At 37.3% G+C, this 72089-nt stretch overlaps 2 protein-coding genes and 1 pseudogene across 2 annotated transcripts; 1 reads left to right on the forward strand and 2 right to left on the reverse strand.

The window, feature by feature from the left end:
* Positions 1-224: 224 nt before the first annotated feature.
* LOC127442773 (homeobox protein HMX3-like) lies at positions 225-5704 on the forward strand. The gene is made up of 2 exons (XM_051700952.1): positions 225-487; positions 623-5704. The coding sequence occupies exons 1-2, from the start codon at positions 322-324 to the stop codon at positions 1168-1170; spliced, it is 714 nt and encodes a 237-aa protein (XP_051556912.1). The 5' UTR covers positions 225-321; the 3' UTR covers positions 1171-5704.
* A 22115-nt stretch (positions 5705-27819) lies between these two features.
* LOC127440126 (carboxypeptidase Z-like) lies at positions 27820-38180 on the reverse strand (annotated as a pseudogene).
* Positions 38181-42309: 4129 nt separating this feature from the next.
* On the reverse strand, positions 42310-44770 carry LOC127443994 (G-protein coupled receptor 26-like). Its single transcript, XM_051703120.1, has 3 exons — positions 43761-44770; positions 43517-43630; positions 42310-42575 (listed from the first exon to the last, which is right to left on the reverse strand). The coding sequence occupies exons 1-3, from the start codon at positions 44426-44428 to the stop codon at positions 42338-42340; spliced, it is 1020 nt and encodes a 339-aa protein (XP_051559080.1). The 5' UTR covers positions 44429-44770; the 3' UTR covers positions 42310-42337.
* Positions 44771-72089: the final 27319 nt, after the last annotated feature.

Here is a 72089-nt window from a genome sequence, read left to right on the forward strand (position 1 = left end):
AGAAAATACAAAAAAAAAAAAAAAAATAAATAAATAAATAAACACTAAAAACACCCAATATTGGCTTTGAAACAAAATGACCATAAACCATTTCTAACATTACAGGGAGGGAGGATGGAAACGATTAGGACCAAGTTTTCAGTAGCCTATCATGTGATTTTAGCGTCATCCTATCCTAACCATACCACGATGTGAAGCACGCAGAACCGCGAATTTCCGGTTCAGAGTGGAGCCAGCTGCCAGTCAACGCGCAGCGTCGCACAATGCAGCACCAAAGCTCTGTGAGACTACCCTCCGCATAAGAAAATTTATTGGGAAAATATGAGCAAAAAGGACATGATATGCCGGCCAGTCTCTTTAAAATTCACAATCGATAATATTCTTAAAAAAGATGTTTGCTCAAAAACGCAGCCTCCATTGGACAGCGCGTATCCATCCAGAAAGGACAGGAGGCATCAGTCAGCGCACAGAACATCAGACGAATCAGGTAGGCAGCACCAATGCATCCTATTACAGCATCGTATCTGGGACAAGCATTTCATGGCTCAAGCTAGTCTGTTTGGGTAATTTATTTGTAGCGGCGTCTAAATTAGTCTAATGGTTATATATCTTCATTTCGCAGTGCGGACGGTCATCGCATGTGTTGTCAACTCTCAGATCGATGCACATGATGCTCAAAGAGTGATTGGCATGTGTCCAAAAACGGAAAGAATGAGCAGCAGTATGGAAGAAAACGAAGAACAGAGAAGCACCAAGAATCCTAAACCAATAACAAAGAAGAAAACGCGTACGATTTTCTCCAAGAGACAAATTTTCCAACTGGAATCTACGTTTGACATGAAAAAATACCTCAGCACCGCCGAGCGAGCTTGCCTTGCCAACTCTCTTCAACTCACAGAGACGCAAGTGAAAATATGGTTTCAGAATCGTCGGAATAAATTAAAGCGGCAGTTATCTACGGACTGTGACAGATCCTGCTCACCGGAACACGTATCAACCGATGCTCTAAAGAAAATGCAGATACCCAGTTTGTACAGTGAAAATGTTGCTATATGGAGAGGATGCTTATTGCCTGTGCCTTTCCCTGTGATGCAGAATGGAAACACTTCCCCATATTTGTACTTTTCCAATGCAAATAACTATTTTAGTATTGTCGATGGAGATATGTAAGTTCTCGAAGCCTTCTGGGTCACAGAACGCTTTACATCATTTCGCTTTTGAAATCACATTAACGAAATAAAAATAATAATAAAAAAAAGAGGACACGTGATTTGAACCCCTTCTGATGACACTACCAAATAGTCAAAGCTAACTGTGGGATTCTACGTTTGAAATGTGTGTCACTTTGTCACAAAATAAGTGCAACAATTTTATTTGTGGAATAAAAGGCTAATAATAACAATGCTACTAGTAATAGTAAAAACAATAGTAATAATAATGACTATTAGGCATATGTGTTAAATGAATGAAATGTAAATGAAATTGAGGATGTCAAACTTGTGATTTTTAAATTAATTGCTCTACCGTTCTTCATTGATATTTTTTTTATCAAAGCAAAGATTTGATGCACTACACTGCTCTATCAGATAAACCAATGAGGTTTAATTGAAAGGTTATAAGCAAGTAGACCTAATGGGTAGGTATGCTATTACGAATTAGCCTGCATTTGATATAATAAGGTCGTTTTTTTGTTTTTGTTTTTTGTTTTGTGGACTGTAGGCTTCAGTATCCTATTCAGTAATTTTTGCATGTCAGTCTTACACTGTCATAGATATCGTGTGCGCTTTGCCAGAATTCATTAAATAAAAAGTACATTTGGCTTTTTCATTCAAACGCAACTGGATTGCCCAAACGACCAAAACTTTTTTTTTTTCAATAATATCTCGATGTAACAAAAGAGGCGTTCATACAACGGTATAAGGTGAAATATATATATATAATTTCAATTATATGTAATATTTTTTTATTATTATATAATTATATATACATGCAAGAAATTGTGTTTGTATGATGGGGATGTGAATATTTATGCAATTAATTAACATTTAAGATTTTTTTCCCCCAAGGGCTATTCTTCTAAACATGCTTCCAGCGCTCTTTTCGGGTCACTTGCCTCCTTTGCCTCCTTTCTGTCATATATTCAAGGTCCTGCCACTGTTAACCTGTGCATCCATTCAACCACTGCGGAAAGCATTTACTTGATTTGATAATACGCCATATTCTCCTGTCAAGACATCTGGAGCATATTTGTCTCGTAAAGGAAACAGACATATACAAAAAACACATATAGGAAAAGACGGGTTAAGAAAACTGGTCGAGCAACTAAAGAGGGATTCAATGCGATGGGTCTGTGGCATGTTTTCCTAGATGCAGCATTTGTCCTACTGATAGTTTATTGACATCCCAATGTTGTTTTTTTTTTTTTTTTTTTTTTTTTTTTTTTTTTGCTTCTTGTTCTTTCAAATAATTCAGATTGTTGAGCATAATAAGCTCCTCTTCCGGAAACGTTTTGCGGTTTGCCTTTAAGCCTGTTTCTGTCATCTTTTGACTGTTTTCGCTTTAAAGATTTATGTCGCACGACAAAACATTTGGTTGTCAGTATTTCTCCACCCGAATTATACAAATACCAAATAATACATAATTTGCAAAACACTGTTTAGCTATTTACTGCAGTGATGAAAACACTGTGGATTGATATAAACTAATATAATATGACTCTTTGCGAAAGCAATTCTCAGAGGTAGCTTATACGTATCTGTACTGTAGATCCACAACCAAAATTTGATCGGATAATATATTTTGTGAATTCATCTTCACAGAATTAAAAACGAGAAGCTTTGAAGCGGTGTAATTATGGCACACATTTACATATTCCCCGTTATCATTTTGCGCGCGTTGCAATTAAAAGCTCTTTAGGTTGAGTGGCAAAATGAGTGCAGTGCTGTACACATGAAGTATCACACATAATTCACACAACATGCTATTCAAATAATGCTGTTATTTGTAAAAAAAATAAAATAAACTAAAATAAAAATAAAAAAGTGCCCAGATCAAGTCTTCTAAATTGGTCTGGAAACCCACTTAAACAAGTCAGACGAGATCTTTGAGTAACACTATATAATTATCATTAATAATAATAAGAACAACAATATTAAACTATCTATACAATTATTAATATAGCCTGCTTTAATTATATTATACGTAGACCTACTTGAACCAGTGATCTGTTAATAATTGTATATTATTTGTTAATTACTAAAGTTATTGTTATGTGTTAGTGATATTAATGAAACACAATTGGTTGTCCATTCAGCCTTAGAGGTAGTAATTTACATCTGAATAATTGGAGATATATTTTATATATGTTGTACTTCTCTCAGACTCACATTGTGTGGGTAAATGCTGTACATATGTGTTGATAACGCTTTTAAATATACATGTGGGAAGCATTTGTCATGTATAAGTTAAATGTTAATGGATAATTTATATGCATTATATATAGTATAAATTAATAAAATAATGTAATAAAATTATTTATAATTCAAAAATCATATACAAACTTACAATCACAGGTTACAGTTGAAAATTATTTATTATTAGTAAGTAATATTGTGCATTTGGCATCTGACAAGTCTGACGTTTAACTACTTGTTAACCAGAAAAAGAAAAAAAAATAGATGCTTACCAATGGTGAAGAAATGATTAGTGGTTAATTTTACAATTTAGAAATCATAAGTAAATGAGTAATAACATTTTTGCATATACATTAATGTTTATAATTATGTATCTGTACATACACTGATCATTAATGAATGTTAATGACCAGTTTAAGGACATTTACTAATGAAGATTTGACATACTAAAAATGTTAATGCTAATTAACCTTTATTAGTCTGATAGTCTTGCCTTGACTCATAACTTGGGGGATAAGTTTTAAATAACCAAATGAAAGTCTCACCCAAAGCTTTCCAAATAGTCTTGACAGACCGAACATTGAAGTTCCACTCTTACCAACACTGTAAAAAATTGCTGTAAATTTACGGCCAAATTCCTACAGTAATCTACTGTGATTCTTAAATACAGTAGTTTGCTGTTAAAAATGTTGCATTCTGGGAGATCAAGAGCAGGCACACTGTGAAGTGACTAGTTTTACTGTAAATAGCTGTTCTGTGCAAGGCATTAGGGGAAAATGAACATTTAAAATCACGATATCATCTTGGTGAAAGCTATAGTGACATTTTGAAACGTATATTTTAAAATGATTTATTCAGACTTAATAGAAGTCTTAGTTTAATTAGTGTTGTTGTTTTGTTATCAATAGTTGTATTTTGATTGAAGTCACCATTATGGTGATTAGTGATCTCTTGAGCTGGCACCTTGGACCTTCTTTTTTATTATATTATGTTCTTCCAGCCAGTCAATTTACGTTTAAGTAAAACACAAGTTGTTGCACTGTGCTACTTGGAAAACAAAATCTAAGGTCAGACTGAATATCTGATCCTACCTTGCAAATGGCACTATATATGGTAATAATGATGCATTACACATAAAAGACGTAAAAGCAAAAACAATAAAGGATTTTTCAGCAAAATTGTATCAGCAAATTGAATGTTTGATGTTTTTGATAGCTCGAGTTTGATAAAGTTACAGCATAATTTGAGTTGTTAGCAAGACATACAGATATCAACTCTCGGCATACAAAACGCAACAGTGGTGACAATTAACAAACATACTTTTATGTAAATAAGTAAGAGCTGAACATTAAAATCCAAGTAACTTAGACTACAACAAAAACAACATCAAAATAAACCAGTAAATAGTAAAAAATCGAAGTAATTTCTTCATGCCACAGTGCATGCTGGGAACATAGCTGTTAATTTCAACAACAGTAGATAGTATGTAATTTGACAGCTATATGCTACTAAATTACAGTTGTATACTGTAGCTGTAAAAACAGTATCTAGCTGTTAATTTCAGCAACAGCAAGACACCATTAATTTTACAGTAACATGCTGGCAACCCTGCTGGCAGTTCTTTACTGTTTTTTGACGGGAAAATCTTTAAGAGTGAAGTTCATCAATAAGGGATCAAATTCTGTATGTTTGTATGGGAATGCGTAGAAGATGAAACCGTTTTAAGTCACAAAGCTTTTCACATACCTCACATTTAAATAAATACTGGGTTTAAAAAGGATTGTTTATCCTTTACACAAGTTATATTTACAAAATGTATTTCAATAAGTGGGACTTTACACATCTTACTGAATGTAGCTCAACTGTCTGGATTTTACCAGCTATATATTTCACACCTGACGCAAGAAGAATCAGACCTTCCAAATAAAATCCACATAAACCCCCTCTGCAGTCCAGAACTCTGTCTTTGGTAAGATAAAAAATCCTCAATGCCATGGTTCTATACAAACGCATTAACAAACAGGCCAATTGATGACTCATAGTTTGATAGATATTGCAGTCAATAAGCTAGACATATTATACATGCATGCTTTTGAATTTGGCTGTTACCTTCTGCTGCTCCATTTTTAAATCAAACTTATAATTTCCTCTCTCTACTTTGTGCATTGTGCTCATGTTTCCAATTGGACAACAATGTTCTTATTTTTCAGAACACCTTATGAAACAAAAATTCTCAATTCCAATAGCCTAATGTGGTCTATAAAAACAATGGTCTTTTTTCATGTTTACTAAGGCCCAAGTACTATTTATATTATTTTATATAAGTTTGTAATATAAAAAATATGTATTTTCAATTTTAATTTATATAATTGTATATTTTATACAGTACTTTATATATATATATATATATATATATATATATATATATATATATAAATAAATACTATGAAAATAGTAATTGTTTCTTTTTTTTTTCAGTCAGCTTGCTATATTATTATCAATAAAGATATCATTAGCTGAATGTAATCCAGTAACAACAGCACAAATCTACAACAAAATTTGTAATTTGCAAGGGGGTCGTGTCATATGTATTTGACATGACAGATGATAGATTGTATATGTTCAGAAGCTGCTCTGAGGATTGAGGTTTTGAGAGAGCTTAATGGCACAGCATATTACAACATAAACAACATCCCATTCATTAGACCATGAAACTAGAGAAGAACTGTGGGAAATTCAAACACCTCTCAGTAGAATTCCACATGACTTATTGATCTAGAAATCTTTGAAAGTGTCTGGAGACGTGGCATGACACATGATGCTACTGTCAACTGAAAGCAAGCAAAGAAATTGAAGTTTGGCATTTAATAATATAAGCCAGCCTTTCCAGCAAATTCACAGGATCATTGTAATCACCAACGTAATTCCTAACTCTTCTAACGGTGATGCCAGTTTCACAGATAATGTCACACCCTTACAATGGATATTCTCTCTAATCTGAAAAAATTTGAGTATTTTCCTTATTAGAGAATTTGAGAAAATTGCACTCAATATCCCAGTTCCCAATACACACACATAAGAAAGCTGAGATACAGTATACTGTGCTGTGACATGATGAATCATGGATAACATATCAAATTTGGACAGTACAAATGAAAAAATCTGACCCTATGTCCCACAGAAGCCCTCCAAGGTAAGACTGCCCAATCCCAAGCTGCCCAATGCATAAAAGATTTCATGTTTTCAGACTATTGAACATGGTGAAAGATATTAGTAGGAATCAATAACATGAGTTAGAAGAAACTGATACTAGACTAATGGATGTGGCTCAGTGGAATCAGAGATAAGGGGTTAAATTAATATGTGCCAGGGTTCATGATGACAACCTAACCTCTCTTAATGGATGTCTATTGACTGAGTTTGATCAGGCTGCTTGGAGTACAATGTGTCAGCCAGAGGTCTAGCTGGCGCCTGTGGGTGTGAGAAGATATGCCCAACTCAGGCTTCATGTCCACGAAAGTCAATATCAGCAGCAGCATGTTAGCACAGTCTATTAGTTAAAGCTTTTTGTTAGCTAACATGGAAGTGTTCAGAAAAAGTGTTTGTCGAACATACAAAAAATGGAGGAGACGAGGGCTAGTTGTCACACTTTTTAATAGTGAATATAGGCTATTATAGGCTTTTTAAACAGTGAAACAGATTGAAACACAAAACTATTCATGAAGCAGCAAAAACATAAATGGTAATGCACAAAATTACCAAACCATTATTTGGCTATCAAAAATGTTGTTGTTTTAAATTTATGACATTAAAAAATATGTCATAACCTAGTTCAACTTTTTGGTTAAAATCTACCTTAATTAGTAGAATGTATGCTAGTGTAGTTTTATTGTGTTCACTTGTTTACCCAACAGTTATTACAAAAATATGATAATATTGGAATTGCAGAATATTCTAATTTAAGATCTTTTTGAGCAAGGTGTTTGAAACAGTAGGTTGACCTTTCTTAAGCTAAACCAAAGTCTTTCTAGCAAGTCAGTCTACTGTCAGCCATCTTTAGAACGCTCCCGGGAGGCCATTTCCAGTCATGCTAGTGCAGCTCCTATCTACTTCAACGGGAGAACACCGAAATCTAAAAAACGGTTGGTCAAGATTACAATTAAAGAGCATATTTTCAGCAGTAAGATCTGACAAAACAGGTATCATAAATTGTGCTTCTTTACCTCATATTACACTAAAAAACATTAATTTTCCCAGCTTGTATAGCTAATGCGCATGCGCATTTTTGAGTTGATTGATAGGTGATATCTGTATCTAAATGGTGATTGGCTCTTTTACGTGTAAGGCGGGGCTTCCTTTCTACATCCGGTGACCACTGGGCATGAGAGCTCCTTGGTTGGGCGTTCCAATTTCTCCCATTCATTTGAATAGAAGTGGCCACCTCTACTAAATAAATAGTCTCTGGCTAAACTCAGTCTGTGCTTACTGAAATTCTAATCACTGACCCCAGTGGCCAAAGCAGGGAGTGTTTTTGAACCTAAGGGCACATGCAAGCTCCAGTTTCAGGGTGAAATGTCCACAGAGATGCGCCAAAAGTGATTTGTAAAGCGAAGTTGTTTTTTTGCTGTAAATGATATAATTTAGTGAAGAGGAATGCATATTTTATTAAAGTTACCCCCAGACCCAAACCCCAACCCTAAACCCAACTGTCAGTGGAGTAAAAATGTAATGATAGAGGAAGAACCTCTGAATCAGACTTGTCACTGATTTTAACGCTGGTTGCAGCGCGGGACGAGTACCCAGGTCTCCCAACCAGCAGACACAACATGGTCTCTGATGCACTTTTGAACCGATGCAAATATGCCTGATGGGAGGTGGCGCTTTTCAATAACTCAGTGGAATGGGGCTGATGTCAGGGTACTGGAACATTTGGGAGCAAAATGCCGACTTTCTGTGTGATCATGGTTTGAATCCAACATCCAAAACCACTACTAAATACAACAAGGACTTTTGACTCAAAGTCAAAATCCTTACAGTTACTGAGATATAGTCCTTGTGCTAACTTCCTTTTGTGACAACAAGCCCCAGACTCCCCTAGCCTCATGCGACCCCATGTCCACATGTGTGGATGTTGTATTTTGGCCTTGCTATACGCAACAGATAATTTAAATGAAACCGGCTGAATACTGTTCGCAAGAGTCTACACTGTCATTTAAGTTAAACTTCTGGCGCACCGCGAGTCTGAACCACATCAGCATGATGTTGATATACAGGAAGAGCTGCTACTGGCACAGCACAAACAAAAGTGCCTCTGGTAAGAAACCATTAAGTTTTTTGATTGAAACCTGTTTGGTTGTAAAGAGTAGCGTCTATAATTTCGTTTGATATGCGGCTTTAAAAATGTTTTATTAATCACGCGTCAGCGTGCTGATAAATATGAAGTCCACATATGTTGAAATTAGAACTGCGTTCCCTCAAAAGTTGAAAAAACATGTTAGTTATTTTGAATATTTTTCAACATTAACACATTTGTGAGTCAGTTCACTTCATTTTAATATAAATTTTGTTATTGTTATATTTTATTATCACTGTACAATATGGTTCTATTCATTAACATTAGTAAATTAATTCCTATATATTTTCACACTGAGAATAAAAGTATTTATGCAAAAGCTGAAAAATGTTGCTTTCAGAGGCCTCATCTGGAGGATGAAAATAAAGTTCATTTCTAACTGTTCTGAGACCAGTGCAGACAAACAGCACACTGGAGGTTAAGTCATTTACTAAATAGGGATCAAGGGAGCAAGGGTGTATCCTATTGCTTTCTATGCAGCTAAGTGCATTCACTCCTAAAATCCGACCAGTTGTTCAGTTTCAGGCTGCAGATGATGTTTGGACCATTAAATATGTTTGGCAGACATAGGACAATGATAATCAGTCCATAGATTCAGAATTGTCTAATGCATCATTTTATTTTAACACGGTTGACAGTGATTTGACGATGCTGGCCATTACTTTTAATAAGAATTATTAATTCAACTTTAAAGAAAATCAGCTTTAATGTTTATAATGTCACAAAAACATGGATAACCAACACTCCTGGACACATAATACACTATTTGACGAAAAAATCTGACTTGAAATTACTTAAAATTTCACAACTTAGTTCTGCTGTCCACATATGAATTTATTATTTTTTTATTTTTATTTTTTTTGCTTGTTGATTAGGTCCTGCTAGCTACAAATCGAAAAGGAAAATGGAAAATGCACACAGCAGTCACACAGGGGTCTCAGGAGGCTAGAAATTTGTCACAATTAAGTTTGTAAGGGCATTATATGAATGTTTATTTTTTGGAGATGATCTTCTTTTTTTAAAGCTTCTTCTATTTTTAGAGCCTGACACTTTTGAGAGATTTTGTCTAAACACTGAACATACATACAGTATGTATATTCCATGCTGGAGACAAAAGGTTTAAAAAGGGGAAAACCATCTATAAATATTTATAGACATTATGCTAAGATAGGAAAATTAACAACAGCAAGATCGTGATTGAAAATCTATAAGTAAAATATACTCTTTACTACTGCATTCTTGCTGTGCCCATTACTAAAGCTCAGCTCAACAGAAAAACAGAACTCAACCAATGTCTCAAATGTGAAAACCAGTGGTAGCCAGTGAAGTGTTCAGTGATGTAATTAGATCAAAACAGGATAAATTTGGAAGCTTTACAGAAAAATTACATTATTTTGCCATGTTACCCATTATATATAGCACTAATTCTAGTCTGTTGATACACAGCATGGACCACATTTTATCAACAAAACACACAAGATATGAATCTCAGTGCCGTTTCACACCAACAATACTGAAATTCATTTTGCATATTGTGTTTACAGCAAACTTCAGACAACCACTTATACTGCATTTCACCTCAAAGGCCTAATTGAGGTGACAGGGGCCCGAGGCATAAATGAACATCTCCTGTTGTCAGTGTGCACAGCAGCTCTGTGTTCAGCCCATGCCCTGGAGAGAGTGATGTGATGTGAACTGTCATCAGCTATTCATGCTACTATTAACATGACTATTAACATTATGCCTCTGTGAGGATGAGTGATCTTTGTAAAGTTCAGAGTTCACACTTTCTGGCACCATCAACAAATGCTCTGCCCTTTCACTCATTTGAGGTCATGGTGAAAAAGCTCAAATAAAAAAGTGTTTTGTATCCCATAATCTAAGACAACTTTTTGTTATTGACCGGCGGTTAGCCTGATAGCATACAAAATCATATTTTATTACCACAGAGCGGTACTGAGGTGCTGAATTATTGTTTTCCCACTAATCTACAGATTTATCTGTGTTGGCAGAGGTGAGCATGCACTGCATTGACATATTACATTATATTTAGAAAATGCTCACTGTGTGAGCAGACACATCTGTATTGACAAGCACATGCTATAATCTAGATAAATCCGCCAATTTGTTCGAGCTGACACAATCAACAGAACTGAACTAGATTCAATAAGTTGCACATAATCACACTTATTGAACATTAGCCTTAAGTAGAACAGGAAATCAGGGAAGTCAGATCGGGGGGGGGGGGGGGGGGACTACATTTTTGTCTTACCTTTAAGTTGTCAAATGAATCACTTTTCTCTGTGAGCTGGTTGATCAAGTCTGGTTTTTAAGCACTTTAGAGTGGGAAAAACTCACATGCCACTTAGGTAATTAGCAGAGTTAGGAACTTGTAGGCAAGCCCAATGACATTGTACATTTCACTGCATCTAGCTGCAAACTTTTAATTCTTTTGATAGGCTGTTTTTCTGCTCTTTCCTTTGGGGCATTCACACCGAATGAGTTTTTGTGTTTATCCGGGCTGTCTTTCTATTGTTTTTCCATATAAGAATGCACTAGACGAACCTTGTGCCATGTCTTGCTGTTTTTTTCAATCACTCGCGCAGGAGTGCCATGTTTTTTAGAGGCTATGACAAGTTAAAAAGAACTGTTGAAAACTCGCCTCGAGACACCAGCAATGCTCCATTCTTGGAACTGCGTCTTTTTTTAATCGCAAAGTGTGAATGTCCCAATTCTCTTTCTTCATTCCAGCGCCTTTAAGTAATGACAAATCTGGGTACATGAAACATTCTTGAAAGAAGCATTATTGGGCCGTTTTTTTAATTTTCAAAACTAAATACATTGTACAATAATAATTCTATTTTCAAGGGGATTTTTTAGTATTATAATGCTGATCTGTCTAGCAGCCCACCAGCCCACCGGGAAAAGCCCTGTGATCAATCTGCCCCTGCCCCTTAAAAACCACACAATCATATCATGCATTTAGAAAAGTATGCTGTAAATGATGTGTCGCCATCAATACAAATAAAAAGTTTAACACTTTACAATAAGGTTCCAACACAAACTAACAATGGACAATACTTTTACAGCATTTATTAATACATTTTTAAAATCAAAAGTTGTAAAAACATGAACTTACAAAGACCAATTGTATTTTTATTAACTAATATTAACAAAGATTCATAAAAAATATATTGTTCATTGTTTGTTCTTGATACCTAATGCATTGACTAATGAAAACAAATGGAACCTTATTGTATATTGTTACTATAAAAAGATATTTCAACTAAAACAGAGAAGCTGTTTGCAGCCATCACACACAGCGTTTCTTCCTTGCCTCCCTTGTGTGAGATGGTGGAGCAGAGAGAGATTTGGGGAAGTGCTTTAACAGATTGTTGTGTCACCGTAAAAGGGCTGTAATAAAGTCATAGTCCTTTTGCATTTTGCATGACTGGAAGGCCCGCTCCTCTCGCCTGTCTGCTCAGCTCATATCACGCTCTATTAACTGGAGCGGCTGATGGCTGCAGGTTTCCCCTATCTGCTAGTTTGCTGAGCGTCTGTGCCAGATAGCATACTCCAGCCCTGATGGGAGAGCACATTCTACTTGAGAGGAGAGACTAAAGAATAAACTATACTGGCAAATTTCTAACTATCATGCAGCACAGATGCATTAGCCAATGGATGTTAACTGGAATGAACCATGAGATATGGCTGCTTGGGGGGGGGGGGGGGGGCTATTTAGCTCTTAGCTTGAGAATGTTTTGAGGCATAGCCTCACATTGATGACAAGTAAGTAGATCTGAGAGTTGGCTCAATGACTACTGTTTATGGAAAGCCACCACACACCACTGCAAATAAGAGTCAATCTGTCAGAGAATCCCAGCTTTCATTTGAATGATATTGATCATTTCGTGACGCAGAGAGTCATGCTGAAACGTGAAACTTGGCCTGCTACTTAGGGATCTCGTAGCAAAACAGAAACAAGCGACCTAATTATTAGGAGCCAACAAGAAAGGTTTAAATTAATTCAATGAAAAGCTTTTATTTAGCCAATATGGTTTAATAAAGGACAATGGTAGAAACTTTTTCAGTCTTGCTGATCCTAAAGGTTTCTACCAGCATTTCCATTATCAAACCACAAATAATCGCTTTTAATAGATTAAACCTTCTGTCTTTCATACAGAAGTGCCAAAGTTTAAATTGTCACAACACCCATATGGCCACATCAGAGTATTTTCAAACTTTGTGTAAGAACAAATACATAAGCAGGAACACAATATGGTTATCATTGGTATCAGAGAATAACCTTTACATACTCAAATGGACACTTTAGCTATCTCAATTAAAATTCGTCTTGTCCTTGATCAGGCCAAACGATTTTCCTATGTTTACATCTCTCATCCACGCTGGGACAGTGTTTTCCAACTGGGGACCCCCACTGGGCCACCAAGGGGTAGCAGGTCCATGGAAATTGTCAGAGACCAAAAAAAAAAAAAAGTGCTAAAAATAATTGTAATAATAATAATATCTCACGGCTTTGGTAAAAATGCAATATATAAAAAAAAAATGATTTAATTTTGTCTTTATAATATCATGCTTATATATGGGTTGTTTTACATTCAAATACACTGTATACGTGACTTTATGTTTCAAGAAGGGGGTCTTTTGCAAGGGGGGACCATCATATTTGGAGGTCCTTGGCATCAAAAAGTTTGAAAACCCCTGGCCTAAGAGATACGTAAAAGTTCCATTCCTTGTTCCACCTGACTTGTTTGGTATCTCAGAATTAATTTTCCCAGCTAGAGTGAAAATGTGGAGTAGTAGTCTGTGCTTGTTTTTGTGCTTAGTACACTTTAGAGAGTCCGCCAGCAGCAAAATAACAGGAGAAATCATTACATTCGGAGTGACATGCTGTGAGAGCCAACAATGAATTACTGCTTACTGAGAGGGTTAATTAGGCCTGCTATTGCAGTTCTGGCTTCACTCACTTTTCGTGCCGTTAAGGGCAAATTGAATGTTCAAGTGAGAGGATTAAATGCCACTTGTGCGTGACAGCCTTGTTACAGCTTTCACAGAAGAGAGGGAAGCAGAAACTATTGTTTTATGAAAGGCACTGAGCAGTAGCAGTGCTCCCTATATGCATATTACGCAGTCTGCGTAGGGCACCAACTCCCTCAGGGGGCACTGTATTATCCTATAGGGGCACCAGAAACTCCAGCGACTGCCCTTCCTCACACGTCATACATAATTCAAGGACCCGATAGCAGTTGCAGAACACAAATGAAGCTTTCTCTGCACATATTATGCATGATAATCTTCTAGACTTTTAATTGTTATTATCATGTTAAATTAAAGTAGACAATCACTTTTGTTTCTATGTCTTGTTGCTTTAGGTTGTATGCCTATTGCAGTGAATGACATCAGGGTGAGTTAATTAAGATAGAATTTTACTTTTTGGGTGAACTGTTCCTTTAAGATCTCTAAACAGAGGCAACATTCTCTAAAATCACACTGAAACAAACTGCAGCAGCCCCATTCTCAGTGTGACCATGGAAATTAATTCACTAAGCCTTTTTGCATAAGAAAGAACACTTGGTTCCACAAGAACAGCATACTGTCTCATTCCAGTAGGAAACCCAAACATGTCAAACTTCATACATTTTGCTGGAGAGTTTAAGTGAAATAAAAGAGGTCTGACTACAAGTGACATCAAAGAAAAAAACGAAAAAAACATGCAAATGGACATTCAGAAGGATTTCATTACTATTTTAACATCCCACTTTTATGTCAGGTCTGTTCATCTACATGCTGACCTGTGCTTGATTCTAATCATGGTACAAACAGCCTGTGGTGTGACTTCTCATGAATTAGCATTCCCACAGGTCCTTTGGACATTTATTTGAATCACATGGGTTTAACTTGATGTTGGCCTAAAATGTCAAAGCGCTTCAAAACGTCTTGGCAACTGCAAATATATTGATTTCAGCTTGGCAAGGAGGTGTAAAATCTTTTGATCTTTGGCAAACAATGTTTCATATTGCCTAAATTGCCTAAAATGTTACTTCACAAGGAACATTTAATCATGAATGCTTTTTTTTCTCCAAACAAATAGAATTCAAAACTATTCTTGCAATTTCATTAATGATGCAGAAAGATAGCAGAAAACAACAAGCCACAAAGAATGCACAGAATGAGTATAATACTCAACAAATATCAGTAAAGGGATGTTTCTAAACTGAAAATACATAATGACCACACAATATTTTGTTTGTATAACTTTCATACTTGTGATTTAAAATTAAAATACTTCAAAGAATTTTGAAGATTTAAAAATCTCCAAAGTTTTAAGAACATTCAAATGCTCAAAGATTTAAAAATGTGAAATTCTGTATAGTGTTACGTTTGTGGACTAGAATGTAAAGGAGTATGTAGCCTCTCATTAGCAAAAATGTTTGGTCTTTTAAACACAAATTGATCCAAGGTGAAATATGTGTAACTGATTAAGACTGATGTGACCCAAAAAGGAAAAACACATGGTTTTTCTTCCTATAGGGCAAAGTGAGGATTAACCTAAATTCTGTTCACTGAAAGCATTGGTGAGGTTAAGTATAGCATTTGCTGGGTATTGACGCTGACTACCACCCCTGGAGTCGCGAGTTTGAACCCAGGGTGTGCTGAGTGACTCCAGCCAGGTCTCCTATGCAAAAAAATTGGCCCGGTTGCAAGGGAGGGTAGAGTCACATGGTGTAACCTCCTCGTGGTCGCGATTAGTGGTTCTCGCTCTCAATGGGGTACGTGGTAAGCTGTGTGTGGATCGCGGAGAGTAGCATGCTGCGAGTCTCCGCGGAATCATGTATAAAGAGCCATGTGATAAGATGCACAGATTGACGGTCTCAGAAGCGGAGGCAACTGAGACTTATCCTCCGCCACCCGGATTGAGGTTAGTAAACGCACCACCACGAGGGCCTACTTAGTAGTGGGAACTGGGCATTTCAAACTGGGAGAAAAGGGGATAAAAAAATAAATTTAAAAAGTATGGCATTTGCAGTGCAAATGCTACAAAAGGGAAAGAGATATTTACAAAACAAATATCTGACAGTAACTGAATCCTTGCATATGGAATATCTCCACTGAAGTCAGGAATTTCTTTGAGTTAGGCTTACTAACCCAAAAAGAAAATTGTTTTAGCTCTAACCTAATGTAATGCATGACAATATTAAATAACAAGTGATAAACAACCAGACTTTGTGTGTCTCCATATGCAACGGTGCCCTACAGAATAATTTGTTTTCATCTAATAGCACACTTTGTACTGAGCTTATTATGTTGTGTCACTGCACAAACCTTTTAAATAAAGCATCATGATATTTTTTTCTATCCCTGCACTTAGCATATCCTTTTCTAGCTCTTTACAGTTGCTACAGATATACATATTTTTCATGTGGTAGCATTTCTGCCCTAGAGCAATGTGGGGGGAAAACCTGTTCCACTTTTAAAAGAGTATTTTGCATATTTAATGATTGCCTCATGATTAAGTATGTGAAAAGCATTTAAAGGGAATTATGGTTTCTCTTTTAGAAAGAGATTCTTTTTGACAAAGATTCTGGGATAACAGATCTAAAGAAATGCATTTACACAATTCTTAAAACAGCAATAAATAAATAAATAAAAAAACACTATTTCCCACCTGCATCACCTCAATTTTTCTTCCTTGTAATTTCGTTTCAACGGTTAGAATGCAAGTCCCATACAGTTCAAGCAAAGTTTTAAGACTTGCATGGCTTCATGGTTGAAAACACAATACAGGGATTATCTCTTGTTATTTGAAGTAAGATAATACAAGATTATGTCTTAATTGGATCTGTGAAATCAACTGTGAAATGCTGGGTTTCATTCTCAGAGTATTGTTAGTGTTGTCGTCTTTGCATGGGAGTATTGAAAAGGAGTGCATAGATACTGCACATGGTCTTGAGCATTGGTTTTTGTACTGATTGAAATTCTGTTTAAGTGTATTGTACTGATGAAGTGTATTTTTTAAGCCCTACTGCACATGTGGTCAAAAAGTTTCAAAATAAAATGCCTTGTTCAACCATGAAAAATTGTGTTTCTTTGAGAGGCCTTCAAAAGCTGGATGAATGACATGCTTGGTTTAACAGATAATAAAAGTTATTTATTTAACAAGGGCTTAATTCAGGAACATCAAAATACAAAGAAAATGGGAAACTGATAAAGGTGAGTAATAATTATAAACGTCACTTTGAACATATGAAGTAAGATAACCTGCTGTTTGACACACAGAATCAGTTGTGCTTCTTTAGACTAATTAGCTTGTGCTCAGTTCTGTCATCTTTGTAATAAGCAGCAACAACAAGAAAACATGAGTGCAAAGCATCCCCAGGGGCCAGCCTCCACAGAAGCCTGAATTAAAGCACCACAAGAACCCTAGGAAGCATGTATATGTCTGGGCTTACAAATACTGCCACATTTAGATTTGACATGACCAAATATATGAAAGCTTAAAGCTACAGTATAAGCTCATATATCATACACTAGCTATGAGGATCTTCAACACAGTTATGGATAATATTAGCGACATCAGCAATCACTTCAGTGCACCCAAATAGCATTTTTTTATTTGTATTTATTATTCTTACAAATGCACACTAAAAGGTCATGTGCGGAGGATAAAATTAAATTTGCATCTGTATATGGTGCAGAAAAAATCATTGGCACTCTTGTTGGTGTTTATCGTTCTGTGTTTGCGCTTCATTTTAAGCATACAGAATTATCATGCCATGCTTCAAATGAGAAGTAATGATAAAAAATAAAAAAAACATCAACAACTGACCCTGTAAATCTCATAAGAAGAAGTCAACATGTCAAATTTATTTGATTAGCAGAAATGTTCAGATAAAATCATTGGCAAGTTCATATGTATAAATACATGCAAGCTTCTGAGAAAGTGTTTGACAATAATAGTCATTCATGACTAGTGAGCCGGGACACTAACCATCCGATATTGGTTATAACTATTTCCATGCATTAGACTTTTGTTTTTTGAGACACATTACCGTTGGCTCAAAGTGTCAGCCATGCAATGTCATTTTGTTTGTGTGAAAAATAATCACATTGAGCCCAAATACAGCATTTCTATTCTATTATTATATTGTAAGGTAATACAGTTATACCCATGAGAGAGACCATTATGTTACAATGATGACCAGGAGTCAAAGTTGTAGTTGCATACCCAGAAAGTGTTTTTAGTCCTCCGCTAGAGCAACATTACTGGAAAAACCCTTAATATTTCAGGGCATCCTTTAAACAGACACTCTGAGATCACAGCAAAAAACGTCACATACAATTTCACGTTGCATCTTCGTCTTCCCACTGGCCACCCCATAAGCTTAGTTAAGCAGGATGTCAGGTTCATTTCTTCCATGGTTTTTAATATCACAATTTCACTGCCACAGTCTTTCTCTCTCCCAGAGCCACAGTTTGTATCTCTCACATTTTCCCCCAAATTCTCAACAGCACTTGTATGTCATCTATTACAACACTGATGGCCTATAATTTCTCACTCTGTCTTTGATCTTGTTGCTATTTGATTATAAGACATCCTCATCAACTGGACATCTGTGTACCCAGCGATGCATCACAATCTTGCAGCATGACAGCTAAAGAAGCAGAGAGAGTAACACAGAAATGCTTCCAGGCCCCCGGGACCCAGCCCCTCCCCCACAGCTTCCTGGCTGATTTTTAAGTGTTTTATCTAAGGGACATACCAGTAAATGTGCATTAAGATCAGGGGCACTTTTTGATCGCATTTCATGTATTATTCTTGCATTAACCTCTCCAAGTCTAGACACTGCTGTTCAGAAACACAATACAGGTCAGGTTTTCAAGGACCTAAATCTAAATCTTACATGAATTACTGTATGTTCATATGTATGTCTGTTTGTGTTTCTGTGACAGCATAAGGGCATGTGCCCCTTTATGAGTCTATGGACAAGGAGAAAATATAGACATTATTTGAATTTGTTAAGCAGAAAAACAAAAGTTTTTCAGTGAAAAGGTTTTTAGAAAATAACTTAAAAGTAATAACTAATGTGATTACTTTTCCCATGAAATTATCAGTTAAGTTATCTGATTACAATTAATTCATAATTTTTAGTGGATTACTTTTGGGTAACATTCCCAACACTACTAATTGAACCGAATATACTGTATGCACAACAGAAAATGTGAAGTAGGATGGCCTAATGAGAGGAGACATTTGTGCATATTGTATGTACCACCCCAGTCTCCTCCATACAAAATAGATAACCATCAGAAGATAGACTGCACAGAGAAAGCCAAGCATTTTCAGAGGACTATTACCCTTGCACTTTTCAGTACACAGTATCATTTCTTTGGCTAGTCCCATGTTTAAACATATTAGGATATGGGTAGAATAATAATAATAATAATAAAAGTAAATCAATTGTAGCTGGTTCGTTCTAGGTTCATTTTTCTACTTTTTCCATGGGAAAAAATGACCATGTTCCAAAAGTGAATGATTAAAAAAACAATATTCAGTAATCTTTGATCTATTCATGCATGTCTTGGAGGAAAGCCAAGTGTCTGGCTGAGCTGCGCTTGTTAGGTTGGCACTCTTGATTCACCTAACAAATGTTGAACATGAATCAATTGCTTCAGTGCAGCTCAATCAAATGTACAAAATTAAAACTTACGTTTTTGAAAATATGTTCATAAAAGCAATCATACCAAATTATGAGTCACCACATACCTGTTTGAATTTGTATTTTAGGAATGGTAAATGAACAGAAGGAACAGAAAGAGGGTAGACAGTGAAGTGTGGACAGGGGCACTACTTTACTTCCACATCCATTTTAGGACCATGAATGGACATGAGAAAACAATAGTGCCAAGGCCTGTGTAGACTGTTCTAATGTAACTAATTCTTTGGTCATAGTAAATGTTTGGGGCCCTTTGCTTTGATCCTGCACTAAGGGGAAATGAAGTGTCTTAGACGGAAATAAAAACAAACCGAAAAGAGACATGTCCACAAACAAAGCTCAGCTAGTGGACCATGAGAGGTTTTTGCTGCCACATTAGTCTTGGGGTCAAGTTTTAGCTCCATTCCTATTCTTTATGTTGACCTGTGATCGTCACGGTTGTGGAGCAAAAATCAAATAAAGCAATACAAATGATGAAAAAAAATAAATAAATAAATAAAAAATCACATATTAAGTCCCCTTGACAGTCATTGTGAATAAGGTTCTCATGTTTTTAGTAGAAATTGACTTTGGCAAAACCAATTGTTGACTTTGGGATTAAAGGGTCTCTGTGCCTTTAAAAAAAAAAGAAAAAGGAATTACCTTAACTTAGTTAAACCTGCTTTGTTATAGATTAAGGTTTATTTATTTATTTATTTATTTATTTATTTACAACAATCTTTTGGTTTTGTATGGCCTCACGGTTGACTTGCTGCATTATCTTTGCTTCACATATTTTGCTCAGTTTTGCTCAGGGCCGTAACAGAGAGAGTGGCTTACTATCTCCTGATGAAGTGGTTGTCTGCACATGTACATTCCAGTAATTGCTGCCACTGGATAGGTGCACTGAATTGAAGATGACAGTAATTTGAAGTTTGAATGCAAATCCCTTAAAAAACACAATGTGTTTAAGAGCAATAAATTTGGGGGAACATTTTAATGACAATTATTTACATTTTTTTTTTTTTTTTTAATTCTCATAAAAACTACATTTGTGTATGGGACGTTTTGCCTGAAAATGAGCCTTTCAAAAGAAAGTTTCCCAAGTTTTATATTTTAAAAGAAAACACTAAAATTATCACCTGTACTGCTTAAAGTTTTCTTAATCTTAGAAGGCTGATTTTGGCAACCTTTGTCCCATTTTTCTTATAGATTCGCTTAAGACAGGGTTTTATACCATTATTATTTTATACCATTATTAAACCATTATTGAGGAATCAAAAGCTGTTTTTGGAATTATGTTAGTTTGACTAGGCACAGTTATCCATCCATAACAACACGAGTTTTTAGGGCAGGGTTCTGCTACGCTAAACTAATTGTTTTTTTGTTTTTTTGTTTTTTTTAAAAAAAGGATCTTATAAAACCCTGTCTTAAGGAAATCTATAAGAAAAATGGGACAAAGTTTGCCAAAATCAGCCTTCTAAGATTAAGAAAACTCTAAGCAGTACAGATGATAATTTGAATTTTTTCTTTTAGAATATAAACCTTGGGAAACTTTCTTTGGAAAGGCTCATTTTCAGGCAAAACGTCCCATACACAAATGTACTTTTATGAAAAAAAAAAAAAAAAGTAAACAATTGTCATTACATTTTCCCCCCAAAATTACTGCTCTTAAACGCATTGTGTTTTTTAAAGGATTTGCATTCAAACTTCAAATTACTGTAACTAGTGACACAGTGGATCAGATCAGGCACGTGCACACATAGACATCAAAGGGGGCTTGAGCACCAGCCCTTTTTCTTCCTCGAGAGAAGTGCCCTTTTTTCTGGGTTTTTTTTTTTTTTTTTTTTTTTTAATAAATTAATATATATATATATATATATTCCTGTTTGCGCACAGCTTCCCTGTCAAACAAATATATTTATTGAATAAAAAATCTAAATATCAGGTCAGGAGATGAGATTTTGTCGAGTTCCGATGCCCCTCCCTCCCTCCCTCCCTCCCTCCCTCCCTCCCTCTATCTCTCCATCTCTCTCTCTCTCTCTCTCCGCATCTCCGTGCAGCAGTGCAGCACACATCGGCACATCAGACACACAGACAGGCAGACAGGCAGGCAGCAGCCCCTCCCAGCTCCTATCCCAGTTGTGTTTTTCTTGGCTTGTGTGGAGGTGATATGAACAAAAGACTAAGCTACCAGTGCCTCGACTTTACAGCTAATTAGCCAAAAGCCAAAAGACAAATATAATTAACTTGTGTCTTGCTAACATGCATGACTCATGAGCTACTAGCTAATGTAATAAGTTAGCTAAAGTTTAGCTAAGGCAATATATCATGGCCATACAGGCAAATGTACTGTACTTAATGGAGACACTACAGGTGAATATAGTAATAACGTCATCACAATCGCCACATTGATATGCAAATTAGGCTTGAGCTAATTTGCATACATTTGACAAGGCACTGCAGGTGAATATGATAAACAAAATAACTAAAGCATATCACCACAGAACTTCCACAGTTAATGACTCACATCAAGAGTCTTTTCCCCTGAAATGTTATGTTAAAATATGCAGATTAGCTTGTTTTGGTTAATTTAGAAGAAATCTACAGATGCAAACAGACGGAGGGTAGTAGGCTTAAAACAAACACCATCTAAATGTGTATTTTGGAAGTTTTCTTTCCATTAGAGTAAAAGAAGACATTGAAGCAAAATAGACCAAAATGTCTAAATTGACCACTACATGAAAAAAGTGTCCTGCCTTAAACAGTAACTTCATAATTTTGATCGTAGGCTCCTCATATAATAACTATACATTCTATTAGTTTGTTGTATGCTGATAGAGGGAGGAAGGAGAGACAACAAGGGAATGGAAGGATTGGAAGTAACAGATTTTATTTCAAAGTTCAAGACCTTTTTTTTTTTTTTTGTAATAATTTCAGTTAAGTTGCTGTATATTTGTATTTTGTCAATCATTTTTTTGAGTGTTTTTTCATTATTTTTGCAGTGTTTTTTCCTGTAAAATTAACAAAATAGCAGCAACAGCCTTTTTCAGTTTAGTGTGACGATTTTTGTTGATTTTGAAGTGTTATGTATTCCAATAACACCAAAAGAATTAAAATGATTTATTGCCTTGTGCAAAATAAACAAATTATTAGTGAAACTATGTCCCTGCCTTGATGCAGTCATTTATTCAAAATATATACTTGAAAATAGTAGCATAGAATACATGCACATTGTGGCATATTTTCCTTTGCTGTTGCCTGCCCTTGTGTTAAACCTAGTGAATACTAAAGAAGACCATGGTCTCTGTGTGAACTGATTATTTTGTAGAAATCTGTTGAGTATGAAACAATTGTGTGAGTGTGAGGAAATTAAAATAAATTCCCTCACACTCACAAAGAGTTGTGTTAATATATATAACGTTTTGTTTAAAACAATTTTTTTTAAATAAATAATTATTTTTTTCCACTTGAGCCCCTGCCCCCCAAAATGTCTGTGCACATCCCTGGATCAGATCCTAAGTAAGGAATCAATCAAATGAAGCTGAGCTAACAATTGACTACCTGTGATCAGCCTGACACTAATTCAGCCCGGCAGCAGAGGGCAGTTCCATACAACTTTCTCAGCCTGTCTAAATAATTGGTGACCTGGTGGAGCCCCACCTAATGGATTAGCTAGGGAAATCTTCTCCCCCAGAATACATATTTATCTCATGATTTTCTTTCTAAAGTATGTGACCTTACAAGCTTGCTTCAGTCTATCTAGCCGTGACCAAAGAATAACACAATTCTTAGCTTTTATTTCCATATGGCAGCTGTTCCTTTTATCATGGATTTCTAGCTGACTTAGATACATGCACTTTGTAAGTACATAAAAGAACTTGTTGATTTAAAGGAACATTCCGGGTTCAATACAAGTTAAGCCCAGTGGACAGCATTTATGACATTATGTTGATTACCACCAAAAAATTTATTTTGACTATATAATTTAAAAAAGCAAAAAACAAGGTTACAGTGAGGCATTTAAATGGAAGTGAATGGGGCTATTTTTTTAAAATGTGTTTAAAGGCAGAAATGTTAAGTGTATAATTTTATAAAAGCACTTAGGCCTACATGAATTTTTCTTTAAAAAAATAAATAAATAAATAAAATAATAATATATATATATATATATATATGGCCAAAAGTTTGTGGACACCATATGTGCTTGATGAACATTTGATTTCAAAACCTTAGGCATCAATTTCCCCCTTTGCTGTAATAACAGCTTCCACTATACTGTATGTAGTAACATGGCTGCAGGGATTTGCTCTCATCAGTGAGGTCAGGAACTGATGTTGGTCGATGGGGCCTGACATACAGTTGCTGTTCCAGTAGACTCCAAAAGTGATCAGTGGGGTTCAGGTCTGAGCTTTGTGCAGGCCAGTCAATTTATTCCACACCAGACACAGTAAACCATTTCTTTATGGACCTCACTTTGTTCAAAGGGGCATTGTCATGCTGGAACAGAAAAGGGTTATCCCCGAACAGTTGCCACAAATTTGGAAGCACACAAAGCCCAAGCCATAAAGTAACATTAAGATTTTTCTTTACTGGATTTAATGGAGTAACCAAATTCATTAATTAGAAAGGGGTGTCCACAAACTTTTGGCCATATAGTGTGTGTGTGTATGTATATATATATATATATATATATATATATATATATATATATATATATATATATATATAGCTGTAAAGTTGTTTGTACAGTCGTTTTTATGGTTGTTTTATGGCATTGTGTTGTCATGGCAACGAAGTTGTAAAATTGGACATAACTTTACACAGGAAAGGTTAGTATGTGATTTTATTACACTAAAATCATCTTAACATACATATTGTGTCTATACTTTTGAAACAAAGAGAATTTTACATTTACAGATTGGTCCCATTCACTTCCATTGTAAGTGCCTCACTTTAACCCAGATTTTAAATTCTTTTTTTTTTTTTTTTTTTAAGAAAAGGAGGGACAAGTCGAAATGAATTTTTGTGGTAATCAACAATATGCCACAAATGCTGTCGATTCAGCTTAACTTTGTTTCAATGTACAGTCCAACAGAATACTGTGTGTAACCGCAAATTTATATTAACTTTATATTGCTTGCCATGCTAGGTCCATAAAATTATATTCATGGCAATCAGGATTTCCTCATTATACAAATATCAGCACTTACATCTGTATTGTGGATCATCTCTTGTGTCTCCTCGTGATGGCTGGTTTTGCTTTTCAAATCAGTTTGTCTCCACTGAGAGTACTAAATAACTGCAAAGCAAACAAATCATCTTTGCCACCTTGAACTTGCTTCTCTGCAACTTCCACAAGCTTCAAGTTGGTTTATGATTTATACAGCAGCGACCTCTGCCGTTAAGCAAACACATTATGCTACCAGTCATGTTCATGTTCAAGTACTTCAAAGTCAAACTTCGAAACCTCTATAAAACTGCAAATACAGACCAGAGATCTTAAATGCCGCATTTTTTTTTTTAAACGTCAGGTAAAAAAAAAAAAAAAGAAGTTTTAAAACGTTTAAAAGTGTGTCTCGATACACATGTGTTCTGTTATGTGTTACGCTGCCTCTAGAATGTTTAGCACAAAAACGCGTTCGGTCTGAACGGCCCCTTCTAGAGCGACACATTACCTATTTAATATTCATGAGTTAAGTACATATCTATGTACGGAAGCCCTGAACCGCATGGTGAAAAAAAAAAAAAAAAAAAAAAAAAACAATAATAATAATAATAAAAAATAACGGTGAAAATAAATAAATAAATAAATAAATAAAATAAAAAAAAATTAAAGATCACCCCGAAGTCGCAAATAACCCCTCCCAATTCACTCACGGCGTTTTCGCAATAACAGCCAGCCCAGTCCAGGTATGGCAGCTCCGGCAAAAAAAAAAATAGCAGTACCAAAACCCCCCCTAACAACAGGGATCATTATACTTTTATAGCTTCACATCCATACTGCTAATACAAAACAGGTGTGTGTAGCCTACTATTCTTCCCCCCGGCGGAGCCCTGGGAGCGATACTATAGGTGATTCTTCACCCCTCACCAATTTGTTTGGGATGAGCATTTTACATCGGTGTAACTATCTAGCTCATGTTTAGACAGACTAACAATATTTGGATATTAATTGACATTCTTCATCTGGAACTGTTCACTTCTGCAGTAGACAGTGTGTTTCAAAAGCACAGACCAAACTTGTTATATTAAAATATATTATCATAATTAAATTTCACCATGAAAGTCTGCACATGACATCCCCGTTCAGTCGCGAGGATTTAATTTATAAATGATCTTTTCGTTTAGAAATTAGATGACTTACAACAATATTAACATTACCAGATGTACCCCTAACACTTCAAAAGGACAGACATAATAATAATTTCCCCATGTTTCCCGTTTTCCTCAATACATTCCTTCTCTTCCACCATGTAACACTGAGCAAACGGCATAGATGGTTTAGAAAGACCAACAATTTCAAACAAAAAATAACTCAGCGAATGTCATATCAAACATATGTCACCTGATTTTATCTTGATTAAGGTTTGCAAATCCTTAAATAAATAATAAATGTATTATTCAGCTAGACAGCAACAGAGAAAGCATTAAAAGCATAAGATTACATGTTTACTGATAGTGGCACCTGGTGGCCAAGGTTGGTACCGCATGCATTTTTTTTGAAGAGAGAAAAAAAAATTTTTTTTGAAGAGAGAAAATTTTTTTTGGAAGAGAGCAAAAAACATTTTGAAGAGAGAAAAAAAAATTTGAAGAGAGAAAAAAATTTTGAAGAGAAAAAAAAATTGTTTTTGAAGAGAGAAAACATTTTTAAGACTTAGGCAGGAACTGAGACACTTTTTTTTTTCACCTTTATTTATTTTGCGGTTCAGGGCTTCCCTATATAAGAACGGAGTCCCTGCTCGAAAAGTGTTCTCTCTCTCTCTCTCTCTCTCTCTCTCTCTCTCTCTCTCTCTCTCTCTCTCTCTCTCTCTCTCTCTCTCTCTCTCTCATTTTCTCCCCAATTTGGAATGCCCAATTCCCAATGTGCTGTAAATCCTCGTGGTGGCGTAGTGAATCTCAGGCTGTGTCTCGAAGGATGCGTCCTCCGAAGGTCGAAATTGTCGGCCGCATACCTCATCGAGGCTGTCTCGTTTCAGAAAAGCGAGTAGGACACTTTGAATACGATCTTCTTTCACGGGAATTTAGAGGATGCATGAGGTGTATCCTTCGTGGGCACTCACAACCCACAATTCTTTGCGTCAGTGGAAATGTCTAAAAAAATAAGGCCAATTTGCCCGTAAATATGATGTTCAAACGCAAGGAATGTTAATTCCCAAGTTGAAGTACCTCAGTAGATGGGTGCAGAGTATATAATATGTATAATTATATTAATATGTAATTAAAATAAAGTGTTAGACTAAAAGTACACCTGTAAAATCTATTTTCTTTTCTCTTTACATCATTATGACTCTCCTAAAATGTACCTCATACATTCCCTTCCAGAGGGACTTTGTTCCCTTCTCACTCAAAGCGCTTGCGCTTGTTAAAGAGTGGCATGCTGTCATAGCAACCATGATACATTACGTTTCCGTTTGTCCAACAAAGGCCGTCTTGTTTAAATGAGGCTTGTTTAAACGAGGACGCTTGGTATACTGCAGCCTTCAAAGGACGCGTCCTACCTAGCATGCAGCCTTCCAAACGAGACACAGCCTCTGTCGCCTCAGCGTCTGAGACTGTCAATCTGCGCATCTTATCACGTGGCTTGTTGAGCACGTTACCGCGGAGACCCAGTGCGTGTGGAGACCCACACTATTCTCCAGGGCATCCATGCAACTCACCACGCGCCCCACCGAGTGCGAACCACAAGGAGGTTAACCAAACGTGACTCTACCCACCCTAGCAACCGGGCCAATTTGGTTGCTTAGGAGTCCTGGCTGGAGTCACTCAGCACACCCTGGATTCGAACTCGTGACTCCAGGAGTGGTAGTCAGCGTCTTTACTCACTTAGCTACTCAGGTCCCTTCAAAAAGTGTTTTTAAACTAATTAAATCCGTAAATTTGTATTTTAATTATTTAATTAGCTCACGCAGAGTTTGATGTTTTATTATATTTAATGTCAGGGACATTCATAGAGAAATAATAGAGTTTATGTTACTTAAAAATTCAGAACCTGAACAAATATAATCATGCATTAGGCCTGTAATTTTTCAGACCCTTAAATATGAGGACAGAACATTTTAATCAACTTTTAATGTTATAACATCTTTTTAAGCATTACAGGCAATATTTAGCAAATGTTTGACATTATTTGGATCTTTAATTAAATATATTAAAGCTTGATTTTACAAGAAGTACCGTGACCACCTGAGAGTTTTACTTTGACACAAACAATGGTTCAAAGTAGGGACTAATAACGTAATGCTTTTAATTTCGGTTTGTTCTGAACAAAAAAAAACTGCATTTTTCTGTTCCGGTTCACAGCCTCCTTTCCAAATGGTAACCAGTTAAAACTAAATAAAAGAACAGTTGATAAAAATATTTTTTAAATGACAGTACTCTGTACTAAGAGGTGGGTGAAAAACCAGTTGCAATGTTGCCAGATCTTGCAAGAGAAACAAGCAACCTGGTCTGGAAAAACAAGCCCAAAATGGGCCACTTCATGCCTCACCAAAATAAGCAATTAAGTTTTTCCTTGTGATGTGTGGTGGATTGGTGGATTTATCAGCACAGAAAGCATAACAAGCAAACAGTTATTTAACAGTTAAGTATAACTTTTAAATACAACAACTGAGAAATATACTTTTTCTCTGGATTAGCCGTTCCTCGAACCGTTTTAGTCCCTTGTTCAAAGTGTTGTTGTTTTCTTCTATTTATAATAAACTTGTGATTTTAAATACTGAATCTGACTTAACCTGTAGTCCTGAAATAAAGACATAGAGGCACCATGTGTTTAGATGGAGCTCTATTGACTTCAAAGTAACCAGGTTGGTGTATGGTAAACAGAGTGCGTAAAATACGACCACCACCATGGCTTTTTCTCTTTTTCCTCTTCTCCCTGCACAGGTTCCCTGATTTGATTTTGAGCTGATTCAAAGGGTCAAAGCGCTTATAGGCATCAACAGATGCGTCATTGTCCGGCTCTAGTGGAGCTCTTTTGAGCACAAAATCTATACGTCCGGCTCTCTGCATGTGAGCAGGGAGGTGGACCCTCTTTATGGCTCTGGAGTACCCTGGTGCAGAGGCTGTCAGAATGTGGATGCCAGGTGTCAGAAGTCTCCAGTAATCTCCATTCACAGCTGATCAGTAAAGGAGAAATGTAGTGAAATCATACATTCAGTGATGCTGCCTAATTCAAATATGCCATATTTACATTATAGTTTATTTACTTTAAAACAACAGCAGTGATGATGATAATAGGCTTTATAATATATTGAAAGTTTTTTTCCCCACAATAAATTACAATTATTTTGAAAATTAATGATAGTTATAATAGTAAGAATAATAAACTATTTCTATATTGAATTACCAGTTGATTTAGTGTGTTCCTACATGTAGAACCTGAAACAAAAAGCTTGACTGGCACACCTGTTTTGATGACATGCCTTATCCCCTTGATGGATACAGTAGTTCCTTTGATCCCATTCCCATCTTCATCTTCACAATACCTTTAATCCCCTGATGCACCTGTAAGACAAACTAACACTTTGTAGTGTATCATTTACACTTCAGTCTGGCTGTCACCGGCATAAATAGATTTATTTCTCGTTTGTTAATTTCCTTTTCACATTGAAGGGAAAATGAATAAACGGCACACAGAAGGCATGAAATGTTTATGCTTTGCAAAAGGCTCGAGGAACCAAGCGTCTCTCAATTAGCATGTGCTCTCTCTTTAATCCTAAAAAAGAATGAGCTCACCGCCTCCATAAAGCTCAAAAGAGCCCCTTTATTTTCTTGCCAGCCAGTGTAAAGGTCCTCCTCGGCTGGAAATGTATCACAGCCAAAATCTACTGTGATCTCAAAGCAGTTTGTGTGGAGATCGCTGAAATCTGTCATTCCTGCCCAAGAAACAAAAAGGATATCATGAACATTCAAAAGTATTTTCAAAGTTCTCACCAACATAATTCAGATGGTGAACCAATAACTATGGTCATGAAAAAATCTTTCTGTTGATATAAATTGACTGGACACCATACTTTAAGTATTTAAAGGGTTGCTCACCCCAAAATGAAATTTCTTTCATGTACTCACCCTCCTGTTGTTCCAAACCTGTATGACTTTCTTTCTTCTGTGTAATTGGAAACAAAATGTTAGGTAGAGTGTTCAGCCTCAGTCACCTTTCACTTTCATTGTACAAAACAAAGATGCAATGAAAGCGAATGGTGACTAAGGCTAACATTCTGCCTAACATTTTGTTTTATGTTCCACTGAGAAAAAGAAAGTAATGTTTGTCTGGAACAACATGACGGTGAGTAAATGAAATAAATTTCATTTTTGGGTGAACTATCCCTTTAATACAAATGGCAGTTTTAAACTCATCTAAACTTACCTCCTGTAATGCTATACCATTCAGCCCCATTCACTATGCCACCTTTATCTTCAAACATTCCTCCACACCTGCCCACGTCTTTGTTTGACATGATGGCATGAGCATCTGCATACATGTTCTGGCAAACTTCTTAAACACCTGCAAGTGAAATTATACATTAAAACAAGTGTCGTTTTGTGTTTTGGATGGCAAGACATTAGGAGTGTTGGAGCCAAGGATAGAAATATAGACACTGTGTACAGTATATTGGCAGGGTATACATGCCATATGTACGATGAATTTATGCCAGTTCTTTAGCTCTTTAGCAAATATTATATAAGATGCTTTTTTATAGTGCACAATAAAGATTAAGCATAGAGATTAATATACTGTATTGTTCAGTGTTATTAAGTCATACCTGCACAGTTGAGATGATATGATTACAATTTAAAATCACTGACCTGCTCATCTGGAGTAGGAGAGAACAAGGTCTTTTCTAGTGGGTGTTTTGAAAGGTCATATGGGTAGGAGACCACCAGATCTCCATCATGAAGATTAGCTGATATGAAAAAATAGAATTTTTTCACACAGCATATGTTTCTGGAGCAACCTGTGCAAACCACAAATGACCATGCATATTCTTGTTGGCTAAGTTTACTTGTTACTGTCATAATTTAGCAAAATTACAATAATATCAATGTGAACTTCTACCTTACCAAACCAGTAAGAGTTGGGGATGGGGATTTGGTCAGTATGGTGTCGTTTGTTTCTGTGTTGGTTGTAGACAATGGAGGTGAGGTCTGGAAAGTTCCTGTTGAGGTCTGTATTGTGTGTATTGGTTTCATCCGATGAAATCCACTCTGGGTCTGGCACCCTGCGTAGTCTACATTTGAAGTGAAAGGGTTGTTAAATATATACTGTGTATATACCAAGCTTAATTTAAATTGTAATAGAAGACAAGGAAAGGCAGGGAATTTAAGTTAAAGGAATATTCCGGGTTCAGTACAAGTTAAGCTCAATCGACAGCATTTGTTGCATAATGTTGATTACCACGAAAAATATGTTTTAATTTTTCAAAAAAGCAAACATCTGTGTTACAGTGAGGCACTTACAGTGGAAGTGAATGGGGCCAATTTTTGGAGGGTTTAAAGGCAGAAATGTGAAGCTTATAATTTTATAAAAGCACACATTAATTCTTCTGTTAAAACGCATGCATTATTTTGGCTGTAAAGTTGTTTAAATCATCATTTTTATAGTCGTTTTAGGGTTTCAGGGTTTGTTGAAATTACATCAGCAATGGAGTTGAGAAATTGGCTATAACTTTACACAGAAAAGGTTAGTAAGCGATTTTATCACACTAAAATAATGTTAACACGCATATTGTTTGCGTCATGTGGCTATACTTTTGAAACCGTGAATATTTTAATATTTATGGATTGGCCCCATTCACTTCCATTGTAAATGCCTAACTGGAACCTCGATTTTTGCTTTTTTTTAAAGAAAAGGAGGGGCAAGTCAAAATAAATTTTTGTGGTAATCAATTTTATCCCACAAATGCTTTTGATTGAGCTTAACTTGTACTGAAACCAGAATTGTCAGGACTCCAGGATGATCAGCCTGGTTCTGTCTCTGTTTGTCTTCGTGATTCCCCTGCCTCATGTGTTTTTTTGTTGTTGTTTTTTTGCTCGACTGTGCCATGTGCTGACTGTGATCGTGGGGATTTCTCGCAGGGGCAATCTCTGATTGCTTGTCAGCACAATGAGCCTGTTCTATGCCAGATCGTTGTTTGCCCTTGTGCCTTCAGCATCCAGCCAGTTTACCAGTTTTTTACCTGTTGGATTGTCTTGCCTGATTTCCTGCTGGTTCCTGAACTCGTGGCCCATTTAACTAGCCTCTCTGCCTGCCCCTGCCTGATTCTGTCTGCCTGTTCTCCCACCTTCCCGGTATTTGATCTCAGCCTGTCTCTGTCCTTGAGTTAGCCTGCGCTGTGCCTGGTTCTGGTTGCCTTGCCCTCATCGCCCCCTTGGTTTGGATCCCAGCCTCTCCCTGACTTTGTCTAGCCCTCTCCCCAGACTGGTCCTGTCTGCCCTATTCGCTGTCTGCCCAGTCCTCTGGTTCTACCAGCTCCATCCGGCTGTGGCCCCAGCCTGTTCCAACCACGAAACCTGCCTGCCCCTCTGTGGCTCTGCATGCCCGCTTCACCTGCCTGCCTGTGCTGATCTCGCCTGACTGTTTTGTTCTCACCCTCGGGGCTGTTTTGAATTTTCCAGATTTGTTTTTGAATAAAACTTCTCTGTTGTGGATTAACCTGCATTTGGGTTCTCCCTCCTTCTCCTGCCTTGACAGGAATATTTCTTTAAGTTAAATTTAATTACATTTATAGCACATTTCATGCACAGTGGTAATTCAAAGTATTTTACATATGCATGAAAAAGAGAAAGAAAAAGAAAAACACACAATTTTAAAATGATCAGAATCAGAAAGAGCTTTATTGCCAAGTATGCTTACACATACAAGGAATTTGTCTTGGTGACAGAAGCTTCCAGTGCACAATACAACAAGACAGAGATAATAAAAAATAGAATAAAAGTAAAAAGTGAATAGGAAATATAAGTATATATAGAAATACACAATAAGACTATATATATATATATATATATATGTGTGTGTGTGTGTGTGTGTGTGTGTGTGTGTGTGTGTGTGTGTGTGTGTGTCTTTCCTCACTTTGGCAGGGGGCAACCAATAATCTGCTCAGCAGTCCGAACTGTCCTTTGTAGTCTTCTGATGTCCGATTTCATAGCTGAACCAAACCAGACAGTTATTGAAGTGCAGAGGACAGACTCAATGACTGCTGAGTAGAACTGTATCAGCAGCGCCTGTGGTAGGTTGAATTTCCTCAGCTGGCGAAGGAAGTACAACCTCTGCTGGGCCTTTTTCACAATGGAGTCAATGTGGGTCTCCCACTTCAGGTCCTGTGAGATGGTAGTGCACAGGAACCTGAATGACTCCACTGCTGCCACAGTGCTGTTTAGAATGGTGAGTAGGGTCAGTGTTGGGGTGTTCCTCCTAAAGTCCACAAACATCTCCGCTGTTTTGAGTGTGTTCAACTCCAGGTTGTTTTGACTGCACCAGACAGCCAGCTGTTCAACCTCCGTTCTGATTTAAGAATATAAAAAAATGAATAAGGACAAAAAAAGAAACAGAAATTAAATTGAAAAATAAATAAAAGATTAATTTCAAAATTGATTAAAATGAATAAAAAGCTAATAAAAATAATATATAAAAATATGTTAAAAAGAGAAATAACATAATGGAAGTACATCACAATGCTTAGTCAGTGAATGCACAAGTAAATAAACTTAAATGTCTGGAAAAGCAAAATGCTTTGGATAATCTAAACTTAATCCGTCTTCAGAATGAGAATAATGTCAAGATTTCCCACATCCCAGCTGTCTTAACCTCATCATAATCAGAGTCACTTCCACCCTGCACCTCAGCAGAGGCCAGCTTGTTCCCATCAGAGTTCATGGATGGAAGGATGTGAATGCGAGTGGTGTTGATAAGAGTCTTGATCCGACTGTTACCAAACAGGCACACCGAGCACAAGTACTGGGCAAGATAGATCATCAGTTCTCTGCCCATGGCCTCATTTCCATGCATGTTTCCAATGTATCTGACCTCTGGTTCCACTGCCCGAAACAAACACAGTAGAGGGGAAAGTAACTGGACTGCGTGCAGTAGTCCAAATTTTATGACACTGAGAGAACCATTTTCAGAAAGTGAACATGTTTCTTGAAATGAAATGGCAGAAAAATCCATGTCACCATTTGTCAGTAAACTTTTGGATAGTTTATAGAACTTTTTCTCTTTAAGAAAGAGAGTTAATGTTTAAGGAAAGTGGTTTAACCTTTACAGTAACTGCAATTACTTGTTGCCTGAAACTGTATAAACGGTGTGCTTATCTCATGTTCAGCTTCAGTGCTATGAATTAGACTGTGGAAGAATTCCCAGGAATTTACTAACCAAAAAGGAAAGTTCTGTCATCACGTTCTCACTCTCATGACATTCTTTCTTCCATGGAACACAAAAGGCAAAATGTTAGCCTCAGTTACCACCCACATCTCATTTTTTGTTCCATAAAAGATAGTCCTTAAAACAACTTGAGCATGAATAAATAATGACAAAATAGTAATTTTCCCAAAGGGTTTTTTATTTGTTTTTTTTTGGGGGGGATAATTCTGTAATTGAATTTACTCACATAGCTCATGTTCTCAAGGGTTGCTTGAAAACTCAATTACAAGCAGATCTTTTCCTTCAACACTTTTGCCAATGCTGTATGTTTTGGAGATGTGGGCACAGCGAACTGCTGTTTCCTTCAGAATATTAAACATCTGGGTGTTGGAGTGATAGGTGAATTATATAGCTGTCAAAGGCTCCTCTGGTGACACACTAGCCATGGTCATCTCCTGCTTCTCTGTAGATGAGAAATGTCTAAATGTGAGAGATTGTAGCAAAAAATAAAATAAAATACAAAAATACACCTTTTAAACAGGAAAAGAGTTTGACATTATATCTAAAATGCTATTAAAATTGGAAGCCAAATATATGACTATAACCAAATCAGAACTAACAACAAAGTACTCACATCAAAAGGCTGCAATATATCCTCTATGGAAATAACTCTAAAGTAAATACAATAAAGCCTCTAAATTGTTAGACCTCTCCTAGACAAAGACAACTAATTATGCTTATTGTGATCACACTAAACTAAAGGCTGCAGAATATCTGCAATCCCAAAGTAAACATTTTCTATAATTCTAAGAAATTTCAGGCTGCCTAATCACCTGTGTCTGAGGCTAGAAAAATGTTTGCTGTAGCCTCAGTTGCCACAGACCAATTACCAAAAGATCAAAGATGAAGAATAAATCTTTATTGGTTCAAACTGTCTAAAAAACATTATGGTTTGGGAATAATTAAAATAAGACAACAGGCTGTGTGAGTGTTTTGGTTTGCTTTGGGAATCAGTGGCATACAATAAAGTCTGCTGTCCAAGGAAAAGACTGTATGAGCCGAAAATTAAACAAGCCTTTGAACAAAGGCTTAAAATAAATTATTGTACCACTTAGTTAGAATTTATGATTGCATTCACACACATCATCACCCACAACACCATTGTGATACATTTCTTTAATAATACTTCTCAGATGTAAATTTATGGGTGTTTCTTCAACTTTTGACACTTTTGGCACTATGGAAATCTAAAAAATAAAGTCTTGTTAAATTTTTTTTTTACACTCTTAAAATGTGTCTGCTAACAACGTCCAACAGTGTATGTACATGCATAACAGGATATTTATGTCATTTTTGGAAAAAATAATTTAAATTCATATATATATATAAAAAATATAATCATGAAGATTCCCACCACATTTCCACCAGATCTTAAATTCTGTATTGTGTTTAATAGAATTCTGTGGTAGTAATGATGGTGATGGAAATGACATTTTTTATGTTTTTAAAATAATATAGTCAACTCCTAAGGCTAATTTCATAGCTAACATATATATATATATATATATATATATATATATATATATATATACCGGAATACACACAATTAAAGAGATAGTCCAACTCTGAAGGTCCAAATATCACATAAAGGCAGCATAAAAGTAATCCATATGACTCCAGTGGTTTAATCAATGTCTTCTGATGAGATCCATTTGATTTTGGGTAAAAACAGACCAAAAAATAACTCCTTTTCCACTATACATTTTGACAGCACTCTCCTTGGCGATCGTGATTTCAAGTATAATCGAGCTTGAAATCATGATCATGACTAGATACTTTATAATTTGGTCTGTTCTCACCCAAACCATCTGAAAAGTTTCCAATTCACTTTTAATGAGACCTTCATATAACAAAAAGAGAAAAAGTTGAAATCTGTTCGTTTAGGCTAAATAAAAATCAACCCTTGGGACATGAAAGCGCCCAAAGTTGAAGCAAAAACCTTAGGTGAATGCTGCTACTAGTGTAAGAAACACTGCACATTTACCTCTCAGGCCTTCCAAGAGGTCATAACAGCCCTCTTCTTCACTGAAAAAGAACTGATCACAGTCTAAGAATTACGGCCAGGCCATGTCAATGCCCTCAAATGCATGTGCACAGTTTTTCTGCACTAACTCACAGGAGCTGTGGCAGGGTTTTATGTTCGTTCCCTTCTCACAGCGTGGGGCTAGCACTGAGCAGCCCAGCATGTGGATGTCTGGGCTGCACTCTCCATTCAGTAATGAATGGATCACACTCCAGAGCAGGTACTCAGTGCTCAGCTCAGCTTCGTCATGTGTCTTGTGCCCAAGGATGTTAGGGAATATAGTCTTGGAGAAGAACATGGTTTCACAGTATCTAAGCACGATCTCTGTGATAAAAGTTTCTCAGGTACGGTTTACTTGAGTGTGCTTTGTTTTGTCATCTATTAAATTATAAAGGAAAACTTTTGTACACCAAAGTAAAAAAAAAAGAAAGAAAGAAAGAAAGAAAAAGTTGAAAACAATTGCACGCAGGCAGAAAACTTCAAGAAGAAACGATGTGATGGCGGAAGATGTTGAGCCTCATTCCTGGCGCTGAAACATAGGTTTTTAACTACCCTCGGTGTAACCTACTGGAGATTGTAAATGGCACTTTATCTCCAATGTCCACTCCAGTGCTTAAGATGTCCCAGGGGGTGTCTGAAGACAATCATCAAAACCTTCAAATCACTGTTCACTTGTTTGAGGATTCAGCAGAGAGCCCACTGACTTTTGAACTAAAGTTATTTTCTTGATACTTCTTAAAGGAATGTTCGGGGTTCAAAACAAGTTAAGGTCAATTGACAGCATTTGTGGCATTATGTTGATCACCACAAAAATTATTTTGTCCCTCTTTTAATAAAATAAAAAAATGAGGCAAAAAACACAGTAAGGTACAATGGAAGTGAATGGGGCCAGTCCATAAACATAAAAATGCTTACTGTTTGAAAAGTATAGCCACAAGACGTAAACATTATACAGTCGACAACATTTGTGACATAATGTTGATAACCACAAAAAATTAACATTTTTCCCACTTTAAATAAAACAAAAAAGAAGTAAAAATCGTGGTTACGATAAGGTACAATGGAAGTGAATGGGGCCAGTCCATAAACTGTAACAAGTGTTGCAAATGTATACAGTAATGTGATAAATACAAATAAAAAAGACTTAAAAGGAATAGTTTTCCCAAAAATTACAATTCTGTGATCATTTTTTCACCTTCATGTTGTTTCAAACTTGTTTGACATTCTTTCTTCCATGGAACACAAAAGGAGATGTTGGGCAGTATGCTAGTCTCAGTCACCATTCACTATCAATGCATCTTTTTTTTTTTTACATCTTCTTTTGTGTTCCGTGGAAGAAAGAGTGTTCCATGGAAGAAAGTCAGATGGGTTTGGAATAACATGAAGGTGAGAATATGAAGATAAAATTTCATTTTGGGGCAAACTATACTTTTAAATGACTTTTTACATATGACAGTGGGTTGTTCATAAATCATATGGCTCAATCGTGTGATTAGTTATCACTGTTTTGACTTATTTTCTGAGCTGCACACTATACAATTCAAAATAATGCATGTTAAAGTGTGCCTTACCATTTGTGTAATGTGATTGTGGGCTAAGGTGATGTGTTCAGCCTGTGATATAGGCCTTAATGAAAATAATAATGATATTTTATGTGTATAAACAATGAATCAACAAATAACTTAAGGCTGGCTGTGCATTTAAGGTATTCTAAATAGAATACTCCATTGCAGTATTCATTTTTTTTCTCTCTCAGATCAAGATATTAATATTTCATAGTGCCATCGATCATTTGGGTATTCATCTGAGATGCTAGCCTGCAGGAAGATTCCATTTAATTTTTCAGCATGAAAAACTCATCTTAATAGAAAAATTAAGTATTGAGTTTTTTTTTTCTTCTGCTCCCTCTTTCTATTTGATGATAATGTCGCCTATTTCATTCTTAATACAATAATGAGAGTGTGGAAGAGGTCATCTACTACCCACTTTCCAAATGATTAAAGAACTGGAATTTATCTGATTTAAACAATGGAGTCATATTGATTACTTTCATGTTGCCTTTATGTCGTTTTTGGAGCTACAAAGGTCTGATCACTATTTAACTGCATCGTGCAACTTGCATTCACTAAAAATCTTCGTATGTGTTCTGCTGAAGGAAGAAAGTCATACATATCTGGGATGACTTGAGGGTGAGTAAATGATAAGAGAATTTTCATTTTTTTGGGTGACCTATCCCTTTAAGAAAAATCCTCAGGAGCTGCACGTTCTTTGGTATTCCAGCATCTTCTGCACATTTAAGTTCTTCCCAAAAGTAGCGATATGATGTTGACATACAGCTTTGACACTTAAGACAATTAAGGGTCTCATACACAACTATTACAAAAGGTGTAAACATCCATTTGAAGTTCAAGAAGGCACAACACACTATTAAGAACCAAGGGGTTGTAAACTTTTCAACAGGATGATTTGTGTAACTTGTTTTTGTTTTCATGTGGGATAAATATATCTTTACAATAAGATTCCATTCATTAACATTACTAATGCATTAGGTATCATGAATAAACAATCAACAATATATTTTTACAGCACTAATTAATATTTGTTTTAATGTTAGTTAATAAAAAACACAATTGTTCATTGTTAATGCATTTTAGTTCATAGAGCATTAACTCATGTTAACAAATACAACTTTTGATTTTAAAAATGTGTTAGTATATGTTAAAATTAACCGAGATTAATAAATGCTGTAAAAGTATTATTCATTGAGAGTTCATATTAACTAATATTGTTACTAATTTTAGCAAATGGGACCTTATTGTAAAGTGTTACCAATATGTGTTATGTAGCCTACTAAATAAACAATGATCTTTTATCCCTTGCTTTTGTATACAGGCTTATGCAAACGTATGCACTCAACTGTATGTTCATTTTATGTGCATATTTCAACAAAACAAGAATCGTGACACACGTTTCTACTCAACTGGAACCTTGCATGGACCTATGGAAGTAAATAGTGCATTATTGTGAAATAGCCTTTATGCAACACTTGATGGCGCTACAAAGTGACTATTGTAGCATTTGCCTGTAAGTATTGACGACGTGTTTTTAAACAACGTTTCCCACAACGTTCTAACGCCTTTAAAAAAATCAACATTACATGCAAATTTAACTAATTAGATTTGGCAAAATGTTAGTGATATAAGAATGTTAAACGGCAAGCTTATGCTGTTGTAGTTTTATTTGTTTGTATAAGGTTGTATAAGGTTATAAAATAAACTATATTTTCTATGCTCGCAGTAAAAAAGGCATGTGTGAAAGCAACTGTTCACCCTGAAAATAGATGCCAGGTTCGCAAGGAGTCACAAACACCCTCAGTGTAAGAACTGATTTCATTTCTCTCCTTTTGTTATACAGGATGAAGCACTCTTGCGAAAAAAGTTTCTCAGGAACGGTTTACTTGAGTGCGTTTTTTTTTTTTGTTTTTTTTTTTTTTTTTTTTTTGTCACCTGTTAAATTATAAAGGGAAAACTTTTGTACACCCAAGTAAAAAAAAAAAAAAAAAAAAAATCGAAAACAATTGCATGCGGGCAGAAAACTTCAAGACGAAACGATGTGATGGCGGAGGATGTTGAGCCTCATTCCTGGCGCTGAAACATAGTGCCAGGAATGTTTCAGCAAAATCACAAAAATTATTTTGTCTCTCACTTTTTTTCTATCCCCTTTTCTCCCAGTTTGGAATGCCCAATAAGTCCTCGTGGTGGCACGGTTACTCGCCTCAATCCGGGTGGCGGAGGACAAGTCTCAGTTGCCTCCGCTTCTGAGACAGTCAATCTGCGCATCTTATCACGTGGCTCGCTGTGTATGACATGGCGGAGACTCACAGCATGTGGAGGCTCATGCTACTCTCCGCGATCCACGCACAACTTACCACACGCCCCATTGAGAGCGAGAACCACTAACTGCGACCACGAGGAGGTTACCCCATGTGACTCTACCATCACTAGCAACCGGGCCGATTTGGTTGCTTAGGAGACCTGGCTGGAGTCACTCAGCACGCCCTGGATTCAAACTCGCGACTCCAGGGGTGGTAGCCAGCGTCAATACTCGCTGAGCTACCCAGGCCCCCTTGTCCCTCTTTTAATAAAATAAAAAAATGAGGCAAAAAACACAGTAAGGTACAATGCAAGTGAATGGGGCCAGTCCATAAACATAAAAATGCTTACTGTTTGAAAAGTATAGCCACGAGATGTAAACATTATACAGTGGACATCATTTGTGGCATAATGTTGATAACCACAAAAAAAATAAAAAAATAAAAGGAGGTAAAAATTGTGGATACGATAAGGTACAATGGAAGTGAATGGGGCCAGTCCATAAACAATAAAAAACACACTGTTTCAAAAGTACAGCCACAAGACATAAACATTATGTGCGTCTACATGATTTTAGTGTGATAAAACCAGAGATTTACTGTGTTTACCAGCGTTGCATCATGACAACAAAGTTGAAATATTGGAATTCACACAGATAAGGTTAGTGAGCGAATTTATCACACTAAAATCATGTTGACACGTGAAATGTTTATGTCTTGTGGCTATACATTTGAAACTGTGTAGTTTAATATTTATGTACTGGCCCAATTCACTTCCACTGTAAGTGCCTTACTGTAATAGCAATTTTTCCTTTTTGTAAATAAACAAGGGATGCTAATTTATTATTATTATTATTATTATTATTATTATTATTATTATTATTATTTGGTAATCAACGTTATTCCACAAATGCTGATGGCTGATCCTACTTGTACTGAACCCAAAATACATTTGACTCACATTTTATCATTTTTTTTTTCTTTACGGTTAAAAGATCTTTATTGCACCATTTTCACAAAACAGTAATTTCAACAAATGTATATAAATCTGGCACTAATACAGCTGTATAAAGCACTTCATTAGTTTGAACTCTGGTACTCCGTAAACCTCACAACTTCTGAACTGAGATCATTTTAAATAAACAAATACACTATAAATTTCTTGTGCTGTGCAAAGTAGCTACATCAAAATCTAACAAAATCACCTTCAAAAACAACTTGCAACAAACCACCAAATAGAACAATGCACTAGCACTGTGAACAGCTGTTACAAGAATCTTGTACATTCAGTTACAATAAAAGCTCTGTAGAGATATTCAACTTTGGCTGTTCTGACGCTAATATCAAATACTAAGATAAACAAAGTGCATTACTGTCCAGTGGTCAGTAGGCTTGTGAGTGAAAAGTCTTTTAACAAGAGAGTCCAGTCTAACAACAACCTTAGATACTTCAGTCAAAAAATAGACATTTGTCTAACTTGAGAGGTAAACTGATACGAATGGCATTTTGTAGGTTTGCAAAGCCTCAATCCAATGATAAAATTCACATAATACACTTTTATAACAAACTCTTCTTGATTGAAACGTATTAGCTGGGGGCACATTAGACCAAAAGTATATACTGCAGCATAAAATGTGCCATGATGTCAAGCCAAGATGTGGTGTGAAGTTACTCTGCAGCACCAAAAGTAGTGAGTTTCTCTGTATATACAGTATGAATATAGCATGTTTATACTCTGTACTTTGCTGGTGTCCTTCTTTATCACAACACAGTCTGGTTACATTAGAGTGGGTCAGCATCACTGTTAACATCACCAGCTGTGACCGCACTATCACTCTCTCTTTCTCAGTCTCTCTCTCACATACAAACTCACTCAATCCTAAATTTGCACACACACACACACACACACACACACACACACACACACACACACACACACACACACATACACACATGTTGTGTGGCTATCCTTATAAGGACTCTCCATAGACATAATGATTTTTATACTGTACGAATTATAGATTATATCCCCTAACTCTACCCCTAAACCTAACCCTCACAAAAAAACTTTCTGCATTTTAACTTTTTTTTTTTTGTTGTTGTTTTTTTTTTTTTTTTTTAAACATTGTTTAGTATGTTTTTTAAGCAATTGGAATTATGGGGACACTAGAAATGTCCTCATAAACAATATTTATAGCATAATACCCTTGTAATTACCAGTTTGTAACCTAAAAAAATGCCCTCGTAAACCACTCAAACCCGCCCACACACACACACAACCAAGGCATTGGGATTTTTCTGTTTGTGTCTCATTTTGTGCTTCATTAGCTGATTCTTTGAAGACTGTAGTCATTCTCTGTGTCCATAGAGCTGCTGTGTCCAGAGGAAGGGTATAAATCACGCTTTAACAGGCGGTTGGCCACGGTTGCCAAGACCTTCTTGTACTGCTGGCGCAGGAGGGAGTAGGCAAACGGATCTGAAGCTGCCTTGCTGTATGTTAAACACTTGCTGACAATACCCCAGTGTCGGTTGATGTCCACAAAGGGAAGCAGCTCAGCCAGCCTTGGAAACACAGAAAAGTACATTAACAACAATTTATTCGCACTGTAAACAGTTTTGTCAGGTAACCTAAAAAAATTGCTTCATGTGGTAACATTTGAATTAACTGGTTTTATTTAGGTAAAAAAAAAAAAAAAAAAAAAAAAAATATATATATATATATATATATATATATATATATATATATATATATATATATATATATATATATATATATAGTAATGGGTTTGTAAATTGAAAGTAGAAATACTGTAGATCCTTGAGATAACAATTACAGGTTACCACTTTTTTTCAGTGCAGACTAAATCACACAAAAATACAATTCAGTATAAATGTACCATCATTGCATTAGCAGCAAATTTGTTGTTTGCATGCAATAAACATGCCAAAACTGATTGTGGTCTTTCTTATAATGTAATTAGTGATATGACTTGATGATATGTGGCCATATTGCATTCTAATGAGAGTATGTTACAGAAAATGGGAAGAAGAAAAAAAAATGTTTTCAGATCAGGTGAGGCTTCTTACAAAATCATGAGCCAATCATCTTAGAAAAACGAAAAGTGTTTATGTGTCTTGTCACCTCTGGCGCACAAGAGCTATTCTTAGTAACAGATTTATTTATTTATTGTCTTGTAAGCGTCATCTCACGACTCAATTAAATGACGCCATTTCGAGGTACTTATTTATTATTATTATTATTATTTTACATTTTTATAGTTAAAAAATTCTACAAACAAGCTATTGAAGTACATAATAATAAACTAAACTAGTATGCCGAATGCTATGCATTTGTTTTGTCTTAACTATCTTCGCCTGTTTTTTTTTTTTTCTGTTTTTTTTTTCTTTTTTTTTTTCTTCTTCATATTTCATCCTGTTTTATCGTAATAGTCCCTCATAGTGTTTGAACAAATGCGAAATGTTATGGTGAAAATAGCACATACCTTGTAATGACATTAGGGGCGAAACAGATGATGAAAGACCCAATGAAAATGCTGATTTTCTTAGTGGCGCGCTGTTTCCTCCTCTTTTGTTCTGCAAGACAGCGCTGCTTAACACTACGATACAAAGGAGTATTGCAAAATGTCAATGAGATGGGGAAACCTTGCACAAACAGCCCTATTCTAATATTAGACGCTTAATAGAGTAAAATGAGGATGAGAAATAGGAATGAATTGGCATAAATACCTTGGGTGAATATCTACCAGTAAGAAGAGGGTCTGCATGGTTATAATGTCAATCCTCTTGCAGTGAAATCGTGCAACTTTTAACACCTTTAAGTATGTAACACACAAAATCAGGAGCGAGAGCATGAAGCTGGTGGCATGAAAGACAATGGTGAACACAGTGAACTTAATCCGCGCACTCTCCTCGTTCAAATGCAACGTGCAGGATGCGTAAATGGGATTGTAGTCAAACCAGGAGAAAAGCAGCGGGATGAGGGAGAACGTGAGCGAATAAAGCCACGCGTAACACACCATGACCAGCGCGTCCCGGTAGCGCATTTTGCTGGAGTAACTCAGCGGGAACACCACAGCGATCCAGCGGTCTATGCTGAGGGCTGCCATGCTCAGCATGCTGTTGGCAGTCAGGAAGGTCTCCAGAAAGCTGACCGCGCGACAGAGGCAGTCCCCAAAAGGCTGCTGGTGTTTCACGATCCCCACTAAAGTGAACGGCATGTTCAGGACGGAAATCAGTATGTTGCAAAACGACAAGTTCATGGTGAACACCCCTGGCACCTGTCGGCGTATTTCGCTGCTGTGAATGAAGCATAGCAACACCAGTAAGTTCGACAACAAAGAAACAATCGCGACCACAACGATGAACGAAGCCAACAGAATTTCCGCAAAGTCCATTTCTCACTTCAAAAGTCCACTTGCGGTGTATTTGCCCCGGTTGATGGTCAAAATATTATCAGCAGCATGATTCTTCATTTGTTAAACATGGTGTTCAATAGGCAAAATAACTCCAGTAGTAAGTCGCAGCAGGCGCAACTTGCGTGCGCTGTCCAGAGTGCTGAACCACAATCGCGTCTTCCTTTCGCGCCTGCACATTTCCCTTTTTAGATTTGTAACAAAACAATGAAAATTATTTTGAATGAACACACATTGCACTTTTATGGCAGAATAAAATCCATGCAATTTCCATTATTCATCTAGAGGCGCTCAGTCCTGCGCTTCGCAACGCTCGTGCTGGTGGAGTTCAGGGACTCGATCACGCTCACTGCTGCTTTGTTCTTGGATCATGCGCACAAGGACAGAGACTGTGGGAGGCCGTTTTGTAGCAATTGTGAAATATACTAGTCTAAATCTTGTGGCTGCGCTTAACGATTATATTCTAAGACGGTTGTGGCAACGTCTGCAGGAAACCTTTGTCTATAACTATAAAAGTGAAGCTATTTCAGCCTGATGTAACCCATAAAAGTAGTTTTGTTGTTGTAACCTTATGTATTCAGGTTGATTCATGTTAAATAATATTTTGTTGACCTGAATAAAACAAGTTAATTTTAATGTTACCATATGAAGCATATCTTCAAGTAAAAATGTTTTGTCAGTATATCCAAAACAATTGCTTGTTTAAAACAAGAAAAAACTAAATTTCTTAACACACATAAAAGCTAGTTCTTCATAGCACAAATAACTATGATCTGTTTATTTATTTATTTATTTTACAAATGATGCTTCTACAAACAGAAACTGGGGTACAAAGATGAATCAGTGGTGTAATGGCTTGAGCTTTAATCATTTTTATGAATGCAAAACATTTTGTCGTAAAATATTTAAAATTCAGGTTGTACGCAAAGAATTGTGGCAATGAAGCCAAGTTCATTCAGGGGTCACTTTCTCTTAACAGAAAGGATGCTCCATGCACAGCAAAAATAATGTTTACAAAAAAGTTTTTATTTTTTTATTTTTTTTGTTGCAAAAATGCCATAGAATGCCATAGGCGGTGTGTGAAAAAAGCTCGGAGGGTCATCAGAGACTCCAGCCACCCGAGCCATGGGCTGATCTCACTGCTACCATCAGGCAGGTGGTATCGCAGCATCAGGACCTGCACCAGCCGACTTCATGACAGCTTCTCCCCCCAAGCAATCAGACTTTTGAACTCTTGATCGCTCACGATACATATATAAGCACTGCACTTTATTAGCCTCAGACTGGACCCACATTTTATATTTCACTTAATAACACACTGGAAACAGTGTATTGTTATTGTATATAGTCTTCTTATTTTGTGTATACTGTATATTGTATATTATTAGGTGTATATTGTGTTGTGTAACAGATGTGTAAACTGTGTTATGTGTAAATCAGATGTTTATTGTAATTGTCATACTGCTATGTTGCTTGGAACCGCACCCAAGACTTTCACCCACTGTTGCACTTGTGTATATGGTTGAGTGACAATAAAATGATTTGATTTGATTTGATAGAAGAACCATTTTTGGTTCCCCAAGTAACCTTGCAGTGAAAGGTTCTAAAAAAAAAATTGTTTTTTTTTTGAAGGAATTAGGGAAACTTGTTTTCACTGCAAAGAACCTTTTGTGCAATGGGTTCTAGAGATGTTAAAGATTCTTAATGCAACCTAACATGCTGATAAAAATTTTTTTAAAAAAAATTATTTTTAAGACTGGCACTTAGTGAAATGGTTTGTGTGTTATACATGAACACATCTTAAAATATTCTAGAGAAATCTGTTGATCATTCCTATGCATTGCTGTATTCTGTATAGCGCAGCTTTATTTAGAGTGACAACGTAATACTCTTACAAATTAATGACTTGGTGACTACGAGCAAACAAGAAGGAATTAGAACCTTTAAAGAAGTGTCATCACTGCGCCTCTTCCTCAGTGAAGGGCTTCCCCTGGGAGCACGTGAGTCAGAACCAGGGCTCACTATCAGCTCTTTAAAAATGGCACATCAAAAAGAAGGTAGACAATAGCTAAGAAGCAGCGCCAGCTGCACTTCTGGGTACAAACCCACCGTGGGTGTCTCCTCTATTGTAAGTCTATCAGCATGATAAAGGCTCATTATCCCACCTGTGTCTATCTCTGGAATCAGAGCCTCTGAAACGGTATGATCTATCTATCTATCTATCTATCTATCTATCTATCTATCTATCTATCTGTCTGTCTGTTTGTCTGTCTGTCTGTCTGTCTGTACACTTGAGATGGTATTACTAAAAAATTATTCAATTTTCATAAAATATACTGAGAATCTTAAAATCATTAATAAAAGTTGCAGCTTACAAGCTTTTGTCAAAAACTTTCATTAGAGTAAAATGGATTTTGAACGAACAGCACAAACAAGCTGATGCTTAATCTGTTTTACGCAAAATATTGAATCTATTCTTGACAGAGTCCGTTTCAATCATTGAAAACATCAAAACCTGTTTTATAACTACAAATGGGAACTCTAGAATGACTGGAAAGATTACACATTAGGCCTTCTCTGTAAATACAATATAAAATATCAAATACTGTAAAAAAAAAAAAAAAAAAAAAAAAACTATATTCAAACTTAGTATATGTCATACATTCATATAGTTCAATAAAAGTTAAAATCAATCGACAGCATTTGTGGCATAATATTGATTACCACAAAAAACATTTTTTGAAAATTTATTTTTTGTGTTAACCATTATAATGCCACATAATCTGTTGATTAAACTTAACTTGTATGAACCCGGAACAATCCTTTAACATTTACAGTATAAGTGTGTCACTGTAGAATCATATTGCAACTGAAGCTGGGTCTCTTCTTGAGATAAACATTATTTGGCATGATGTAATATGCCTGTGCACTGTATGAACCCATACATGAGCACTGCAGCACCTGTCTGAGGTCTATAGTGAGTAGGTTAAGTGCATTTTAGAGTCACTACCTTATAGTCACAATAGCTTCACTTCATATCAGCAATCCCCAATGACTTCTCAGAATTTATTAAAACCCAGAGGAGGTTCCGGTATAAATTGAATTCCTTCCTCTAGAGCTCTAACCAAGCAAGGTCATAAGAAAAAGACAATGTTTTAGCGTTTGTGGTTCGATTAATATCAAGTAAATATACTTCACAAGATCAGCTCATGCACACATCAATTTACTCATCATAATGTTTGAGTCCCTGCCTTGAACTGATGAGATATCTTCAAAGAAAAGAAAAGACAAGTTGACAATTAATTTTTGTGGTAATCAACATTATGGCACAAATGCTGTTGATTGTGCTTAACTTGTATTGAATACAGAATATTCCTTTAAGCAGAAATACATTAAATTGACTGTAATTTACATTCATATATGACATGGCTGTAATGATAAGTTGGTCAAGAATGTAAAATGTGGAATGAGGAGTAGAATGCAGACAGAATGTTGCCACTGTGATCAAACCAGTAGCTACTGACTGCTTTACTATTACAAACATGGTAATGGATTCTTCACATGCTATCATTTTGGTTGAGAAAATGTGCAAATTGGAAAAATACAAGCTTCAGTGTTAAATAATTGCTGTCAAGCCTCTCGAGTGGTCATTCTGTATTGCTCTTGAGTCCTTTGTTACAGCCCAACATGATTAATCTGCCTGAATGTCATCTCATTACAATTAGGCTGAGCTTATCTACAGATAACTGTTTCAACCCAGGTAGAAATTTATAATAAAACCATTTCAAATGTAAAACCTTAGAAACAGTAATTTCACAGTGAGCAAAGATTGCTATAATATCTATATGCAGGTACTATTTGTTTTATGTGCACAACTAAGACATGCAGATAAATCCATGCCAAACTGCGCAGTAGGTGTTCATTAATTAATTATTCGAGTGAGGATGATTTTCCAGTAACTGTGTAAAGTTGCAGTATGGTGTAAGCAGAAGTAAAACATTGCAGCTGTGACATAAATCATCACTGCCTTCCCTCGCTCTCATGATAGTTAAGACAAAACTAATGCATAGCATTCAGCATACTAGTTTTGTTTATTATTACGTACTTCAATAGCTTGGTTGTAGAGTTTGTGTGTGTACTGAATCTAAGAGATCATGACATCTCAACACAGTCATTGGCAATGACTGTGTTGAGATGTCATGATCTCTTAGATTCAGTACACACACAAACTCTACAACCAAGCTATTGAAGTACGTAATAATAAACAAAACTAATGCTTTTCTCTCATTATTTGATGATAGTCAGCAATTACATGCAAGTCAATCAAATGCACCGTTAAAAAGAAATTAAAGACTTTATACAGTAGAAAGAGTTATACTGAGTGTGTTTAGAATGATATTATAGTTCTTTAGTTCCCATTTGTCCTATAGGACATTTAATGCAGGTGGTGGTGTGAAAAATTTAAATGGTAAAGGCGCTAAATAGAGAGATTTTTGGCAACAGAAACAGCATGAAATGACTGTTGTGAGGCATTCCCAGCTGGCACAGGTACGCTTAAAGAGTTATTGTGAGTCATGTTGTCATGGAAACGCTTAGTCTTGTGAGGTATTGTCTGTTGAAATGGCAGCAGATTAAAATAAATTGTCACAGCATTGCAAGTGGACTTACTGAAGGAACGTTACATTTATATAGCGCTTTTCTGACACCACACTCAAAGCGCTTTACTCAGTGAACAGGGGACTCTCTTCAACTACCACCAGTGTGCAGCATCCACCTGGATGATGCGACGGCAGCCATAGTGCGCCAGTACACTCACCACACACCAGCTAATGGTGGAGAGGGGATAGTAGAGTTATTGAGCCAATTAATGGATGGAGATTATTAGGAAGCCATTATTGATAAGGGCCAGTGGGGGGAATTTGCCAGGACACTGGGGTTACACCTCGGTTTAACATCTCATGCGAAGGATGGTGCCTAATTACAGTATAGTGTCCCCGTCACTATACTGGGGCATTAGGACCCACACAGACCACAGGGTGAGCACCCCCTGATGGCCTCCCTAATACCTTTTCCAGGTTTCTTGTGGACTTGTGTCACAATTTCCAATGGATATGAACTGTGCATTACAATAGTTAAATGGCAATGTGACACAAAATTCTTTCTTGAAAATCTTGAGTTCTTGAAATACTTTCTTAGCAGTTTTCCTAAACAGATCAGGTCATATTGTGTTTCTGATGAACTGTGTGTGTGGCTGGTGGAGATGTCTAACCCAGTCGCACATCCCACATTGCTTAAAGTAAACAGCACTTTCCAATCCAAACAGTCCCACACAATGGCTGAGGATGAGACAGTTATGCAATAGTTCAAAAGTATATGGAAAACGTCTGCAGTGATTTAGAGTGATGGGTTGTTGGAATAAATGTACAATGAACTAGTAAGCACAACACTTTTAATGAACAAACCATTTTTATTTTCTTGTTTGTTTTTCCATTAGAAAGGTGTCTTAACAATGTTTCATATTTTCTAGAAAATAATTTCTTTGTATGGTATTTTCTGAGGCAAAGGGGCTCCGGAAAGACATTACTCCGCTTTATTGGCTGTCAATGCTTGATATATAAACAATATTAGTTATAAGAGCTTATCTGATGTTATTTAATTTTGTTGTAGTGTTTAGAAGCACAGCACTCTTTTTTTTTAATTAATTGTATATATATATATATATATATATATATATATATATATATATATATATATATATATATATATATATATATATCATATATAAAAAGTTTTTGAAATGGATGACTTGGACCGAATAATTAAGAAAAGCAGCCACTGAGTGCCCAGCATATAGATGGGAACTCCTTCAATACTGTTTAAAATGCATCCCAGGGTAATACCTCAAGAAGTTGGTTGAGAAAATGCCAAAGATACTGCAAAATCTAGGCAAAGTGTGGCCACTTTGAAGATGTTAAAATATAACATAGTATATATATATCAACCTCCCCTAAATACTGAATGGTTTTGCCTACTGCAGGGAGCCACTGGCCATGGCACATTCAACCTTTACCGAAGTCATGGGGGAGCTCCTTTCATCCAGAGACCAAAAGATCTGGAGTTCGCATCAATAAAGCCTTTACAGCTCACCGCTGGGCAAAAAATATAATGGATCCTGTTCGACCAACAACAACAAAGAGATCACATTTAAAAAAATGCTTTATTGTTTTATTAATAGTCCATCAGACATATTAATCTAAGCAGTTATCTATACTGATTATGTAACATTTCAAATCTACCTATAAAATGTATATGTCAAAGTGCAGCAGCTGTCAGTATACTGTATATGTTTTGGAAAGGGATCAAGCCAGAACCCCACTGTTCATGTTAGTTGGAGACAGAGAATCTTGGCACCATCTCCAAAGAAGTTTTTTGAACAGTGTCTGTCACATTTGCAATGCTGATGTATACTGAAATACAGATGAAACACCAGAAAACAAAGTGCTGAACTCCAGTGTGATAGCTCTATATGTGGTGCTACCTTTAATGCCAAAACTGTCAGCTTGTACATTTTGCAGTATTCACTACAAATACTTCATATGAAGAATTTTGTAACATATATTGCTAGCCTGTTGAGCTAATAGAGTGATTACCAGTGTTGGGGAGTTGTTAACTAAAAGTAGCGACACTTCTAACTTAACTACATTTTCAGTAACGTGACAGTAGCTCAACGTTTTTACAATAGTTTAGCTTTTCCAGTAACAAGAATTTTCCAGCAAGCAGCAGTGTAGCTACATTTGTTACATTATATTGCGAATGCTGCAATGGGGCCGAGGGATCAATCAGACGAGCTCACCTAAACTGTTCTCTCTCTCTCTCTCTCATGTTGTGCTGGGAAAACCAAATAATTTATGTGAATATGTTCTTTCTGAAAGTTCATAGATCACATAAATGATTCAGTGATTCAATTGGTGGTTACAATTCCCTGGAAAAGTATTGTATCTTAGGGATCAGGATTGTGCACCATTCAGAATTGAATGAAGAATGCCAATTCAATTCCAAATCAATTCCTGAATTTGGACTAAATGTTACTTGAGGTAGCAAAAAGGGTGTAGAATAGCAATTTGAATTTAAGGAAGTAGAATTAAAATGGAATGAAATTCAAAGAAATTCATAGGACTGTTGTTAGGTTTTATTTTTTAATAATCCATTTGTTTTTGTTTTTAGTATAACATGAAACATGTTATCATATGCATAACAAATGGTGTATTTCCAGAACCAGTTCACTATAAAAAAATATTCTTAGATCAAGTAAACAATGCTCAAAAAACATTAAAAGATTTCCTTGATTATTTTAGTTTTCTCAGATTGGCAACTTTCAGAAATGCAAGTAATAAGTGTTCAAATTGGCTTACACAAAAAGTTTATGTGGTTCAGTCCCATTTACCCTCTTCCCAGCATGCACCGGGACATGAATAATATGGCTGTATTGTTTGGTCATTTGCATGGTTTTACTTACATTGTTGTTGTTGACTTAGTTGACATGGTAGGTAACTTGTTGTTTTGTGATGTCAGGATGGGTTTGGTTCTCTAATAAATTATCAATTTGTTGATTGTTAACCTTGTTGTGTTTTATCTACCAAGTGTTGGGGTCAGTACCCTTTTTAGAATACATATACACCAAGTGTTCAAGTGATGAGTAAATGTGATATCATGGGTTTAAGACAGCAAGCACATAGTTCTCCATGAAATATGTTTACAGAAATGTGTAGGCTATGAGATGCTCAATATTGAACAGTTTAAAATCATGTAAATAAAGGAAGCAATTGTCATAGGACTAAGTTGACAGGGTTTAAGAACATTTCTTAAAGTTACTTTAAATATCTAATTGCTAGATATGTCAAATGAATATGTAATATGTACAGCTAATATGTAAAGGTCATGACAGGATGACATTTTAAGTTCAGTTATTTTTATTTATTTATTTATTTTCATTTATTTCATGCAATTGAATACATTTTCAGTTTATGGATTTCACATCACCAATATACGTGTCTAATGTGTATCTCGATGTTTGAGTTTTGTGTCAGTTAACAGCAAACATTTTTCTTATAACCTTATAATTATACAGTAAATGAACTAAAACACTAGCTGTCTGTTCAAATTATCTTTGGTATTTTTATATGCAATATTTCACTTTGTCCAGGTGCTGTGATAATTACCTCTGAAAACATTTCAGAGTTGTCTGGACTGATCATTGCTTATAGCGACCATATAGCTGATGCTGTTGCTCATAATGATGTCTTTCTTCATTAGGCAGATTACAAAAAGAAACCTGACCAATCAGAGACTTAAATGGAAGTACAGTGTCTAAAATAGCTATGTAAAACATTAAATAGTCATGATAGCCATGAGTGAGAGAGAGAGAGAGAGAGAGAGAGAGAGAGAGAGGTGAGGAAATCCAAATGCTGTCCAACATGCACATAGAAACATTCATACATCACTGTGTATGTGGTAATATTTAAAACTTCTCTAATAAAATCAAATGGCCTGGATGGAATAAAAACACACTCTGTTGTGTAGTTTCCATTATTTATTCTTTTATTTTTTTAATTGGCAGCCACTTTTATAACAATTTCATTTTTATGTTTTTACCTGACACTTCAGAAGTACTGCAAGTACTGACCACAAGAACAGCTCACCTAGTCATTATTTTGATTAATGACACTCTTTGCTGGCTAATTCTGTATCTCTGCAGGGGGTTGAAAAATAACACCACTTTATATGAAACCTTCTCTATGATGGATTATAATAGAAATCAGAAGATGTTGTGCTGCTTATCAGTTAATTCTATTATATTCTTGATTAGAGTTGATTCAACCACTACACTTGAAGTACTTTACATTTATCATGTAAGTCTTGTGTGTAACATTACCCTTAAAGCCACCTATTTAGTGTACTGGAAAGTGTTGACCCAGCAGTGAGAAGCACAGATATCTGACATGCATGTTAGTTACTAAATCCATCACTGTCTGCATCTAGGCTGCTCCTGAGGGATTCGATGCTGTACGTTCAGATCTGAGTTAGCTGTTACATAAGAGGAATAATACATGAGCCACACACTATATCTTAACAAGACTTTGACAGAGTACAGCATTTTGTGTATCAAATAGCATTACATATGCCTTGTGGTGTGTCATGTCAACAAAACGGTAATTACGATGTATTTTTTTTTTATCAATGTATATTATAAACACAGTAAGAAACCCCCAGATGCTTAAATATTCAACTTATATATTAGTATAATATTTATTATAGCATATATATATATATATATACACTCACCGGCCACTTTATTAGGTACACCTGTACATCTACTTATTCATGCAAATATCTAATCAGCCAATTGTGTGGCAGCAGTGTAATGTATAAAATCATGCAGATATGGGACAGGAGCTTCAGTTAATGTTCACATTAACCATCAGAATGGGGAAAAATTTGATCTCAGTGATTTCATCCGTGGCATGATTGTTGGTGCCAGACGGGCTGGTTTGAGTATTTCTGTAACTGCTGATCTCCTGGGATTTTCACGCACAACAGTCTCTAGAGTGTAAAGAGAATGGTGCGAAAAACAAAAATCATCCAGCAAGGGGCAGTTCTGTGGATGAAAACGCCTTGTTGATGACAGAAATCATCGGGGAATGGTCAGAATGGTTTGAGCTGACAGAAATGCTACGGCAACTCCGATAAACCCTCTGTACTGTTATAATGAGCAGAATAGCATCTCAGAATGCACAGCATGTCGAACATCGAGGCGGATGGGCTACAACAGCAGAAGACCACATTGGGTTCCACTTCTGTCAGCCAAGAACAGAAAATTGAGGCTGCAGTGGGCCTACCATTTGTGTACCTCAACAGAAATCCAGATTCGTCAGACCAGACGATGTTTTTCCAATCGTCTACTGTCCAGTTTTGGTGAGCCTGTGCCCACTGCAACCTCAGTTTCCTGTTCTTAGCTGACAGTAGTGGTACCCAGAGGGGTCTTCTGCTGCTGTAGCCCATCTGCCTCAGTGTTAGTCGTGTTATACTTTCAGAAATGCTTTTCTGCATAGCACTGTTGTAACGCGTGTTTATTTGGGTTACTGTCACCTTCATGTCAGCTTGGACCAGTCTGGTCATTCTCATCTGACCTCTGTCATTTACAAGCCTTTTTCATCCATTGTTTTTTGCACCATTCTCTTTACACTCTAGAGAATGTTGTGCGTGAAAATCCCAGGAGATCAGCATTTACAGGAATACTCAAACCAGCCCATTTATATATATATATATATATATATATATATATATATATATATATATACACTATGTTGAATATATCTAATCTATGTAGTATAATATATCTGATATACTTTGTAATCAGATTACTCCCAACACTGCTGATCATACTTTTCCTAGCAAAATACAATTACTATGAAGTATATTTATTATTAATGTGTTATTACAAAGCACTTGATCAAGAATTCCCCAAACTGTTAAATTTTCAGTACATTATTAATATTTTAAGTATACAACCTTTGTTTGACCTAATCTTGAAAAGATCTTTTGAATTTGGTTTAATGATCTGTCACGATGTTATGCATGGATTCTCTCTGCATACTTTTGTGGAACGTTTTGAACTGTACATTATAGGTTGTCAAAAAAACATTCGGACTATAAAAAGTCCCTAAAATGGATTGTTCTAAAATACAGTATGTAAAGCTGTTTAATACTGTCTATGAAAGGGGTCATACTCTCCTGTAGCTTCTGCTTGTCATCACTATTTCAGAAGGACATGCAGTATTAAGCAGTATAACATAAGTCTAATCAGCAGTGCAAATGTGGCTTCTAGATAGCGTGCACACAAAGTGAACCCTTATTATTATTTAATTAAGCACAAGGTGCAGAGTCGATTCATCTGTTCTTGACGGAAGCTATTTTGAGAGAGTGTCGCCCACTCAGAGACCATGTGGGGCTAAAGATAAAAAAAGAGCCTCTTAAAAAACACATCACCCCATCACAACAATGTGTACAATGGTACTGCTATTCAATTTGGAAACTTTTAAAATGGAATAAGTTATTTGAGGATGCATGTTTCTCTTTTTTTTTTTTTTTTGCTCCCCAATTTGGAATGCCCAATTCCCAATGCGCTCTAAGTCCTCGTGGTGGCTTAGTGACTTGCCTCAATCCGGGTGGCAGAGGACGAATCTCAGTTGCCTCTGCATCTGAGACCGTTAATCCATGCATCTTATCACTTGGCTTGTTCAGAGCGCTACCGCAGAGACATGTGGAGGCTTCGCGCTATTCCCCTCAGCATCGACGCACAACTCACCACACGCCCCACCGAGAGCGAACCACATTATAGTGACCACGAGGAGGTTACTCCATGTGACTCTACCCTCTCTAGCAACCAGGCCAATTTGGTTGCTTAGGAGACCTGGCTGGAGTCACTCAGCACGCCCTGGATTCGAACTCGCGACTCCAGGGGTAGTAGTCAGCATATTTACTCGCTGAGCTACCCAGGCCCCGGATGCATGTTTCTCTTTAATTGTATCTGATAATGGAACATAGTGGATCAGTATTTGTTCAAAAAGAAAAAGTTACCCTGAAGTTTAGTTCAACAGTGTTATCTGCCTGTATTTTCAAGCTTAATAAACTTTGTGTCAAAGTTAACTAATCATTGATGAAACAAATCCCACACTCATAATCATGCAAGAAAAGTCTCCTTTGAGAATCAAAGAACAACTCAGCCTTAAGCATATCTGCCTTACAAAACAAGATGTTCAAATCTAATTTAGACCAAAAGTAAAGTCTGAGGGGTATAGCTAATGTAAGATTGTTTTGAAGTTAAAGGGGTTTCATGAAAGACATGTCATTAAAGAACTAAACAGAACTCTAGCTAATAAGTTGGAGGGGCAGTTCTTAAATTAATCATTAGTTAGTCTTCTCCCCTTCCCTAGGGTCATGTGTTTGAATTTTATGCCTCACAAACTTCATTTACAAAGCTCTCACATCACAACATGTAAATCAAACCAGGAACACCTCTTCCTAGGTAAGGGTTTACATGTTGCATGTTTATTCTCTCATGTCAAGTCCTGGTGAATTCACAGCTCCTGCATGGTTACTGTGAACCCAGTTCAAGTGTTGTGCTTTCTTGGTGTCTCTCTAGATGACTTAGAAAAGTGGACAAAATACTTGAGGCTGGAATACTGCAGGAGACATCGCTGTGGTTTTAACTGACACAATGTGTAGCGTCTTAAGACAAAAAGTCTAACCATTTAGCTGTCAGCTTTCAGCTCTCCTCTTAGTCATAGCTTTCCATTACCTCTTTTCTATTTAAAAACACTTTCAAGGGAATATGTGAGCATTCTAAAAGTACTCCAGTGGGAGAGTTAATAAATAAGCCATTCAAAGTATTTTTCAGACCTCTGAATCCAGCCATATTTCTCTGTGATGTTCAGTTTTCCATTTTCAGAGTCCAAACAAAAACATACTAAAAAATGATCAGTGGTGCGGAGATGTGATGCAAATATTTCCAACTCTTAATATGCATACTCATGGTTGTCCAATGTCATCCATATTTTCTACAAGATTAATGTGAATGTCTGTAATGCCTCATTTCAGAAGAACTCGAGACTCAGCTTATCCCATAATGTTACGATTCATCATTTTAACTTGCTAAACTCAGAGCATTGCATTGGGCTATGGTGGGTGTCTTTCATGCAACCAGCTTTATATATAAATATATAAAAGTAAAAAGAAAAATCAAGAATGAACTCAAAGCAAAACTGACTTTGTTTACACTGGGAATAGGCTAAATCACGCTGGTCATCTTTTGTGTCCAATAGTAGCTTAGTATGAGAAAATAATTTCCCTTTAATGGCATCTTCAAACAGCAAAAGGGTAGTTTGCAAATTAGCACTGACATTTTTCAGTACTAATACAGTAAGGTTGTTGTTTATCAATATTAAAGGGCATTCATAACATCTGTGTCATCATGTCGACTCAGGTACGCATAACTGACACTGGCCTCCATTTTATAACTTTCCACTCCCAACATTTTTCATTCTTTCATGTATTCTCACATCATTCTTCAATCTTTGACAGTCACCAAATTTAACAGCCTCAGTTTTCCATAGGAACATGTCATTACTTCAGAAAGTACAACTCTCTTGTGAATGGTGTGCAGCTGTCAAAGAGAATGCATTCATGAGAAGAGATGAGGTAAGAGGAGACTTCTGATACTCAGCTTTTAATACAGAGAGAGAGGTGCATTAGCGTGTCCCTGAGCTGTATGTGGAGGTGGCACAGCTAGAGCTGACACTTGGTTGAAAAGTATTGGGAATGGCCTTGTAGACTAGTCATGGATGTGTCACATCTATTACACCTAGACAAATTTTGAAGGAAACGGCACACAAACAAACAAGGATGGAAGTAGAATAAGGTCGCGTTGCTAATGACATTATCATCAGTGTATATCTGCTCTCTTTTTGCATATAAATGTAGCCGGTGGTTGTAAAGAAGCAACACAGGACACAAAAATATATTTTGGGGTTTTATTCTGACAGCTGTTATAAAAAATAAAAAATAAAAAAAAATAAAAAAACAGCAGTCGATGGGCTGTATATAAATATATATATATAAATTATGATAAATGGAAATGAAATACAAAAATGGAATACGTAAATGAAATATGTAAAATGAAATATGATTCAACAACATTCAACAAATGAACTACGGTATAAAGAAAATACAAACAGGGCATTAGCATACCTACATGCTTCAGCATACACCACCCCAATACATGCCCATATCATTCACAGCATTTAATGCATTTAACATGATTGTGTCATGTGTCGGTCTGCAGGAGAGAAAGAGCGGTAAGGCTCATCACCATGCACACACCTCACCCTCACCAGTTTATTTTTATCCAATGCCCCGCCTTGCACCAAGCGTTGGTGGATCGAGGTTTGAGAACAACCTGTATCCACCAAAGCTTGATGTGTATCCCTTATTACTCTTACTGGTATCCTATATGCCCCTGCCCGATCAGGGGCAGCCTGTGGAGCGTCGGGGATCCGGACCAATGTCCCAACTCCATTACTGGACATCGCTCTTGGCTGTGACCGGTTTCCAAGCAGCTCCAGCAGACCGGCCCAGGTCTTCCTTCCGCACTCGTGGGGGCGGTCTCGCCAACCTGGAGGGGATAGTGGAGGGAGATGGGGGGTAGGAGTGACAGACAAGGAGAAGGGACCTCTGGACCGGTGGCGGGGTTTTAGCGGGCCTCCCCACCTCCGAGGAGCCGGAACTAGGTGGGAGTGAGGGGAACGGGGGGGAGGGGAGGGAACATGAGGCACAGGGGGTGGAGAGAGAGAAGAGAGAGAAGAACAGACTGGGAACGCTGCAATGTAGTCCTCTACCAGCTGGACAGCTTCCTCCAACGACGCTGGGCGGTGGCACTGGACCCACTCGGACATGCCTCGGGGAAGTTGGGAGACAAACTGCTCCAGTACAACCAGATCGACGACTTCCATGACGCCGCAGGTTCCCCCCACCAGCAACCATTTCCGGCAGGCATCACGGAGATGCTGTGAACGGGTGGCCGTCCTTCCCGAAGCTTAACGAGCGGAAAAGCTGTCAGCTCTGCTCCGGGGTCCGACCAACCCGTTGCTGGATGGTCTTTCTCAGGTACCTGTAGTCCAGGACGCTGGCAGCGGGAAGTTGTTGTGCCACCAGCTGCGCCTCCCCGGAAAGCAGGGGCAACAGGCGGGCCGCCCACTGATCGGGAGGCCACCTCCAAACCTCTGCGGTCTCTTCAAAGAGGTCGAGGAAGGCCTCTGGATTGTCATTCGGCCCCATCTTGGTCAGGGCCACCGGTGGAAGAGGTTCTAAGGAGGTCGCAGCGCCAGCCCCTACCTGGCGATCAAGCTCTGGAGCACCTGCTGGTCCTCTGCTTGTGCCTGGAGCAGGACTTGAAAGCGTTGTTCCTGCTCCCGGCATACCTGATGTTGTGACTGCTGGATGAGGGTCTTGAAGACTTTGTGAGGACACCATAACAGCGTTCTCCTCCAAAGCTGGGTTCTCTGCACCACTGTGGAAATGTTCTTAGTTCGGGGCAATGAAGGAGTCAGGAGACAATGAAGCAGGTTAAAGGTTAGCTCTTTAATTGGCAGTTTTCTTTCTCTACACACATGACGGTAACCGTCGTTATAAATAAACAAACACGTTAATAAATGTGGCACACTCTCAGACACTGTGGTGCTTTAGGTTACTCTCTCCCCTTTCTGATGCTCTGGCGTGCCTTTTAAGTCTCCCTCCGCCATCACTATAATGAGAGACAGGTGTTAGAGATAATTATGAACCAGGTGACGAGCCTTACCGCTCTCTCTCTCTCTCCCCCGCAGACCGACACATGACCACGCCCCCCATGGCACAATGATTAAATCTCTCAAAGCATTTTATGCATTTAACACGCTTAAACACTCGCAATATTTACTTATTTTTAACCAGACTCTAAGGACATGTATTGCAGTTTTAAACAATACAATTGTCATTACACATGTTCACTTAAATGAAAAACAATCTGGGCTATAAATCATTAAATAAGATATGATTAATACTAAATTTACATACCCAGTACATGTGCACCAAAACGTGGTCAAACTCCACACATGCAATCCATATGCATTCTTCAAAACTAACCCATAACAAACACTCAATTTTAACATACAACTCTAAATATGTGAACATATATTTAATGTAATTTATAAGCATTTTGTGTGAAATTTTATATTTACCCAAAGAATTCTCAAACGATGAACAAAACCGGGAGCTCTCTTGCGCAATACATGTTTCTCACGTTTGTAACATGAGTTGTGTTGTGGGAGAACAAGTTTCAGTCACCTCTGGCTCAGGAACAGTGTTAACACAAGTCAACTCTATAGCCTCTCTTTATAGCACCACCCTTCAAGGGGCTCAATAGTGTGTGCAGTACCCTGCACATCTATGACCCTGTATACAGTAGGACCCCATGAATGCATTTTATTCCTAGCCAAAAGGCCTGTAACACAAGTATACCTGCTGACCCACATCAATCACAGGGCAATAGACCTTGTCATTTAAAGGGAAAATATCTCTAAGCAGCCATGTGTTCAACATATTCTCTGGCTTTTTCATGAGCTTCTCTGAATCTGTCTTGGTAAATCACTAACCAATGTTTTCTGTCCACAGTTTGCTCTTGACCTAGCAGTACATCTACTGGAAGATACGGGTTGACTCCAAACAGCAAGTAATGTGGTGAGCACTGGTGTATTCTCAGGGCCAGCAAAGCCTTCTCTTCTGGCCTAACATGCCAAATAAATAAATATTTTTCATCCTTTCATTCTCAATCAACTTTTTTCCTATGTATTTTTAATCGCTTTCCACTTTTAATTAATCTACAAGCAAAGTGTTTCACAAACTGCATGCCTGAATCCGAAGCAGCATGTGAGTCTGAGCTCCACCCCCTCAGGCCTTCAGAATCGCTCAACAGTGCAAATTAATGAGTAACTAAAGTCAGATTGTCAGATTCATCAGCCAATCAGATTGATTTATTTGTTCTTGGTGGGTGTGATCTTTAGGATATGTCCCAGTCAAGGCCTTCTAGCTGGCCTTGAGTGATGCAATCATTCTTTAAGTGATGTACATAATTTGAAAGCGAAGAGCGCAAGATCTTGCTGACGAGTCGGCTGTCACTGCTGTTATTGCCGTTGAGAATGAGATCCTTATGGATTTAAAAACACGAGATGCTCTGCATGATCATGCTATTGCTTAATTTATTAAACAGGAAAGGAGAACTGATTTTCTCTTCAAGCAAATTGGTAAGTGCTTTTTGCATTGTTATAGCAACATCAGGAGTTTTCTAAGTGTAAATTAGGCTGCTTGAGCATTCAGTGTTGGGTCAGGTTTTGAAACGTAGTGCTGCGTTCCATTCAACTCGGATTTTACAACTTCCTACTAGGAAAAGTGCAATGGAATGCATCTTTAAGACAGAATTACAACTTGTAGGCTCATGCAGAAATTCTTAACTCCGATTTCGCCGAGATGCAGGGGCATGATGTCACACAAACATGTCGACACACAGTAAGTGATAAACAGTCACTTTATTAAGTAATATTGATAAATGAGTTCGTTTCCACATTACATTATATTAAAGCTTGTTTAACAAATACCTGCAGAAACAGGTGTATAAAACATGGTAAATTATAATCTCTTTTGATAATTGTACACCTGAAGCACAAATGCTAGTGCTGCAGCATTGTTTATTATTTGGGTTGCTAGGAGACATCTCTAATGAGAGTCAAACCCCTGCTAAGCTAACAGGAGCGTTGCAGTTTTGTTTCCTTAAACGTCATCTTCTGAATATCTGGGAATGGAATGCATTTATGGTCGGAGATATCAAATAGGAATATCCCTCATCCAACTTGAATGGAACGCAGCATAACCGTGTACCCTGATGAAATGTAATTTACTGCAAGCAACATTTAAATCGCAAATATTATTAGATAGATTTTTCCAGGTATTATAGACCTCCTTGGTAGATTCATATGAAAAATTATGATTTTTGAATGTCTATTCGGGAGACATTCATTTCACAAAGAGTCATGCTGCAGTTAAAATTAGGCTTGCTTGAGCATTAAGTGTCATTTCAAGTTCTGGCTTTCGTGCGTGGACATGTTTTTAAAATGTAAATTGGTATTATTAGTTAGCTGTGACATAATGTATGATGCCCAAAGGCATAGGGTGTCTTATTCATTGTGAAGCTGTGTTTTCTTAATGGCATGAATCACACTGAAGGCCTAGACTTTAAATGCACAGCCCGCCACTGGTGATGAGTATCCAGTGGTTGCATGTGGTGTTACATTATGAGCATAAACCAACTCAGGAAGGTGTTCTGAGCAATGCTTTTTCTTTTCAGGGGGAAGTGTACGTAATAGATCTTGGAACGTTCTGTTATAACGCTCGCACTGAGCATTACCCTGAGGCCGATAGGGTGTGGTGTGAGTTTTCTTTACACCATACATTTTACACAGCTCAGCAATCACATCGCTTTCAAAATGTCTGCCTGATCAGCATGCAATTGTTCAGGTACACCATATTTCATGAACCACTCTTTCAAAAGGATCTTGGCAGTGGCATCAGCCCTCTGATCCTTGGTTGGAAATTGTGAATCAGTCACAATTAACACGTTCTCACAGCCATCAGAGGCAGGTTCAAGCACAGTAAAATCTACTGCCACTACTTCAAGGGGCCTTGGAGGCAGAAGTGGCTTCATAGGAGGATGTATCCTTGGCTGTGGCATCTTGATTAAGATGCACCTTTGACACTTTTTGATCCACTGCTCCACATCATTATACATGCCAACACAGAAGCATTGTTGCCTCAACAGGTTTAGTGTACACTCAACACCCTGATGTCCCATACTGTCATGAACATTTTCAAAGACCTGTTCTTTTAGACATGAGGGTAAGAGCAGCTATTGACATTCACCACGATGTTGGTCATTCACAATTCGATAAAGCAAGCCATCCAGCTCTCTAACACACTTCCACTGCTTTATCAGTGACAGTACAGACTTTGATAGGCCAGATCTCTCATGAGTGGTGGGCTTTTGTTTACATTCTCAAAAGGTTCTGAAAGAACTGTGAGTGGGATGTTTCATTTGAAAATCCTTCAGTTCAGCTGTTGTATAACCCAGTAGAATAGGCATACTTCCTTGAGGGTTACTGCCTTCCTCTACTCCACACTCTAAAGCGCAAATCTGTCTAACCCTACAGCACTTTTCACCAGCCATCACTACGTCAGGCTCCAAGGTTGTTACTTTGTTTATTATATTGCAGATGGCAATACAGTTATATTCTGCATCCTCAGGAGTGGCAGGCTCCCCTGCTGTTGGCTGCCTAGATAGGGCATCAGCAGCGGCAATATGCCATCTTGGGCGGTATTTCACCTCAAAATCAAAGACGGCTAATTGAGCGGTCCATCTTTGCTCAATTGCACAGAGCTTGGCCATTTTTAGATGGCACAGAGGGTTGTTATCTGTGATGACCACAAACTTGGAACCCAGCGGATAACCACAGAATTTTTCAGATAGCCACTTGAGGGCCAGTAGCTTAAGCTTCACGCTACTGTAATTTATGTCATTCCTTTCTGCTTTATGAAGTCTCCTACTGGCATAAGTTATGACTCTCCAACACTCACCCTGGTGCTGGTATAAGACAGCACCCAGGACTTCACCACTCACATCAATCTCAAATGTGAAAGGGAGATTGAAATCTGCTTACCCTAACACAGGAGCAGAAGTAAGCTTCTCCTTCAGCAGCTCAAATGCTGATTGGCATTCTGGTGACCACAAAGCACTAAATTCTCTCTTTGTGGCACCAAACTGCTTGATACACAGGTTCACTAAATCATGGAGGGGGCTGGCAATTCTAGAAAAAACCTCAATGAATGTAGTTACAGAAACCTGAGAACGAGCGTAATTCCTTAACTGTACAGGGAATTTACCGCTTCAGCTTTACCTGGATCAGACCCAATACATCGAGCTGAGATATGATGACCTAAGAAAGTTACTTCTTCCTGCAAGAAATTACACTTTTCAGGCTTAACTTTGAGACCAGTTTATTTTAGTCTGTTAAAGACTACTTCCAGTTTCTGCAAGTGCTCAGGGAAAGTGGGAAAGTACACTAGTTTGTCATAAAGGTACATTAGCATGATCTGAAATATTAGATCACCCATGGAAGCCTGCATAAGACGTTGAAATGTCGAAGCTCCATTGCAAACCCCAAAGGGCATCCAAGAATACTAAAAGATCCCAAATGTCATGAATGCAGTCTTATGCCTAACTTGTGGACAGCAACCTGATCATATCCACTTGCTAAATCAATGGAATAAAAGAACTTTGCTCCTTGTAGTACATCAAAGCTTTCATCTATACTAGACAGAGGAAACGCGTCTCGCTAGGTCTTTGAGTTCAGCTGCCTGTAATCAACACAAAGCCTGAGACTGCCATCAGTTTTCTTAACTAGCATGATAGGTGAAGCATAAGCACTAGTGCTTTCTTGGATCACTCCTTTCATAAGGAGTTTGGTGATATGTTCTCTGACTTCCCTGTACTGAGTGGGTGGGACACGCCTATAAGGCTGGGCCACCGGTACATCATCCACCATGTGAATCTCATGTTGCATTTTGTCAGTAAAACCGAGGTCATCATCCTCAAAAACAAAAACATCAGAGTACTTCATCAACAAATCACTCAGCTCTGCCTGCTGTTCAGGAGTACCACCAATGTGTAGCTTGTTGAGAAGCTCTTTGAAGCTGTCCTCCAATAACTGACTGTCTTTTGTGTTTACAGTGATCTCTGAAATCTCACCTCACACGTCTCATTGGACTTCACACTCTCGACACGAGACGGAGACCCAAGTCTAGTCCTGGCCTGTAATCAGATATCTTCTGTGGAGATATTCACAACCTGTACAGGAAACAACAGTTTCTCTGAAGGCACAAGACAGGGAACAACATTCAGACTGCCAGGTGAGGGTGTGTTCATTGGTTCTAACAGGGAGTCACATGAACCATAATTTAACATACTCTTTGCTTTCTTGACCATTTCCATTGTAACTGATGAAGCAGGTATGCGTACCATGTCTTTTCCAGCTACTATGCTTCGCTTCTTTAGACTGCTGGCACTCTGCATCTGCTGAAATGCCTCCCTCTAATCAGACTGCAACTCTCCACCTAGGGTAGTATCAAACTCTGCATGAACCAGTTATCTACATCTGCTAATGATGTTCATGCCAGTGAGGGCTGGTACAGCAGAAGAGTTTTGTGAGTCTCTGACTACTAGAATACCACACTCTGGTAGGGTAATACTCATGGTTTCAACCTCCAAATCAAGAAAACCTAGGTAAGTTATGTCTAAACCATTGGCAGCTCTGATCTTCAGCCAACCTGCTGTGGACAGCATATCTTCATCCTCCCCAGACATGTGTTCTCTGAAGAAACTCTCAGAAATAGTACTGACCTGGCTTCCTGTATCAAGCAAACAAGAGGCAATTACTTCACTAATCTGTAGATTTTGTAGCGACAGGACATTTTCCCACAGCACACTGGAGCAGTTGGTCACGACAAGTATAGATATTGAGTCTATGGACTGCCCTTGCACTGCCTGGCTCACAGCAAGCGAGGGTGCAACTTTTCCCTGCTGCACTGACAATTTAACATTCTCTGTGACAGTCTATTTTTATTCACACACCTCTTAGCATTGTGTCCTAGACCATTACACCAGATACATATTGGCTGGCCATCATCTGTAAACCTTTGCTGCATCTTGGTTTTACTATGAGCCATAGGTTCTGACTTACTGCACTGTAAAGTGAGTTTCTCAACAGCTTGTGTTAGCCCTCCTATAGCTTGTCCTTGTTCTGCTACAATTTTTAAAACTTCTTCAAGAGTAGCAGGGTGTTTCTCAGGTATACCAAGAGTAGCGCACTGAGCTTCTGCTGTCTCAGACATAACACTTCTGTTGCTGACTAATTTTGTGACATGAGATTTAGGATCTCCTAGAGACCACATTAGGGCTTCATTTCACACTTCAATAAGTGTTGACTGTGGCTTGTCTCTCACAAGCTTACAAAGTTCCCTTCTAAGGCCTGTGTCCCCAATCCCCTCAATGAATTGATCTCGGCTTGCCAAATTCACATTTGATATTGCATTTGATGACTGCTTCAGGATAGTACTCAGAATTTGAGACAAAGCATGAGAGAAAGCATGAATGTTTGTAATAACTGAGACACACTGCACCTTTCTCGAAAAGCTTCTCTCAGGTACACAAAGAGGACACATGGTCTCTTTGGTTCATTCCACATCCGTCATCTGACCTCTTCTAAGGCTGCACCCTTTAGGAGGGAAAGTACGATGTCTAACTGGTCCTCTGTGGTCTGATTTCTAGCATGTAGTACCCAGTCAACTTCATCAATGAACTCATCACCATGTCTCCCATCTTTGCTGAAATCACCAAGTTGTTGAATGTGACATTCTCTTGGCACATAAGCATAAGACCTGGTAGGCTCTCGACTCAAATTGGTGAAAGCAGCCATGATCTCATCATGCTTTCTGTTAAGTTCTTGAATCTGTCCCTGAACATCATGCATGCTATTACCTGCACCATGTTCATCATCAGTATTTTTTAATACTGGACTATCATCATCAGATTGTGACATTTTGAAAAGTTCAAATGATCTCAGTTCAGCTCAGTAAAAAACTGCGTCAGTACACTTGTGGGTAAAACAAAAAGTCTGTAATGTTGAAACCAAATGATATGTTGCCGAATGTCTGTATACTACACTTCTTTTCTTGCTTGTAGAAAGTCACTGGATAGGTGTCTCATCAAACTGTAACCACATGGAATCAGCAGAACTCAGGTGTTTTCTCTCTCTCTCTTCCAGCAGTCTCATTACCTTGCCATGTTAACTCTGACCAACGTCTGTTCACTGGACAACTGCACCAAGGAAGACAGCCTCCACTCCACATCTTCACCTCTACTGTATTTCAAGATGAACATGCATAAACAAAAACTTACCTATAGGCTCCCAACAGTCAGATACACCACTCCTGGTACCAAAAATGTAGCCGGTGGTTGTAAAAAAAACAACACAGGATACAAAAATATATTTTGGGTTTTTATTCTGATGGCTGTTGTAAAAAAAAAAAAAAAAAAAAAAACACAAAAACACACAAAAACAAAAAACAGCAGTCAGTGGGGCTGTATATACTGTGTATATATATATATATATACACTATATTGCCAAAAGTATTTGCTCACCCATCCAAATAATTGAATTCAGGTGTTCCAATCACTTCCATGGCCACAGGTGTGTAAAATGAAGCACCTAGGCATGCAGACTGCTTCTACAAACATTTGTGAAAGAATGGGCCGCTCTCAGGAGCTCAGTGAATTCCAGCGTGGTACTGTGATAGGATGCCACCTGTGCAACAAGTCCAGTCGTGAAATTTCCTCGCTACTACATATTCCACAGTCAACTGTCAGTGGTATTATAACAAAGTGGAAGCGATTGGGAATGACAGCAACTCAGCCATGAAGTGGTAGGCCACGTAAAATGACAGAGCGGGGTCAGCGGATGTTGAGGCGCATAGTGTGCAGAGGTCGCCAACTTTCTGCAGAGTCAATCACTACAGACCTCCAAAGTTCATGTGGCCTTCAGATTAGCTCAAGAACAGTGCGTAGAGAGCTTCATGGAATGGGTTTCCATGGCCGAGTGGCCATACATCAAGTACAACGCAAAGCGTCGGATGCAGTGGTGTAAAGCACGCCGCCACTGGACTCTAGAGCAGTGGAGACGCGTTCTCTGGAGTGACGAATCACGCTTCTCCAACTGGCAATCTGATGGACGAGTCTGGGTTTGGCGGTTGCCAGGAGAACGGTACTTGTCTGACTGCATTGTGCCAACTGTGAAGTTTGGTGGAGGGGGGATTATGGTGTGGGGTTGTTTTTCAGGAGCTGGGCTTGGCCCCTTAGTTCCAGTGAAAGGAACTCTGAATGCTTCAGCGTACCAAGAGATTTTGGACAATTCCATGCTCCCAACTTTGTGGGAACACTTTGGGGATGGCCCCTTCCTGTTCCAACATGACTGCGCACCAGTGCACAAAGCAAGGTCCATAAAGACATGGATGAGCGATTTTGGTGTGGAAGAACTTGACTGGCCTGCACAGAGTCCTGACCTCAACCCAATAGAGCACCTTTGGGATGAATAAGAGCGAAGACTGTGAGCCAGGCCTTCTAGTCCAACATCAGTGTCTGACCTCACAAATGCGCTTCTGGAAGAATGGTCAAAAATTCCCATAAACACACTCCTAAACCTTGTGGAAAGCCTTCCCAGAAGAGTTGAAGCTGTTATAGCTGCAAAGGGTGGGCCGATGTCATATTAAACCCTATGGATTAAGAATGGGATGTCACATGCGTCTAAAGGCAGATGAGCGAATACTTTTGGCAATATAGTGTATATATATATATATATATATAAAGATAAACGGAAATGAAATACAAAAATGGAATACGGAAATGAAATATGGTAGAGGCTAATGTCAAAAGAAAATAAAAACAGGGCATTAGCCTTCCCACATGCTTCAGCAGACACCACCCCAATACATGACCATAACACTCAAAGCATTTTATGCATTTAACACATGCTTAAATCACTCAAAGCATTTTATGCATTTAACACGTTTAAACATGCTTAAACACTATTTTTAACCAGACTCTAAGGACATGTATTGCAGTTTTAAACAATAAGATTGTCATTATACGTTCACTTAAAATGGAAAACACTCTGGGCTATAAATCATTAAATAAGATATGATTAATACTAAATTTACATACCTAGAGCATGTGCACCAAAACGTGGTCAAACTCAACACATGCAATCCCATAACAACCCATAACAAACATTCAATTTTAAAATAAAACTAATGTGAACACAATGTAATTTATAAGCATTTTGTGTAACATTTTATATTTACCCAAAGAATTCTCAAACAATGAACAAAACTGGGAGCTCTCTTGCGCAAAACATGTTTCTCACATTTCTAACACGAGAGAGTACTGGACAACAGGTGGTTCAAAACTCGTAAAGGGGCCACGTCCAATTTTTGACCAGAGTTAAATTACATGAAATTTCTCCACTTGGCTACATAAACAAAAGTTGTTATGCTGGGCCATAATCAGTGGAGCTAAAAGTGTGAAATAATAATAACCATGAGCTGCATGATTAAAAAGGCATTTTAATAACACTGTGTCCTAACCATACTTGTCATAATAAAGAAACAAGTGCTAAAGGGTATTTCCAGTATGGAAAACAGGGTTTTGTCCTTATAAGGACTGTGTTAAACAACAGGATATTTGATTGATTTCTTGATTTCTAAGGGGTACACAGTCTGGTTCTGGAAGTAAAAAAATCATTTATTTTCTCCATAGAGGAATAGATTTTTAACCCTAACTTATAAACCTTTAAAGACAAACCTACCATAAGCTTTAATATTGTTAATAGATGGTATATGCTTCTGCTGAAGCCTTCAGTCCACGTTATTTAATCACAAATTTTACAAAATTGTGTTTAATAGAGGAATTTCTGTTGAAGAACCACACTTCCTGTGAATCATGAAGGGAAACGTACTGTTGAGAACAAAGCACGCCAAACAATGATGCACTGTGAATGATGCAATCGAGACATTTGCAGTCTCCCTACACTCTCAGACTACTTATATATTTGCATATATCTGAATATTTTGCAATAAAATCTAAATATATTGTTTTTATACTTATCAACAACTTTAAATCAAAAGTTATAAATCGAAATAAAAGTTTCGATTGAAATCAAGTTTTCAATTCGATTACGTCATTCACAATGCATCATGGGATTTTAGTTCATACACTCATGAAAGACATTAAGTACAAAATCTTGTGCCTTGTCTTTTTGTCCAGTTTGCAAATACATTTGTTTCAAGTTATAGTTTGTAATGATGCGATTTAATTCAGAGCTGGTTGGTTTGGTTCATGGATTAGAACTTTTTTTTTATGAAGGACTTTATGAAATCCTTATAGAAAAAATGAATGGGAAAAATAATTTCAGAACCAAGACGACTAAAAAAAAAATGTCAGTGTACTCTTATTGGTCCAAAATCCAGCTCTTCAAAACACAACATTAAACATCAAATATGTACTGATTGGAAGTGATTATGCAAATTATGCTTGTTGCTGGAATCTTATTGCATTTTGTCTGGTTAGGGTAATAAAATTATTTATTTATTTATGAGATATTTATCTCTCCGCATAGCAGCTCATGAACAGAAATTTTACTACGTTCACTGTGTCAGTTTGTCAAGAGCCAGAAATAAAGATAAACCCAAATGTATTGTGGTAGACTGACTTGAACCTGAGATTCAAAGCACAGTTCATCCTCGGCCCAGGTGAGAAAGACACCTGTCAGCTAGACTTAGAATCAACCACAGACACAAGCACACATTCACATACACAGAAGACAGGTGGAGGGTCTTTGAGTGAACTTCACAGCAGCACATATAGCTGACAAGTGTGGATAGTAATAACCGAGAGAGACCTATAGGTGTGTGGCACCCTGAGGCTTTTGTCATTGTTGTTGTTGTTCATGTAGCATTGTGAAAGCTGTGAAAATGTGTTTGTGTTCTCTCTTTTCCAGTGCACCTTTTCACTTTTATTTTCACAAAGGAATAAAATGATCTACAGTGGCCCAAAAACGTATTTGGATCTTAAAGGGATAGTTCACCCAAAAATGAAAATTCTCTCATAGTTTATTCACCCTCATGCCATCCCAGATGTGTATGACTTTCCTTCTTTAGCACAACACAAACAAAGATTGTTAGAAGAATATCTAAGCTCTGTAGGTACATATGCAAGTGAATGGTGATCAGAAAATTGTAGCTCCAGAAATTACATACAGGAAACATAGGAGTTATCCATAAGACTCCAGTGGTTAAATCCATATCACATCTGAAAGTGAAAGTTGCCTACAGAGCTGAGATATTATAGATTTTTTTTTTTTTTTTGTCCTCTGCTGAAGGAAGAAAGACATACCTTCATGCCATCCCAGATGTGTAAGTAAATGATTAGAGAATTTTCATTTCTGGGTAATCTATCCCTTTAAGACACACTGATAAATGTATGAATATCATTGCATTATATTGTATAGTATAACACAATATCAAAACCATGTGACACATTTAAAAGATAGCACAAGCATACTTTCCAAGCAAAGTATTTGACAAAAATACATATGTTTTAAATTATTAAACAATTAATTGTTCAAAATTAAGACAAAATGTATACAGTTGAAGTCAGAAGTTTACACACACTTAGGTTGAAGCCATTAAAGCACATTTTTTTTTACCACTCAACAGATTTAATTAGCAAACTATAGTTTTGGCAAGTCATTTAGGACATCTATTTTGTGCATGACAGGAGTAATTTTTCCAACAATTGTTTACAGACAGATTGTTTCACTTTTAATTGACTATATCACAATTCCAGTGGGTCAGAAGTTTACATACACTATGTTAACTGTACATAGTTGTACTGAATTGGAGGTGTACCTGTGGATGTATTTTAAGGCCTACCTTCAAACTCAGTGCCTCTTTGCTTGACATCATGGGAAAATCAAAAGAAATCAGCCAAGACCTCAGAAAAAAAAAAAAAAAATTGTGGACCTCCACAGGTCTGGTTCATAATTGGAAGCAATTTCCAAACGCCTGAAGGTACCAAATTCATCTGTACAAACAATAGTACACAAGTATAAACACCATGGTACCACGCAGCCATCATACCGCTCCGGAGGGAGACACATTCTGTCTCTTAGGGATGAATATAGATTGGGGCGAAAAGTGCAAATCAATCCCAGAACAGCAGCAAAGGACCTTGTGAAGATGCTGGAGGAAATAGGTAGACAAGTATCTATATCCACAGTAAAATGAGTCCTATATCGGCACAACCTGAAAGGCTGCTCAGCAAGGAAGAAGCCACTGC

This window comes from Myxocyprinus asiaticus, chromosome 1 (assembly GCF_019703515.2).
Source record: "Myxocyprinus asiaticus isolate MX2 ecotype Aquarium Trade chromosome 1, UBuf_Myxa_2, whole genome shotgun sequence".
Lineage (NCBI taxonomy): Eukaryota > Metazoa > Chordata > Actinopteri > Cypriniformes > Catostomidae > Myxocyprinus > Myxocyprinus asiaticus.

Bases quoted from the DNA above. Each gene is read 5' to 3' on its own strand.
- LOC127442773 (XM_051700952.1), top strand. From the start codon at position 322: ATGAGCAAAAAGGACATGATATGCCGGCCAGTCTCTTTAAAATTCACA. The intron at 488-622 runs GTAGGCAGCACC...TTCATTTCGCAG, and splicing joins CAGAACATCAGACGAATCAG to TGCGGACGGTCATCGCATGT.
- LOC127443994 (XM_051703120.1), bottom strand. From the start codon at position 44,428: ATGGACTTTGCGGAAATTCTGTTGGCTTCGTTCATCGTTGTGGTCGCG. The intron at 43,631-43,760 runs GTATTTATGCCA...TTTGTATCGTAG, and splicing joins CTGGTAGATATTCACCCAAG to TGTTAAGCAGCGCTGTCTTG. The intron at 42,576-43,516 runs GTATGTGCTATT...TGTGTTTCCAAG, and splicing joins GCCCCTAATGTCATTACAAG to GCTGGCTGAGCTGCTTCCCT.